The sequence below is a fragment of the Durio zibethinus genome, chromosome 11 (genome assembly GCF_047325235.1).
Source record: "Durio zibethinus cultivar Kanyao isolate XHJ-2024 chromosome 11, ASM4732523v1, whole genome shotgun sequence".
NCBI classification, from domain to species: domain Eukaryota; kingdom Viridiplantae; phylum Streptophyta; class Magnoliopsida; order Malvales; family Malvaceae; genus Durio; species Durio zibethinus.
Window position 1 is genome coordinate 20,423,415 of NC_143172.1, and position 69,952 is coordinate 20,493,366.

General features: G+C 31.3%; 8 protein-coding genes across 16 annotated transcripts; 3 read left to right on the forward strand and 5 right to left on the reverse strand.

Annotated features, from left to right (window-relative positions):
• Window positions 1-7,373: 7,373 nt before the first annotated feature.
• Window positions 7,374-12,942, reverse strand: LOC111289517 (subtilisin-like protease SBT3.3). The gene is made up of 10 exons (XM_022880630.2): window positions 12,585-12,942; window positions 12,371-12,462; window positions 12,161-12,258; window positions 10,244-10,399; window positions 9,493-10,166; window positions 9,324-9,403; window positions 8,869-9,114; window positions 8,635-8,749; window positions 8,355-8,547; window positions 7,374-8,260 (listed from the first exon to the last, which is right to left on the reverse strand). The coding sequence occupies exons 1-10, from the start codon at window positions 12,699-12,701 to the stop codon at window positions 7,698-7,700; spliced, it is 2,334 nt and encodes a 777-aa protein (XP_022736365.2). The 5' UTR covers window positions 12,702-12,942; the 3' UTR covers window positions 7,374-7,697.
• A 1,722-nt stretch (window positions 12,943-14,664) lies between these two features.
• Window positions 14,665-16,685, reverse strand: PTAC15 (plastid transcriptionally active 15). Its single transcript, XM_022880632.2, has 2 exons — window positions 16,406-16,685; window positions 14,665-16,293 (listed from the first exon to the last, which is right to left on the reverse strand). Exons 1-2 carry the CDS (start codon window positions 16,683-16,685, stop codon window positions 15,023-15,025), a joined length of 1,551 nt encoding a protein of 516 aa, XP_022736367.1. The 3' UTR covers window positions 14,665-15,022.
• A 418-nt stretch (window positions 16,686-17,103) lies between these two features.
• Window positions 17,104-20,571, reverse strand: LOC111289519 (uncharacterized). Of its 2 annotated transcripts, none has more exons than XM_022880633.2 (3): window positions 19,375-20,455; window positions 17,654-17,733; window positions 17,104-17,554 (listed from the first exon to the last, which is right to left on the reverse strand). In XM_022880633.2, the coding sequence occupies exons 1-3, from the start codon at window positions 20,215-20,217 to the stop codon at window positions 17,410-17,412; spliced, it is 1,068 nt and encodes a 355-aa protein (XP_022736368.1). In that variant the 5' UTR covers window positions 20,218-20,455; the 3' UTR covers window positions 17,104-17,409. The 2 variants fall into 2 exon arrangements, with proteins under 2 accessions (XP_022736368.1, XP_022736369.1); XM_022880634.2 differs by having other exon boundaries at window positions 17,401-17,539; window positions 19,375-20,571.
• A 580-nt stretch (window positions 20,572-21,151) lies between these two features.
• LOC111290801 (uncharacterized) lies at window positions 21,152-24,779 on the forward strand. The gene is made up of 8 exons (XM_022882281.2): window positions 21,152-21,157; window positions 21,705-21,876; window positions 22,114-22,375; window positions 22,582-22,753; window positions 22,895-23,071; window positions 23,160-23,243; window positions 23,732-23,813; window positions 24,015-24,779. Exons 1-8 carry the CDS (start codon window positions 21,152-21,154, stop codon window positions 24,455-24,457), a joined length of 1,398 nt encoding a protein of 465 aa, XP_022738016.2. The 3' UTR covers window positions 24,458-24,779.
• Window positions 24,780-25,419: 640 nt separating this feature from the next.
• Window positions 25,420-26,822, reverse strand: LOC149516182 (uncharacterized). Its single transcript, XM_089768254.1, has 4 exons — window positions 26,615-26,822; window positions 26,166-26,247; window positions 25,869-25,933; window positions 25,420-25,745 (listed from the first exon to the last, which is right to left on the reverse strand). The coding sequence occupies exons 1-4, from the start codon at window positions 26,681-26,683 to the stop codon at window positions 25,608-25,610; spliced, it is 354 nt and encodes a 117-aa protein (XP_089624380.1). The 5' UTR covers window positions 26,684-26,822; the 3' UTR covers window positions 25,420-25,607.
• Window positions 26,823-27,705: 883 nt separating this feature from the next.
• Window positions 27,706-30,510, reverse strand: LOC111289597 (large ribosomal subunit protein P1-like). The gene is made up of 3 exons (XM_022880761.2): window positions 30,466-30,510; window positions 30,272-30,367; window positions 27,706-30,175 (listed from the first exon to the last, which is right to left on the reverse strand). The coding sequence occupies exons 2-3, from the start codon at window positions 30,338-30,340 to the stop codon at window positions 29,906-29,908; spliced, it is 339 nt and encodes a 112-aa protein (XP_022736496.1). The 5' UTR covers window positions 30,341-30,367; window positions 30,466-30,510; the 3' UTR covers window positions 27,706-29,905.
• A 215-nt stretch (window positions 30,511-30,725) lies between these two features.
• Window positions 30,726-38,604, forward strand: LOC111289595 (Transducin/WD40 repeat-like superfamily protein). Of its 8 annotated transcripts, none has more exons than XM_022880757.2 (16): window positions 30,809-31,139; window positions 31,464-31,548; window positions 31,719-31,821; window positions 31,918-32,002; window positions 32,313-32,399; window positions 32,531-32,625; window positions 32,977-33,088; window positions 33,282-33,739; window positions 34,302-34,383; window positions 34,506-34,679; window positions 34,758-34,811; window positions 35,305-35,397; window positions 35,475-35,540; window positions 36,229-36,275; window positions 37,044-37,757; window positions 38,170-38,604. In XM_022880757.2, exons 1-16 carry the CDS (start codon window positions 31,023-31,025, stop codon window positions 38,546-38,548), a joined length of 2,751 nt encoding a protein of 916 aa, XP_022736492.1. In that variant the 5' UTR covers window positions 30,809-31,022; the 3' UTR covers window positions 38,549-38,604. The 8 variants fall into 8 exon arrangements, with proteins under 8 accessions (XP_089624375.1, XP_089624378.1, XP_089624379.1 ...); XM_089768251.1 differs by having other exon boundaries at window positions 37,044-37,864; window positions 38,170-38,309; XM_089768250.1 differs by having other exon boundaries at window positions 37,044-37,822; window positions 38,170-38,308.
• Window positions 38,605-53,703: 15,099 nt separating this feature from the next.
• On the forward strand, window positions 53,704-58,028 carry LOC111289945 (polyadenylate-binding protein-interacting protein 12-like). The gene is made up of 11 exons (XM_022881310.2): window positions 53,704-53,997; window positions 54,126-54,730; window positions 54,829-54,939; window positions 55,033-55,077; window positions 55,183-55,255; window positions 55,338-55,450; window positions 55,580-55,639; window positions 55,731-55,778; window positions 55,876-55,944; window positions 57,387-57,448; window positions 57,557-58,028. The coding sequence occupies exons 2-11, from the start codon at window positions 54,179-54,181 to the stop codon at window positions 57,612-57,614; spliced, it is 1,191 nt and encodes a 396-aa protein (XP_022737045.1). The 5' UTR covers window positions 53,704-53,997; window positions 54,126-54,178; the 3' UTR covers window positions 57,615-58,028.
• Window positions 58,029-69,952: the final 11,924 nt, after the last annotated feature.

A 69,952-nucleotide genomic window follows, 5' to 3' on the forward strand; every position in this document is an offset into this window, starting at 1 on the left:
TAGGTGCGATTGATCACCTAAGGAATCTATCCTTTCAGGGAACACCTAAGTTTAAGGATCCCTAAAAGAAATAGGTTTAGGTTTACTAACCAGAACAGGGTTCGAAAGTTCGATTACGTGTGAGGAATGTTATAGCACCCTCACAACGCTCATTAAAAGATAATACCAACATAATTTTGTGTTATCCAATAAGCCTTAAAAATTTACCCAGTAATTAATTATTGAAAATTATTTTCAATTGACTCTAATACTTTTAGCAAAAAATTGAAAAAATCCCCTCACCTCAAGAGTATGTAAGAAAACTACTGTTTTGCTTGCAGAGGCTCCATTGTCGGATTATTTAACATTAAAACAATAAAAAGGAAGAAAAAATCATTGTTTTTGTGCAAGAAAAATTGATACTTTCAATTTTTCCCCAAAAATATTCTTTTGAAACTTTAATTTCGAGGAAAATTGATACTTTCAACTTTTTCCCATTTTTATTTTTGGAAACTTTAATTTCAAGAAAAATTAATACTTTCAACTTTTCCTCAAAAATCCCTTTGAAAATTTATCTTTAAAAAAATTGATACTTTCAACTTTTTTCTAAAAATATTTTTTGAAAACTTTAATTTCGAGAAAATTGATACTTTCAACTTTTTCTCAAAATCTTTTTTTTTGAAAATTTATTTTTAAGAAAAATTGATACTTTCAACTTTTCCCCAAAAATATTTTTTGGAAACTTTTAATTTCGAGAAAAATTGATACTTTCAACTTTTCCTCAAAAAGAATTTTTTTTAATTTTATTTAAAGAAAATAAAATAATAAAATAAATAAAATAAAATAAAAATGAACATAAATAAAAAAATAAATAAAAATAAAAATATTAAACAATTTTGATATAATAATAATAATAATAAATAAATAAATAAATAAATGAAAAAAAAACCTGGAATGGCTCGGCTCTAAGAAGAAAAAATGGCTCGAAGACGCGGCTCAGGAGTGTCGGCTCGGCTCGGCTAACAGCTTGAAACGTGGGTCGCATGCGAGTCGAAAGAGGGTCGACGTTCGGGTCAGGTTGGATCTTGACAAAACGCGCGGATCCTCTAGGTTACTTAACACAGAAACGATGTCGTTTTGAGAGGGTATATAAGGCTGATTCCTTCGTTTCTTTAGCAGAACCCTTCTTTCCTCTCTCTTTCTTCCTTCATCTTCTCTACCTTCTCTCTAAAAATTCGAAGAACTCCAGTTGAATGTCCGTCAAATTTTGAAAATTTTCGTCGAAATTTAAGTTTTTAACCGAAAGTTCACCGAAAAACTGATCGATTTCTGATAAAAAATTACTGAAAACTGGGAAGTTGGTCGAAAACTTCAAACTTGGCCGAAATAGTCGCTGAAAAATTCAACCTTCACCAAAAAATTCAACTGGAAATTGAAAATTTTTCAAAAATTTTCAAAAAAAAAATTCACAAAAACTCTCCAAAAATTCCTACTGATTCTTAGAGCTGTTCTAAAAGCACCAAAACCTTTTTAGCCTTAAAATCTTCTCTGTGTCTGCCTTTTCTCTTAACCAGTAACTCTTTTTCTCTATGTTTTCTCTTTGATCCATGAGTCTATTTATAGGGATTAATCAGAAGAGTTTCTGATCAATCTCAACTCCTCTTTGGATTGAGATTCAATCATTGAATATAATATGAACTCTGATTGAATCCCCATTCACGGTAGGATTCTCCAAATTTCAGCCAAAAAAAGAAAAAAATGTTAATAGATAATTTAAAAAGAAAATAATCAGATAAATAATAATATTAACAGATAACTAAAAATAAATACTAGATAAATTATAATATATAATCAGATAAATATAAATATATATAAATATTAACAGAAAAGAAAGAAAGAAAAAAATAGTAATTATAATATAAGGATATATATATTAATAAATAGTAATAATAAATAAATAAATACATAAGATAAAAATAATAAAAAAATAATAACAATAATAAATAAAAATATAAAATACAAAAAAAAAAAATGGTTTTACCCATTTGGACCAGGCCCAATTGATTCAGGCCTAGACCAAATTGGGTGTCTACAATTATAACACATTTTTCATTTACTCATTTTTTTTTAGAAATTTGTTTATTACTTTATTTATTTTTTTTATTATTTTTTTATAAAGGAAAAGATAAAATTTTAATGTATTGAAAATTATTCATAAATATTTCAATACGTTGGTAGCATTTAAAAAAAATCTTATCACCTAAAGATTTCTTAAGTATCACTATACGGATTATCTTCAAATCTCATTATCAGAAGGTCATGTTTATATTTCAAAAATAAATTTATGCAAACAATATTCATACATTATTATAATTTTATTCTTTTTAGAAAAACTCATTTTTTTATTTTTTATTATTATTATTTTTTAATTTAAAAAAATAGGTAAATGAAAACCTTTTTTAATTGAATATATTTCTAAATACTTCAATACTTTGGTAATATTTTAAAAAATATTATCACATAGAAATTTCTCAAAACTCACTACTCATACATTTTAAAAATCTTATTCTTGGAGGTTCGTATTTATTTTTCATAAAAAACAAAGACATGCATGCAATGCGAATGATAAAATATTAATACACATATTTTATTTTTTCTTTAAAATTTTATTGGTTCTTTTATTTTACACATTTTTAGAAGTAAAGAGAGATTTTTATTATGTTTAAAACTTTTATAAATACTATAATATGTTAGTAGTATTTTAAAAAAATTTTATGTTCTAGAGATTTCTTAAGCTTCATTACTCGGACAAACTTAAAATCTCATCATTGGATAAAATTTTTTCTTCCTTTTTATGGAATCATTTGATTCTTTTTTTTTTTTTTTTAGGATTGAAATTTATTTATTCGTGAGAATAAAAATTACATTTTTCTAGTTGCTTTTTTTTTTTTTGTTTTTTCATAAATCAAGATTTAATATTTATTCTAAGGTCTAAACTTTTAAACGTGTATAAAAAAATGAAAACAAAATAAATAAAATAAAATAAATAAAGTAAAAATAAAAATCTTAAAATTTTACCCAAAATGGTCAGTCAAACCAGTCAATGATTTAGCAGGGCGATTCGATCAGTCTGAGATGGTCCAAGCTATTTTGGTTGATTTTTTGTTGATTTTCTATGGTTTAGAACAGTTTTGGCCAGTTTGAACTTGATTGGATTGGTTATTTGACTATTTAGATGGATTGATTGAAGGTTGATGAGAGAAACGGATCATTAGGTTGGATGTGCGAAACTTTTGGTGGTGAAACAACATCGTTTTAGCTCTTTTCTTTTTTTTTTTTTATTATAAAAACCTAGTTTTTTTTAACTCATTTTTTCTCTTTTGCAAAAAAACTTCCTAGAAACTCTTTTAACTTCTTTTTACATACGTAAAATCTAATCAATGGTTTGTTACACCAGTGGTCGTACTTCGTCACAAATTGTCAGCATCGGTTGATGCTAACCAAAAAGTTCCTCTTTCTTCCCTATTTTCTTCTACCAACTTAGTTTTGCCCAAAACTTATCGTAAGGGCCTAGATTTAGCTTTGAAGCCTTCAGTTTTGAAGTCAAAACCACCATTTGTCGTCATGCCCTCAAAGTCTTCTTCTTTCACTATATTCTTTCTTTGACAAATATATTTTTCCTTGCCAAAAATGGAGTCTTAAAACCTTTTTCAAACACCTCAAAATCATACCCATTTTTTTATTTTTTATTTGTTTTCTTTTTTTTTTTAGCATTAAGGCTTTCCACCAAGAAACTTGTAGTTTTTTTTTTTTTTGAATTTTTTAGTTTTCAACTATTAGGCAGAAAGGCCTTTTTTTTTTTTAATTTTTTGAACAGGTTTCAAAATAGGAAACTAAAGGGTTTTGTATAATTTTTTATTGTTTGGTCATGAGGAGGTCATAAGTTAAGGTAGTTTCATTAGGGCTATCATCATGGGGCTCCTTTTGGTAGAGGATGATGATGTTATGTTTTTTTGTGATGCTATGAGTTTGTAAATTGAAAAGTATGGTGGTTGTGGTGATGGACTAAAGAAAATGGCAGTAGGGTTTTAGGTTTGGTTTTGGCTATGACAAAATATAAGGGCTAGAGGTTTATAGTGTTTACTTGGTAGTTCTAATGAAAGGTAGCAAGGTAATAGTGGTTTTTGTTGGTGGACTAGTAGATTGTTGGCAATGAAATGATGGTGTTAGTGAAAATGGTACAAGAGGGCTGTCGATGGCAATGAAGGCAGTGAGGGTGGGAATCGTTTGGCTAAAATCGGCTAGGTTCGTCATGGTAGAAAAGATCGAATGAGGGTCATGGCTTTGGTGGTTTACATGAGGTTTTTTTTTTTTTTTTTCTCTTCATGGGATTTGGTCGTTTAGAATTTTTCTTGCTCTCCCTCTTATGTTGTGAATTTTGGGATTTTATTAAAAAAACCTAGGATCTTAGTCTACTTCATTCACTCTTTTGTTGAGAATTTAATTTTAGTCTAAAAAGATTGGATTTTTGGATTGGTATTGCAACAATGGTCACTGCAATTTTGATTCTTGGGTTTAGATGGATTTATGCTATAATGCTAGAGGTGAAATTGTTGAGTTGAAAATGAGGGTGGTAGATTGAAGGAAAATGTGACATTTTTTAGAAAAAGAAAATTAATGAGAGATTTAAAATTGGCAACTGACCTTTTGATTTTTTTTTATTTTTGAATTTTTTATTCATTTTTGAATTTTGAATTATTGTTTTTAGTATTATTTTAAATTGTTCAAAATTTTAATTGAATTGGGTTTTAAGATTGTAATTAGGCTTTTAATTGGACTTTGGGACCTAAACAATTACTTGAACTTATATATGGTCTTTAAGCTCAAATAACTCAAAAGTAAATCAAATCGGGTTTTAGTCCATGCGAAATTTTGAATTAGACTTTTAAATATTCAAATGCAATTATGGTTATTTTTTGACCCGACCTCATAAGGTCGATTTTTATTTTTTGAAAATCAAATTTTGAGTCGGGTCAGATGGATAATATTAGAAAAAAAATTTGGGTTGGGTCGGGTTTGTATTTTAGGCAAACTCGACTCAATCTGACCCAATATATATATATATAAATTTTTTTTATTGTTAATTTAATTATATAATTTTATATTTATATTTTAAAAATAATATTTTATTAATTTCAGGTTGAATCAGGTTGGATACGATTTATGTAGTATCAAATTGGGTCGGGTTTGGGTATGAAAAAAATAAAAAAATTTTGGGTCGGGTTAGGTTCGAGTTTTATAAATATAAATTTGGGTCAGGTTTGAGATGAGTAAAACCTGTTCCAACCTAACCCGTTACCATCCCTAAATGCAATCGACTTAAATTAAATTACATCAAATTTAATTTAAGCAATAGTGGACCATTTCAAATACCCAAACAAAATTAAGTGTCTACATTATATGCATGCTTAGTACTATTGTTTGACCTTATGATTTTGATTTTACAACCACTTTGATTTTCAATTCAAGTCTTGAACTTCCAAAACACAATTACAACTTTAGACTTTTGTTTCATGAAGTAAATCCAACACATTCAAGTAAGATCATCAATGGATACTATAAAGTATCTATTACCATTAAAAGATAAGTTCTCATACGACCAAAATGTGAACAAGTTAGAGTTTGTTTGTTGCTCTCCATGCTATGTTGACTAAGAATGGCAATTTGCTTAGTTTTTCTAATTGACAAATTTCACACATGCCACAACTTACTTCAACAATAGACATATTTAACACAATATCATTTTTATGCATGTAGTTTAATGTCTTCCAATTAAAATGCCCTATTATTTTATGTTATAGAACTGATTCATATTATGAACCCGAATATGCTAAAGAATTTTTGTCTTACCAATCTAAAGAAAAACATTTTCATTTCATGTTGACAATAAAAAGTTCATGGCTAGTGGGATCATGAGTTATGTATGCCTTGTCTTTGAAAAGAAAAGAGTAGTTCTTTTTTAGCAGTTGTCTTACACTTAACAAGTTTTAATTTATTTTAGGCACATATAACACATTTAAAAATAAGTTTGGTATTTGTTGGCATCTTGACAGCCACTACTCATTTTCCTTTGACTTTTATGAAGTCACCATTGTCTATTCGAACTTTAGAAGTATAGATCTTGTCCAACTCTTTGAACATGTTGATGTCAAATCCCATATGGTATGTGCATCCACTGTCAATAAGCCATGCACTTAAAGAAGTTTTAGTTGTATAGTGAGTTACAACAAAAACTTACTATTCTTGTTGTTGTTAACAACTCGTGCCTGCTGATCTTACTATTGGTTTTCGTTTTTATACACCTTTTTCATGTGACGAAGCTGCTTACAGGACCTATATTGTATATCAGGTCTGTACTAGTAATATTTTTTCAAGAAGGTCTTTTGACAATAAGAATGAGGTGGAAACTTGCCTTTTTTCCCACCATATCTAGAAATTTTATTTCTTCTGTGTCCATGCTTCTTGCCTTTGCCATCCACTTGTAATTTGCTTTTCTTCTTAGCTTTCAAATGCACCTTCAGTTGTGTTCTTTTGTCTGATAGCCCTTCGTTACTTTTACACTTGCAGGGCATTGAACAACTCAATTGGGGTGACCTTGATCATGTCTTTAGAGTCTTCAAAGCATGAGAGTTTTTATTCAAACCTCTTTGGTAAGCTAACAAGAACTTTTTCTATGATTTTATTGTCTGGCATTTCTTCCCTAAGTAATTTAATTTTGTTCACAATCTTCATGAGTCTATTATTGTACTCCTCTAAGTTTTATGAGTCATCCATATTTAAGACTTCAAACTCTTTTCTAAGATTCAACACTTGCATTTGTCTTATTTTGTCACTACCTTGGAATTCCTCCTTGAGCATATCCCATGCTTGTTTTGCAATATCACAAGTCATGATTTTAATGAATATATCATTAGAAATTGATGACTTAATATAGCTCTTAGCCTTGTACCTCTTTGTTATTTCTTCACTATAATTTTTTATTTAAGTTACTATTGGATTATTGGATTTGCAGGAAATTGTGGTTGTTCCCTTTTATTTTCCACCACTTCCCACAAATCAAAAGCACACAAATAGGACTTTATTTTGACAGCTCATATCTGATAGTTCTCATTAGAAAAATAAGAGATCAAGGTTAAAACCAACCGCTTGAGGCCATTTAAAGTTGACAAAAGCTAGTTGATAAGTGTTTGATGGCTTTTCACTCAATTTCAGTAACTTACAAACCTTCTAAGACCTTATATAAACTCTGATACCAATTGAAGGATACAGAGCAAAGGAAGAATAAAGAACAAAAATGAAGAAACCAATATGGTATTGCAGTAAATTGCCTCACACATAATATGAGCTTCATTTCATTTATTCATAAGCGTTAAAATACAAAAGCTTATTTAACTATTACACAAGTTGTCTACCTAACAATATGCATCACCACACATATATCCATCATACTACCTAAACTGATAAAATAGTTAATAAAAGGCAGAACTAAGTTACCTAAATTACACATGTTGCAGTAGAAACGCCATACTTAGTTGCTTCAACTGTTAACAAGATTCTTAGGAAATACTGCATACTATTTCTTTTATTTATGTTCATTTTTGTAATTTGCTGTAAACCTCTGGATAAGCTTCCTTGCTAGGTGTTTCAACTTTCTATCATCAGAAAGAACTGCTTCCAACCTCAGTTCTCACAGATATTGGACTTCTTACTACATACACCCCGTCTGTCCAAGTCAGGCTTCCGAAGTAGTATCCGGCATTTACGTTGAAGGCAGATGAAATCATCACAGAGAAGGAGATGGTCTTCGTCTTAGAGTTGAAGATCAATGTTTCGGGTCTCACTGTTATATTTATGCCAGATACGAACTCAACATTGGCCTTGTATTTGGAGTTAAGAGGTCCAACATTCGTGACTGTTCTGGTAAGAGTTGTTGTCTTTCTGAGGCTTGGGATAGTTATGGATGGGAGGTTTACGTCCAGAATAGAGGGCTGTTTAGCGGGGCAAGCTATTTCATGTTCCGTGAGCTGGAAGATAGCAGAGTCATTGTAGCCCATGGCGCAAAGATATTTAATATAATCCTCTGTATCCATGTCATAGACTAGGCCAGGATCTGCTGCACGGTTTGGGTTTACAATTCCACCTCCAAAATCAAAAGGATCAGCAAGCTTTGGTGGTTCTCCCTCAGCAAAAATTGGTCCTCCAGATTGATCGGCAGTCATTGCTGCAGTTAAGAGATCAAAACAGTTCAAGAAGGCAAACAGGTGAAAGTATTTTGCAAATATTGAGATTCTGGAAAAGTAATTTAATGGATGCACCAGTGGTGACAATTGCTGATTTAACAGCAGCAGGGGACCAATCCTGGTGCAATGATTTCAGCAGGGCAACAATTCCTGACACATGGGGAGTTGCCATGGATGTTCCTGAGAGAAAAGCGTATGCTTCATTTGTTGGTTGATCAAAGGGAGGGATTGCAGCTAATATTTTAACGCCTGGAGCCGCTATATCTGGCTGTGCCACACAGAGATCATAGCAAACTCTGATGAGTTTTTAGCAGATTGATATCGCAGAGAATCATTTGGATAGGAGGTGACTAACCTTAAGTATAGCAGGGGCGTTGGAACTGGGCCCTCGAGATGAGAAGTACGCCACATTGGTTGACACGGGCTTGCCAATATGGGTTCTTGACGGGCTCAGTCTTACTTGGGGATTGCTGCACAGTTTGACAGCAATGATCTTAATAGCTCGTAGCTCATAGCTATAAAGATATGACGATGAATAGAATGTATTAACTCTACTAGCAATGGCAATTGGCAAGGATGACGATTGTACCTTGTGGATCGGATGTAATAGAGTATCTGAGTTCCAGTTTCATAGGTTACTTGAACACATGGGAAGTCAGTAGCATATGAATAAAAGTAGTCACTTGAACTCCTAACGATAATCACTCCCAAACCACCAGCCTCTTTGACAGACCATATACCTTTATCTAACAAACTCTGATTGTAGTCTGAAGCAAAGCAAAGCACCACTTTTTCGGCCATCCAATCATCATTTGACGAGAGAGATTCACAATTACTGCATAACCACTAAGTTAGCTTTAGGTAACAGAAAATAGAGTTGTCTGAAGAACGAGGCTGAACAAGGTTTTGTTGAATGAATGAATCTATGTTACATAGAAACAATCTAATCCAAGGATTAAAAGAGTGTAATGAACTTTAAGTCGATATTAGAAACATAAAAAAAAAAAAGGAACTATGCTCATTGCAATTTGTAGCTATATGTACCGTGAAACCATGAGATCTGAGACTTCAGGATACACCAGTGTTGCAAACACTGTATCCTCTCCAGTGAACATGGCTTGACCCTGCAATTAATACTTAGCTGTTAGTTGAAATCCAATAAATTGATGTCCTCACCCTCTATTTCGTGTTCCTCATCTGTTTTGTTGCTTACCATTATGCTTTGGTTGTTCCCCAGCATAATTGGTGTGGGAAAAGACCGGTCTAAAGAGCTTGCTGCTACAGTCAAAATCCATGGTGATGTGTTCTGTACGGTTTGAGCTCTTGGACCTGCATTCCCTGCTGCACAAACAACAGTAATCCCTTTGGCCACAGCGTGAAATGATCCAATAGGAATGGAACCACGTTGGTCAACCTCAGAATACAAAGGAATATCAGCGACAAGAGACACTGATAACACATCCACACCATCATGTATTGCTTCATCAAAGGCTTTCAGCACATCAGCATCGGCACATACTCCTCCATCCAAACGCCAACACACTTTGTACATAGCTAGCCGAGCCCCCGGTGCACCACCTCTCACTGTCCCAGGACCTAGCCCATAATAGCTGACATTGTCCACAAAGGAGCCACCTGCAGTTGAAGATGTGTGTGTTCCATGTCCACCTGGATCTCTTGGGGACATGTAATCATCGTTTTCACTGGAGTTGTATGGCTGTCCATACTCAGCTTCAAGTCCACTGATAAAATAACGAGCTCCTATCAATTTTCTGTTGCAGGCTTTTGCACCATCGAAGTGCTCTCCTGATTCACAAACTCCCTTCCACCGAGATGGGATTGGTCCCAAACCTTCATCACTGAAAACTTCTGATTCTGGCCATATCCCTGCTCATTACTTACATGGAGGTTAATTGGTAACTATTTCAGAGGAAAACACAGAGTGATAGACATGAGAACCATACCTGTATCAAGTAGACCGATGATAACACCATTTCCCATTTTGCTTTTATTCAGAAGATTGGATGGAGAACTCGAAGAGAGTCCAAGGTAATCCCAGCTTCTGGTTGTTTGCGGCTTATAAAATCGATTGCGTGTGACATGAACCACGCCAGGTAATTCTACAACCAAAAGACAGATCTAGGAACAAAAGCTTCTAATTTATCAAGACTCAAAAGGAACGTGCTATCATTTATATATATATATATATATATATATATATATATATAAATCGGAATTTTGTGGAGGTATCCGCCTTTCAAGTCTAGTTTGCAGTTTAGGAGATCATTCTATTTTACTACAAATCTACTAGAAAAAGGTTGCATGCATGCATGCGCCGCCTTCTATTGTAAACTTCTAGAATAATTTATTTTGAACAATCTCGTTGTCATACAAATCTATTAGTAGGAGATTTTTTCCAAACACAAAGTGATAACGTTATTATATGAAATTTATAAATAATGGAATCGTTTATCAGATAAATAATAGTATTAGGATGGCATCTCATCTATAATATTTGAACCAATTCGATGGTAAGTCGTAAAACGAGGTGCTGGTAAAACGACTCAAGGATCCATTTGGATCTCATTTAGCCCGGTGACTTACGGTCTCACCGCAGTTATGGAGCCTTTACGTTACATGGAATCGACCCAACGGATCCATTTCCACCATGCCGCAGTTAAGGTTAATTAGTGCATCTTTTGATTTAATGGCACCCCTCAATTGTTATGGGAGATTCAGCTTAGCTGCCTTGCGCGGTAAAGATTATGCATTTGAATTTTATTGCGCAGCAAAAATAATCTCAATTGGTCACTAATCATTTTTCGTGCAGTGGCTACGGAGCAGTTCATTAATTTTTTTTTTTTTTATCCTTTAGCTTTTATTATAAATACAAACATATCCTTACACTTTATTTTTTTTTCTTTTGATTTCTTTATTTACAATTTTTTAAATAATTTTTTTATTTAATATAATAAAAGTATTATTATATATTTTATTATTAATTTTTATTATTTATTAACATAATTATTAATTACTATAAAATAATAAATTTTCAATTATTTATTAATTTTATAAATATTAATAATTTAAATTTATTATTATATACAAATTTTAATATAATGTTTTTAATAATTAGTTTTTTTCTCACTACAATTTAGCTCATCTCTATTACTATTTTTACATCAAAACATATATCTCACTATTAATTTTAATTTTATTATTACAATAATTAATTTTATTTTCACAATTATTTTAATTTTACGATAATTAATTTTACTGTCCATCCAAAAAAATCCTTTAGTCATTGGACTCTTACGGATCTAGTTGAAAAAGTTCACTCTTCATGGTAGCTCTATTTTTATTTTACCCCTATTTTTATTTCTTTTTTTATTTTTTAAATTTTAATTAATTAATTATTTAAAATGATAAATAACTTAATATGATTACATAATAAACAAATAAATAAGTAAATAACAAAAAATTTACATAAATAAATAAATATTTATATATAATTAATTACATAAACTAATTTTATATATTATTAATTACATATACAAATAAATAGTTACAACATTATAAATACATAAATACATAAATAAGTCAATAAATAATTTAGTAATTATCATTAAATATATTTATTTTTTTAATATAAAAAATATATAAATTTTAATTTAATATCTTCAATTATATATATTTTGTCATAACATTATTTTTTTTATCTAAACACATATCATATGAATAATATTAATTTTATTGTTATAATATTTAATTTCACTACGAAAGTAATTAACATCATTATTATCATTACTTGAATTTCATCGAAAAATTTTATGTCGAGATCTTAAATTGAGAAAAGCAAGAAAAGGTTGCAGTGCACGTACTTGAGAGTTTTTGTGCTTGAGCCTCTGTCATCTTCGCCGCAAATCCAGAGAACCCATGTTTGTAACTGTATACCATGGAATCTTTGGATGTTTCTTCGCTGATATAACGAAATTAAGGTGGTGGTGAGACAAAAAGATGACTGTACTTTCCAGAAAGAGAATAAGAGTATTAATTGTAATAGACTACGTATTTGTTTTCATGTGTCGCACCTCCCAAGAACTGTTGCAAGCATTTCGTGATGAGTTCTTGTAAGAAGCGCTACATCAGGATGCTGCCTTTTCCCCATGTAGACAATGTAAACCTGTCCAGTTTTATATGAATTATACTACTTTCTTTGGATATTATAAGCATATGGAAAGAAGAATAAAAGATGCAAAAACTGAATCAGAGAGGGATGGTATTCTCATGCCAGGATTCACTAACATTACTATTAGTATGTGCAAGAGCTGGCAACATATAATGCACGTTTAGAATCAGCACTAGGGGAACTAAAACAAACGACATAATTATCGTGCTCTTCTCATGCAGAAGCAAGCTCATTTTTTTTTAGGGTGATTTACACTTGCACAGTGAGAGAGAAATTAAGAATTAAGAAGTAGAAGAGGAGGGAAGAGATGGGTTCTCGTCCTCGGAACCAAGGCTGCTTAAATAGAGAAAAAAAAAAGACTATTCCTTGTCAGACATTGCTTTTAGAAAAGCTACTTTCTTAGAAAAAAACAAAAGTGGAAAGAATTTAAAAACAATATGCAATCGATCCGTAATTTGTTTATTTGGTGTGGTTGAGCAGTTTAGTGGTAGGGAAATAATTAATTGCATTAGCCCCCGAGTTGTTAGGCGAAAAGTTTCATTTCAATTAAACATTCCCGTCAACAAAAATAAAATTAAATGATCTATTAATTACACAAAAAATAATAATTTAATATGATTTCATTCAATCGATTTTTGTTTATAAATAAAAAAAAATTTATTAATTGTAAAAAATTATAAACATATAATAAAATTCACCACTCACAATCTTATAGAATAATCTTAATCCAAATAAATAAATACCAATATATACCAATGTATTATATTTACGTAAACTGTCTTAATTTCTTCTAATTCATTCATAAATATTAAAATCTTTACAGTCTCCTCTAATTCATATTCAAACTTTCTCAACTTCTTTTAATTCACTTATAAATATTTAAACATACATATTCACGTCAATTTTCAGTAGTCTTATATGATATCTATTCTATAAAAATTTATAATTCTCTTACATATTTTTCTTATTCATAATCTTATAGAAACTCCACCATTTATAAACATACAATTTTTTTTATTAAAATTTTTTACTACAAATTTTTTTATCTATCAAATAATATCTAATTAATTTCAAATAAATTTATTATGAGATTTAAATCACTGTACCAATGCAAGTAATGGAAAGGGTTATGAATATTAAACAACAATTTCTTTGGTAGAAGATTAGAATTAACTATGGACTTGATGCAGGTATGACTGTATAAGTGAATGCTACCACTATTGGAAGCAAATGACTGTCTTGTTTTATTTTGACAGAGAGTACTCAGTGCACCATATATTCTGTTATTTTCAGCTAGGAACAAGTCCCTATTGAAGATAAAAGTATCCACTTTCGACCCCATCCTCTGTTCTTAGTCATTACTCATTCCATAAATTATAAATGAGTTGGTCGTCTTCAATTTGTCTCTGCTGCCATCATTGGCTTCTGCAATTATTTATACTCTTTAGAGTGTTCGATCCCCCACCCCTCTTCCTTTCAAAGCTGAATCGATTATTATTCCAAATTGAGCGGCGATGATCTTTTCCAAGAACCATTACACTGGAAAATTTATTTTAGTGCAGGCACGATAGGAAGTAGCCCCGACAAAAGGAACCTTCCTTCAGGCCTGAAACACATCTGTGTCGTATATTTTGTTTCTAGTGATCATTTGCAGAAAACCAGTAACACTTCTTTTCCATTTTTCAGATGCCACTTCCATCATGCAACTTCATATAATTAAGATCACTCAGTTCTCTGCTTTTGATTGGCAAGATATAACTTGAGAAACTAAACATTACACAGGTCAGAATTCATAAAAATAGGTCTTTATTTATTAGTAAGCACCGTATGTCGTTTCTTCAAGTGACATATAGGATAGAAATTGGAGGTAATATACAAGATTTTAGTTTCCCTTGATCATCTTGGACCAGAAGTTGATCCAAGGCTGCTGTTTTTTACCTTCCAATTCTATACCTCATTACTCTTTCTGGATTCCAATGTCGGGAAAAAGGACGGGGATGGATTACTTGTGTGAGTATGTGGGGTCGCCAGAATCAAAGGTCCTATCTCCATTTTCAACCACAGGAAATGTGCAAAAAGCACATGTCTATAAAGATTCAGAAACACATGGCTCCCACCAATATCTTGTGTTAGGCAGAGATGCAGAAAACGAAAACATGATATCAGTCAATGTGTTAGTATTATACCAGGAATATTCATAATAGGCAACCTTGTAAAAGCACTTAAAAAAAAGAAATATTTCTTTGCCACTATAATGTGATTGTGAAAGGACGAATTAAATCAGTTCAATAGGTTCATCCCTTTAAGAAAATCTATAGTACAAGCTTCCAACTTTCCTGAAATCAGCTGTGATTGACCTGGTTGGTGTGAGATCACTTAGTTTCCTCTAGTTGCCATATTGCAGTTCTCATCATCAGGGTGCGATCACACTGGCTCATTAAGGTTAACAATAACTAATATTCCAGAGAAGCAAGAAAGCTTGGTGCTAGTTTCTGATTGGCTACGGTGAACAACTACAGAAATCACCATTAAGGTTTCAGTTTTTGTCCGGATGTCAATCATTAACAAGACTTTTTGCTTTCTTTTTGGTTGAGAACCTGTTAGCTGACACTGATAAGAGCTTGTTAAGGGACATTCCTGTCCCTATTGTTTTCCTTTTTACTTCATACCTGTGCTTAATCCTGTCATCTAGCTTGTAAGCAAGAAATGCAGGAAAAGCCAATAACTCACTAACTTCTCGGCCCATTTCCCCTATTAAGTACTCCATCTTCTCCTCTAATGAACTAGGATTGTACTGCAGTATCTGAGGGTGCTTCTTGCTCATGGAAAAAATATCTTTACAAGAAAGTCTGTAACTCAAGAAGAGCCCAATTACCTTTTGCATATTTGCGCAACTTGTTCTGGTGACAGCCCCCAATGCCAATGCCAACTCTTTTGTTCTATATTCATACCCAATCTTCACCAAAAACCCAAGTTTATGCGCGAGGTTATCTTCAAAGGAAAGGGCCAGAATCAAGGGGGCTCTTTTCAAGAACTTGAAAATATCATTAGAATTAAGCCCACATTGCTTCAGAAACTCTATTCTAGGACGCAACTTCCTCTCTTTGCTGATACTCATCACATTTGGAAAGACGAGAATAATCTTGAATATTTCCGGGTCACTGAGACCAACATATGATCTCATGAACTCCACGTGACCCTCCATATGCTGCAAACTATAACTCAAAATGGCAGGCTGTTTCCGCAACACAGTCCCCGTGGCATTCGCATCACCTCCACTAAGCTCTTCAAGAAACTGAATTTTCGGAATCAACTGAGAATCCAAATCATAGTTGAGAATTGCTGGACGCCTAACTATTATTTCAATGCCATGATAAGGTTTCAAGAAAGTTATGGCTCTTTCAATTTCTTCAATTGATTTGCAACAAATGGCTTTGTTCAAGTTGACATTGTTGAGAACATGAGCCATCTTCTCTTGGGGAATTTCATGATGAAGAAGCAATTTAACCTTTTGATCAAAACCAAGTAAGAATCTCACTTCTGTTGTAATAAAAAGGCGTTCCAGTTGTGCTGGCTGAACCTTTCCTTCCAAATCATCACGCACAAAACTAATCACTGAATCAATTTCCTCAGCTATTAGTACCCTTGGACATTTAATAACCAACCGATAAAGAGGAAAGTCATTGATTCCAACGGACTGTAAAGCAAGAATCCGAGCATGTATTCTGTCCAAAGACGTAGATCTTAAAGTTGGGTTCTTGTCCAAAAGCAAATTGGTTTCCTTTTCATTGAGTCCAGTTTCTCTAAAAACCGAAAAGAGCATACCTGAAACAAGAATAACAAAAAGAGAAGTTTTTGCATCTATTAAAAATACTTAGAAGAGTTGCAAGTATGAGAAATGTTTGAGAAATTGCCTCAAAGAGCGAGAATTACAAACCCGTTTCACCATGAAGAAAGATAGGCGTGTCGACGCAGTTACATTGGATAGAAAAACGATTAGCCGGTTGGGTACACGTTAATGGCCTGCGTTCAGTTCCTGATGTCGAATTAACGTTTATTAGAGAGAAGCATTGGCGTGGACGGGCAGTTGGATTTGCGTACAAGGAAACTGGGGATTGTAACTTTGGTGGACTAGTTAACGCATTTGAGTTTACGAAAGCGGAAAACGAGGAGGAAAGACAAAAGGAATCTGTTAACATGGTAATCGCAGAAACCATGTTTGGATGAGCTCAATCTCACCAATCGTTAGCGCTTCGATTCTTGTCAGCTTTGCGAGTGCTTGAAATAGATTTCGGGCCTTGGTCCCTAAAAGGAAGGGAAAACGGTCCTGTTCCCTGATGGTGAGTGACGTCATTAAAACCCGTGTAAGCTGACTTTATTTTCTTCTCCCATCACAGTTCACACAATGAATCGGCAGCTTCGGCTTCCTCTAAATAATATGCAAACGATCTGAGAGTGACACGCTTTTGGGTCATGGCAATGGCCCATCGGGCCCAAATGTTTGTTCAGAATATAAGCTAACGGTAGAATACAGAGTGCTCTTTTTCAATTTATGGAAACGGTTCTAAGCATTAGGCATCATCTCACATCCCCACATCCCCACATCCAGGACTTTGCATGATTGTAGTTCCCTGGTAAAATTTAAATTTAAATTTTCATATTACTTCTCAAATAAAAAAAAAATAAATGTTATCATAGGTGGAAGAAATTGTACAAAGGTTAATAAACATATTCACACCTTCTGTTGGCAACAAGAAATCAGGGCTACACCCACAGGCTTGAAGCTTGGTGCAACTTTACCCACAGCCATAGCCCTTCGAATTCCACCTATCTATGGGGCAGGTGTAGTCAAAATTGAACCAATTGCTGGTTCAAAATGCAGAACTGACATGCAAATTGGCTATTTTGCCAGCCCACTTGATGGTTTTGTTGATGGATTTATCACGTCTTGTATTGCCTCTGAGTCTCCTTCAGGCGATTCTTTGAAAGCTTTGCTCCATTTTTCTTCCCTGTTGGGATGGCTTTTATAAGGATAACAGATTCGCTTCCCTTTCCTGATTTCCGAGGTAATCTGGAGGAAGGAAACCTGGATGATATCAAATTTAAGCACAAAGTACATCTAATAAATCAAAATGATTAAAAAAAAAAAAAGGAAGAAACTGCAATAATTTGCTAGTCTGCTTACCTCTTTCTAAGAACTTGGGTAAGATCATCAGGTATCTCATTGCAAACTTCTTCCGCTTTGTCACCTAGAGCATCCTCCCCCTTACGTAAGCAGATGAATATGTAATCAAGTTAGAATCACTTGTGTCAATAACCCGTTAATGGTAACACAATACTGAAAATAGGGGCATTTACTCCACACCATGAATGAGATCACATAGAATGTCAACACGCAATCAGGTATTGCCAATTTCACATAAACGTTTTACCTGCTATAGCTTGACCCAGATCAACATCAATAATGCAGAAAATATTGTTAACGTAAGTCCACATTTGAAAGCAAAAAAATGTTTATCAGAAGGGAACAGCACATAACAGACAACAAGAACCATATCCCAGGGATGATTCAACAGAAGAAGAATAAACTAATAAAGAGTCTCTTGCCAAAATAGAAAGCCAACAAAAAAAAAAAAAAGGAAAAAGAACCAACAGTTCAAGTGAGCAACTTAAAAGAAGGATTTAAAGAAAAAAAAGCTACTTTGACCAAGGGAGAAACTGAAGATCAAACAAAATGTTTCAAGGGAATGGGCAATAGAACTCAAAATATAACTGAAATTCAGGAAAACTGAATTCATACAATACAACATCCAAGCAAAATATGATTTTTAAAGTTGAGTGAAAAAACCAATAATTTTTAGCCTCTAGATCTCTAGAAGCGAAATTCCTAACTAGATTTGCATGTCAAAACCACGCATGTAGAGCAACAGGCATAACTAGCTCATATTTTATTCGAAAGCATATTCGAAATTTGAAGGAAGAGTGATCCCAAATCACAGAAGCTTTATAACATGTAGCTAAGTAACCATGCTGCTATTGGTGACTTTCAGTGTACAGAAAACAAAAAATGCATGTTTTATCTCTGTTGTCATTTCACAAAACCAAAATTAAATCATTTGCACCTTAGAAAATCTAAATCTTCCAGTCACTTTGTGCACCATAAGTTTTATTAATATCCTGTATAGGCAGCTATGTTCCGATCATAGTCATCGAACATTGAACTGTACAATACCGCCATAAAATCTTAAAAAATAATGCTTGAAGAGCATTAAACAAATAAATTTATCAGATTAAAGGTCAGTTGCTGAAACATAAAACCTGAATCTCATTCTCTTAAGCAGAAAAAATTGCATCAAGAACAGCTAAAAGGCAACAGTATTATGATAGCCTATCACTCTGGACAGAATTACAAAAGGAGTATATCATATCAAGCCCAAGGTTCTCAATTTAAAAAGGTTACATGTTAACATAAAAGAAGCTAAAAGTAATATATTCAATGTTTTGAACAGCTTAAAACAACATTTACACAGACATAACTGAAATCAAACCCAGAAAGGTACACCAGAATTGAATTCAATAGTGTGCAATCATATCATCATTACCATCTAAGTAAAAGTATATCATGACTTTGTCAGTCATTAATTTACATAAACAATTCCATTTCACATATCCAAAGCCAACAAAAAGTAGAAAAAACAACAAAGAACATCTAGTTATACATGCAATACGGAAGCCTTAAATCAAAAACTAAAAACAGAATCTTACTACTAGACTCTTGAAAGGCTTAATGTATACAAATCAAGTATTCAAATCTGAATGCCAAGTTAAGAGGTACATAAAAAACAGTCATTAATTTGAAAAGAATTATTATAAAGGATATTTAGGACATGTAACCTTAAATCTTACATGATTTTTAGCCGACCCACATTCTTTTCCACTCGTTGCCTTCAATGACAGGAGCTCCGAACTCGAAATCTTTCGTTTCTTATTACAAAAACCAACATTATTGTCGTCGGATAGAGGAGGAGGTGGTTTACTCTTCTTTCTACCAACGGTGCATGACTTTCCTTTCTTGTCCTTAACTTTCCAGATTTTTTGCCTCCTAAAGATAAGCTTGTCGACTTTCCACACCTCGCAGCTCGTGTCTATTACCGTCACTTCACTTCTCGAGTACCCTACCAGTTCCCTCTCTCCTTTCACTTTCTCTTCTTCTTCCACGTTATTATTTTCGTCCTCGTCTTTCGATTCTCTCTTCTCTTCTTCGCTTGATTTCAACGACGTCGTTAAAGAGGGGATATTATCTTCTTTTCTCACGTTGTCCGAACGGCTTTTCTGCTTGTCGGTAGAATTAACTTTGGGAGTCTTGATAATACAAATTCTAGGGTTTGTTTGTTTCCTGGAAGCTTTTTTCCTGGAAAATCTGGAGGTTTGGGCTTGTTCGCCCATGTTGAAGAGCTCCGAAAGGACATTGCTCATTATACCCAACCATTCTTTGTCTTCGGCGGGCTCGCTGGAGATCACCTGCGGAGGTGGTGGCTTCCGATTCTGGACTAGTTTATCATTGGAGTGAGTTGACTCGGAGTTGGAGTTTAGAGAATTGGAAGCACTGGTGATTGGAGAATCGGAAGGGATAGGGTTAGTGAGGAAATGGTCGAGGTCAAGGTTTTCGACGGTCGGGAAGCCCTTACTGGAACGAAGCCGGTCCAGCCAGTTCGAACCGGACTTGCCGGTCGAGATTGAGCAGAGCATTTGGGGACCTCAGGCTGAGCTGATTTGAAAAAACTGCTGGGAAAGCGACAAGAGGGAAAACAAAATGGAACACAAAAAAAAAAAAAGGCTCTTCGATTAACTCATACAGAAACGGAGCGGCCATCGTACCGTAGTTGAAGAAGGAGGAAGTTCTAGATTACACGAAGGTGCGGTGCGCGCACAGTACGCTCGTCGCCACGTGTCGCTTCATGAACCCACCTTTATGAAAAAAAAGGTCGAATTAACCTTCGACCCGTGATTCACGTTTACGATAAACAAAGGCCTGGGCTTGTTTACTAGATTATTGGGTCCTTGTCATAGCCCAATTTGTAAGCGACCTCACTTTGGAGCCGAAGCCCGACGATGATGAAACTTTCTAAAAGTCAAAACCCGTGGAACGTATCGGAAAAAGTGTTGATGGATTGAGTCAGACTAGACTAATATTTTGCCATATATTATTCACCTGCTCATTTAAGCATGATATATTAAAATATTAAAAAAATATTTTAAAATATATTCTTAAATTAAAATTAAATAAAAAATTTTATGTAATAAAATAATATTTCAAATTGGACTGGATTTGAGCTTGAAAATTACATTTTATGGTCGACACTAGTTAGGCCAGGCACATGAACAAGTTTACAAGAAAGTCAGATTATTTATCCTCTTTATAAATAAGAAGAGAGGAACAATCAAAAGATTAAATATAAAGTACAAAGTGTAGGATTCCAAGGTCTAAAGAAAATTTGTACTTTTTTTTTTTTTATCTTGATCTTCCTATTTCTCCTTTAGTTTAGTTATAGTAATGTATTTGAAAGTCCACAAGAACATTTTTATGCTTTCATTTTGGTCCATCAATAATTACTACTTTTTACATGATATATTCCATAAGGAAAACTAGTGATATTGAACATTGGTAACAAAATTATAAAAAATGCAAGTAAAACAAATTTCCTGTCTTCACTAACTTCCAAAGCATCAGTAGAAATTTTATTACAAATAAATACTTTGTGTATTGAAAAAAAATAATTATTGTATAAATCAAACTTTTATATGCTATAATATGTAACATTAACTTGTAAAAAAAAATACTTGACATTAACATAATACTAAAATCTATAAATATTAAATTTAAAATTCAATTTAATTAATGATTTAAATATAATACTATGTACAAATAATTAATATCCGCATCATCGAACATATCACACGATGAAAACCAGCTAAAAACCAAGTCCAACGTTAGGCAACGTGAAAAGCAAGACACACTCCTGCCAATAAAAATTGCAAAGGAAGTACAAAAACAATAGAAATTAATTAATTAATTAAAGAGAAACGGAATTTCATTATTTGATAGTCTGTTCCATCCCCACCATTAAAATTCTCTTTTTCTTAAACATAAAGAGAAGGGAGGAGGCAATCTACGTTCATTCTCCACCAATCTCATTTACGGCCAATACTTTCTATCCCCCTATCACATGTTTTAGCCCTTTAATTTCGTCTCGAGACAAAGCGAAGGGCAAAGTCATCTCTGTCTTCTCTCCTCCATCAAAAACCCAAGCTCTCCTTTAAAAACGACATCGTCCACACTCTCTCACGTCAATATCGTAAACTGCTTCTTTCAAGTTCAATCGCTCATCTTCTTAACAAACTCAAACCGTAAAATCTCTGTCTTCTTCCTCCCTTTGCCGCCATATCTATACTTGTGATTATTCTTCTTTCTATCCCTTATTACCCCATACTTTCTTCTCCTTTGATTGTGGTTGTAATTTGTTTGACTACGGATTGATCCTTCAATCTTTATACTAATCTTTAACCGGGCTATTAATATTGTTGGAGGAATGTTTACAGAGATGATTTTATACTTGGGTCCTTTATGGATAGCGTTTTTTGTAGGAATAATACTTGGTTGGGCTTGGAAGCCGAAATGGGCGAGCCAGGGAACTCCGAAATTGAGTTGTGCTTTATCGAAATCATTGGAATTATCGTTGCCATCATCGCCTTCTAAGTCGCCTATTTCCCCTTTGAAAAGTTTTGGTTCGGCTCCATGTTTGAGCTCCTTGAAAATGCAGTCACAAACTTCTGAATCTTGGGTCATTAATGATGGAGCCCATCGGAAGCAGCCCTCTGTTTCTCTTTCTGAATATGACAATTGCAGGTACTTGCAATTGTTTTTTTTTTTTTTTTTTTGGTTCATACTCACAATCCGGCAAGAATTTAGTTGTTTATTCTTCAAAGTTTTCAATTTTATGCTGGAACTTGATGTTTCTTTGATTAGGCAAAGTCAATTGGAGATATTTAATGAAAAAGTATGGATTGGAGGAGCAAGTTTCTATTTTGTTGATTATACTATTTTTTTTCTAGCTCATGCTGCACATCACAGCTTAATGAAGGACGTTCAAGTGTTGTAACAGAAGAGGATTTAAAGCATTTATGGCAACTTGTTGAAATGAGGGACGGAGGTCCTACCTGGATACATATGATGGATCGTTATGCTCCCAATATGAGCTACCAAGCATGGCGGAGAGATCCAAAGGCAAGATTTGTCACCTCCATTTCTCTGATAAGTGAAGGCAACTTTTTCGTCTTTTTTTTTCAGTGTGTCTGTGACAATATTTTGGTGGAAATTTTTTCTAACTAATCTTTTTTTTTTGTCCTATTTGCATGGGTTTATTAGACTGGTCCTCCTCAGTATCGTAGCAAAACTGTCTTTGAGGATGCAACTACAAAGATGGTGAGGGACTTTTTCTGGGATGATGAGTTCCGACCAAAGTGGGATGACATGCTTGCATATTCTGCAACCATAGAAGAGTGTCCTACTACAGGGACCATGGTTGTTCATTGGATAAGAAAGGTAGACTTCCCTTTATTTCCCTAATCTGATGGTGAATAGATTGCCTTGCAATGCTTATACTAACTTTTTCTAAGTCTTTGTGGCTCAGTTTCCATTCTTTTGCAGTGACAGAGAATACATAATAGGTCGACGGATATGGGAATTGGATGGGTCTTACTACTGTGTGACAAAGGTATGAAATAGGTTTAACGTGTTTGACTTATGTGAAATGTTAAAACTAGCACCAAAACTATTTACTGGTTAGAACTCGGGCAGCAAATACTGACACGATTTTTAAGGAGGCATTTGTGGTCTGAAAGGACATAAACATCGATAACAACGAAGACTGTGAATTGTTGATAAAAATGAGCTCTTCTGAGTAGTGTAGTAGAAGATCTGTCCAGCCGCCTTTGTATGATATGACCAATGGTTTGGACAGGCATAAAATTAGGTCAAAAATCTAACAGAAATAATGCTAAAGCACTAGAAATGAAACTTGAAGGGTTGTTGATGGAAGTTATCCTTTTCTTTCTTGGCTCTATTTTTCCCCTCAAGTTGGAGCAGGTGGTTTTCTGCTAGCAAACTTTACATGTGGATCTTATTTTGGTTTTCTTTTAAATTGGCCATATTCATTTTTATGGTTTCTCATGTGATTTTCCAACTCTAATGACTTTGTTTCAGGGAGTTTCCTGTCCTTCCATCCCCCGGCGTAACAAACCTAGACGTGTGGACCTGTACTATTCAAGTTGGTACATTCAAGCGGGTACATGTTGCCTTGCTTTCAGTCGAGCTTTTATTTTGAACTTGAAATTGCACCTGAGGCTTTTGCAATCAAATTACAATGGATTATGAAATTGTGATTCGCATAATCTTTGGGGGCAAACAACTGCATAAAGTTCCTAGTATTAGTATTGAAGTCCTGGATTTGAATGACTAAAACTAAATTTTCTCATCATACATCCAGTGGAATCAAGAAGAGGTAATGGCCAACTGACTGCATGTAAGGTGCTACTCTTCCATCATGAAGATATGGGCATCCCATGGGAAATTGCGAAGCTCGGAGTACGTCAGGGAATGTGGGGAATGGTGAAGAAAATCGAGCCTTGGTTGTGTGCTTACCAAAAAGAAAGAGCATCCCTAGCTCCACTATCTGGACCTGCATCTATGGCTCAAATTAACACCAAAACAAGTACCGAGTACCTGAGATCTATGGAAAGCAATGAAGATTTGTTGAAGTCTGATGTAGCAGCTACTTCTGAAAAACCACTGGCTAAGAACATTTCAATGGTCCTAATTCTTGGTGGGATAATTATTCTTGCTTGTAGCCTCGATCATGGACTGTTGAGTAAGGCATTTATCTTTGGTATGGGTAGAAGGCTTGCAAACAGAGGAAAGAGAATACGTTAGGGTTCTGCAAGACAAAGGCTCATCTTTTTGCATGAGAGATAAGTTTCTTGATTTGGTAGAGGGTAGAAATATAATTATTTCCAATAACGGGAGAGGTTGTATATTTATGTTTACTGATATGTATAATTTGAACTTCAGATTACTAAGGTCGGAACTGGATGGCTTTACATACTCGCACCAGGAATTTTCACATGAAACCTGCTGAACCACTGGCACCTTACTTTTTATCTGTTATGCTCATCCAGTTTATTTAGGAGCAGATTATAGTCTTGTAATCTAATAGCATGGATTGATCAGCCAATATAAGATTAATTTGGATTCACAGGGATTTTTTGAAAATGCTGAAGTTGATGCTGTCTGTCATGATAATTGACCTATTCTGAAGGTTTTGCCTATATGCTCTGTGCTGTTTTATTCTGCTTGTATATTTTTTTGGTAATGACACATCTCTATTCTACCAATTCGGTCTCATTGGCAATCGCTATTTGCATTTACTTATGTCCTCCCTCTCCAATGAATTTCGTAAACCATCATGATGGGCTTGATTAGGCATTACACCATGCTTGTGTATTGAGTCTTTTTTATTTTATGTAAAATATAAAAATTATTATGTTATAATTCATGTCAATATGTTCAAAATTATTAAATCTATATAGTGTTTTTTACTAAAATTTTAAATTGTATTACTTTTATAATTTTTTATATGAAATATATATGGTTTTCGTGTGACAAATACTTAAAACAAAATTTTTCTCAGAATTGTGTGCGTCGTCCATTTTACAAGTAAAATTCCTTCCATATTTCCATGTTTCCTTTGGAGGCTAGTTTGCTTCTGTGTATTACTTGTATCTTATCTGGAAAGATAGATACAAATATCTATGAAACTAAACTGCGAAAGCTTCCAATCTGGTGCTATTTAATGCAACATGTTTTTGCTTTGCTTGGTAAATTTAGGCAAGTAATGGCTGAATGAACCAATATAAACGTTGCAATCTTTGTGGGAAATATTATCTCTAATCTGTATCCAGAAAGATGCTAAAAAAGTAAACATGAAAAGGAGCAAATATCTTGACAACAGCCATCAATCTCCTTTGTCCTCGCCACGAACCTCCAGCAGCGGGATGCAGCTAACTAAGCAGATTAGCTAACGTTAACAACCCACCAAGGTTTCGAAACAGTGCAACCCATCAAACTGTGGTGCCAACTTCGGTAGTGGTGTGGACTTCACCTTTTGATTTGGTTTTGCCAGCAAACCTCCGATGGATGACCGAATCTCACCACCAAATTCCTGAACAAGTAAATCCAATGTTGAAGCAGAAGTGAACCAAAAATTAAGAAAGAAATTAACGTTACAATCTTTACTGTGTTGGAAAAGGCAAAGGGGTGATATATTATAAGAAGGGATGATTACCTTGGCTCCTGAACGACGATCAAAAGAATAAATCCCGACCGCAGCAGCAACTACAGCTGGGATTGCTGCATAGATTGTACCCAAAGCCATTAGCGTTTTGAGAAGCAACTTAAGTTTTTAGATGATGCAGAGAAAAGATTTGGGTTTGTGATTATGATAAATAAGCTTCTTTGGAGAAAGATAAAAGCAAAGGCAAAAGGAATGTCGGTGCCTTGGTGAGGAAGAGAAGTAAAGAATGAGAGAATTGGGAATGAAAAGAAGGACGAAGGCAAAAAATAGAAAGGGTTAGAATATTACCGTTGGGCGCCAGCTTTAGTGTATTTATATAGGATTGTTGGCATCGATCCAACCAGTGCTTTTTTCTCTTATCCAAGTAGGACTGTAGGAGAAAAGGCTGATTTTCAGTTGGATATCAAATTGTAGCTAAGATAAACAAACTTTTTTTAGTAAAAAAAAATTAAGTTGAGAATATAAAAAAGAATTTTAAATATTGAAATTTAAATTTTAAATTATATAAATTTTTTAAAAGTAATTATAAAAATTAACTGAATTAATTTTTGGTTCAATAAATAACTTCCTTAATTTATAGAAGCTAATGGCTTAATCAGATTGAGGAATTAGTAGTGTGAAGAAAGGGAAGAAAAATGTTTGGGGCACTTTGAAGGAGGTGAGGAGGATAATCCTATCAAGGGTAGAGTTGAGCTTAGTGGAATGAAAGTAAGGCACGTTAGGTGCAGCGTGCCAACCACGTATGCCTTTCGCTTCATCATCTCCTTATCCCTCTCGCACGATGCGTTGGAAGCAACTCGCGTCATAATTATGCTCGTAAGAAATCTATAAGAAAAAAAACCTCGTAATGATTGTATTCGTTTCTAAATCTCTCTTGATTTCGCACAAATGCCAAGCATGCTTTGGTGAAAATCCATTATTGTTGTAGTAATATACTAAATACAAAGTTATCCCTACTCCATTTATATAAAAGCAAATTGTATACTAAAAATATTCATGAAATATGATGAAATTCGATAATTTTTTAAAAAATTTTATTCAATCAACTCATTTTGTCAGATTTAAGAGATCCAATTTTTAAAAAAATTGAAACATTAATATTTTAACATTTTAAAATAAAAATTTGTTAATAATTTTAATATATCAAGTTAGACCATAGACAAATCAATTAGTAAGGTCATAAGTGTTCACCATTAATGAAAATGCCAGGAGTTGAGTAGTCATTAGTAACATTCAATTCCTTTCAAAAGCGAAATAGAGCAATGAAAAACGTGATACAATAAGAATGTAGTGAGTGAAAGATATAGTCATTTTCAGTTTGAACATTACTCAATGGACCTTTCAAGGTACCTTACTAGAGAAGAAAAAAAAAATCCAATTCTAAAAAAAAAAAACGTGAAAATTGTGTATGATTAATTTTGACGGTCGGCAATTCTAAACAAAATTTCCATTCGATTCTTAACCAAATCTAAACTTAAGTAATGTTAAAAATTAAATATTTCAAATTCAAATTTCATTGTCTCTTGATTTATTTTAATTCATTTCTATTTGATTTATTTATTTTTGATATAATTTTTTGATTTATTATATACACTAATTGAATGTGATTGCAATTTTTTTTACTAATAATTTCATTAAAAACTAATTGGATCATCGGGAACTCAATTAGGTAATTAATCCAAATTACAGCATGTGGAGAAAGCTGGATTACTTTGAAATTCGAATGAAACCTCAAAATTTTTTTAACATAATGAATAAAGATTAGTTTGTTTCTAACCATGAATATGATATTTTCGCTGAAAATTCAAGAATCATGGCGTAAAAAGAATTTATCATAACGTATTTAGTTTAGTACTCCAACTCGTAAGAAATATACAAATTAAGAAGAAAATTTACTGCCAAAAGAATTCTTATTAAAAGAAAATCGGGTGATCATATTGTAAAATGTAATGTAATTGTCTTAGTAAGGGATAATTGTCTCGAAACAGTGGACTCCGTCGAGCTCCGGCGCAAGCCTGGGCCTTAAACATTGCTGTTGTGGTTTCTTGGCCGCGGACGGCGGCGATGAATTCTTATTTGTCTCTATCTTGTTCCCATCTTCACAAGAAACTTTCTTTGGGTTTGATTCTTCAGAGGAAGTGGGAGATGCGGCAAGCTTCAGCTTCTGGGCGTGAGAATCAGCCCAAATGGCTTCGAACGAACTGAACATAGACATCATCATAGTAACCAACGGAACTAGTATATATGGAAAAATTCCCAGGTAGCTGTTTGGACTTAATTTGCAAGCTTTGAAGGATTCTAAATTTTGATGTGGAGGACTTCACGAATTACGATGCTAGAAGAGGAAGAACTAAGATGGGTATTTAAATGGAATAAAGGAAGGAGCAGAACCAGCAGCAAGATTGGATAAAGAAAACCGAGTACCAGAATGATCTGGAAGGGACGGTGAGCAGGTAATGCCTTCCAAGTTATCTGGGCGGTGGATGTTGTAGTCCGCGTTGCGACGTGGACGCCTAGGATTAAATTTGGGAGGTTTTGCGGATTAGGAGAGGAAGCGTATTAAGATTCTCTTATATGACGCGTAAGCCCAACAAAGGGTGAGTTGGAAGATGGCGTGATCGTAGTGAAGGTGACCTTCTGGAATGAGTTGGAAGTGACCCGCACCATTCAGAACTAGAACATGCGGTTACGCGTCCCTTCATTATTGTGGACTTGTGCTGATTTGCCAGTATTTCTCCAATTTATGTAAAAAAAAAATCTAATCGTACTTTACCAGAAAAAGGAAAATACAATGGAATCGTCCAACTTCTAGCTTACTGTTAATGTAGTTGACAAAGCCCAAAAATTGAAAATTAAGAAAGCATCATGATAAAAATCCAACTACAATGTCCTCAACTCCGTCGTCCGACAGTTAAAAGAGCTCTTAGCATACATAAAAATGTTGATTTCGAGCTAACAAAACTTCTTCCTCTTTTTCATGGACTCTGCCCATCTTATGTACCCAAAAAAATTCCTACTATCCTAGCAATAAACAACAAAAATCAACCCACATTTACGGAAATCAGAGGAACACGCTATGAATTGCTCTATAATACAAAGCCACAACGACACAAATAAATGACCCAAGCTGGAACAGAGTTCACCACTATCTTCCTATCTTCCCCATCTCTGATGGTGGTGTTGCCATCAAGTATTTCTAAACAAGGAATCAATCCCACTAGATACACTCCTCTATTTACACCCTCCCTGATGCCCTCTCATCATCCAACTCCATTCCATACTCAAACAACAATGCAGACAATCAGGTAAAACAAACTTTGTCCTCGGGATGAAGAAAAAGCCAGCACATAACAATTGGGATAAAATAAAGGATGACAAATATAAATAGGAAGAGAAAAACCCAACATGAAAGTGTATAGAATTATCAAGACATGCACAAGAATGGAAACTATAAGAGCCCAAATGCCAGAGAAAGTATCAACATTAAGCTACTATAACATTAGCATTGTCCATTGGCTTTGGTAAACTGGACTACAACAGTTTACCACAAGCCTGAGTTTTGCAATTCAGTCATCATATCACCATCAAATGCAGTTGCAAATCTGATAGGGGTTCTATGAGATCTTCTTATGTTTAGATTTTCTACTATATATTTCACCATCCATTCACCACCAATCATATCTGTTCTTGCAACATTCTAATATAAAAGGTTTTCCTTAACCACTTTCACAAAGAACCTAATGACTTCAGAATTACAAACAAAGTTGGAAATTCACATAATCAACAAGGTTAGTGAAAATTCTTTAAAACATACAAAGATTTCTAAACCTAAGAAAATCACAAAAACAAACAACAAAATTGAGAGAACTAACAATTAAACCAAGCAAAATCCACCGTGTAACTTCTCCAATTTCTGAAAAGGTCAGGTCAATTAGTAAACACAATTCAACTACCGTTTCAGATAGGTCCTGGTTTTACCGCAAAAGAAAAGTAAACAAGAAGAGAAAATCCAAACAGGAAGATTGTGCCTAATCAAACAAGCTGAATCCCATGTCATCATCACTCTCTTCCCTTTCTTCTACCTTTTTCTCCTCAACAGCGGGGGCAGCAGCGGCAGCACCTCCAGCAGCTGCACCAGCGGAAGCAGCAACGGCAACAGGAGCAGCGCCACCACCGGAACCAACGTTAGTGATGAGATCATCGATGTTCTTCTTCTCAAGGAGCTTAGCGAAAAGGCTAGGCCAGTAAGATTCAACGCCCACGTTCGCTGCCTTGACTAGTGTGGCTATCTTCTCGGCCTACATAATATTTTCAAATATAAATACAAAAGGAGCGGCTAATAAGAAGGATTTAGAATAGATAGGAACAGATTGCCAAGAAGAGTGTTAACATACGGTGATTGAGATTCCATCGTCGTAGAGGATCAATGAGGCGTAAGTGCAGGCGAGTTCACTGGCGGCCATTGTACCCAAGATATTTCAAAAGTAAATCTGCAAGATCAATGTCTATATCTTAAGCAATCGATTTAACGAAATAGAAACTGAACAATGAGAGCGGATACATGGAGATGGGATAAGAGGGAAAGTACCTTGGCTCTACGGTTTGCTTTCCGTTGCTTCGTAGCAGGCGTTGAGACTTGGGAGTTTGGTGGATTCAGAAAAACTGAAAAGCTTCATATATAGGGTGAATAATCCTAATCCCAAGAGGTCTAGGGTTTTGGTTGAGAAAGTCGGCCAATGGCCATTGCTGGGCTTTTATTACGTTTCGGGCCAGCTTTTCTCTAGCCTTAAAATTTTGATGTAAGATAAAATTAAAAATAATTTATTTTTACATTAAAACAGTTGATTATCATAAGATACAACATCGAGAGGACTCGAACTAGGGTTTTCAATTTTCACTTACGGTCTGCAACTCTCTCTAAAAAGAGCAAAAAAAAAAAAAAAGTACAAAAATTAGCCATCCGGCAGATTTGATCCCGGGATCTCTATCTCCTCTCATCCACAACAGTAATTTCAAGGTCACATCTAATTTCCCTCCAAATCTGCAATCTCCGTTTTCCACAGCCTATCAAACAACTTCCCTTCCTTTCCTTGTGTCAAGTGTTCAACTTTTTTTTTCTTCTCTTTTCCTTCAAAGAGTGCGACAATGGTTTCCCGTTTCCAGGCGGCAACGCTGGTTGCTTCACCTTCGTTCCCGAACTCCATCGCATGGTCCGACGAGAACCTAATTGCCGTTGCATCCGGTCACCTTGTCACCATTCTGGTAAAAAAAATTTTATTTGTTTTTCTATATTTGCTCGATATATGAGTTTTTACGTCGATTTTTATTCCAAAACCTAACGTTTTCAAGAGTTTTTAGTGGATATCTTTTGTCCTTTAGAAAGTTGGAATTTTAACCTGTGAATTGCCATCCTTTTTTATTTGTTTGGTTGACAAGAAATTCTAACCAAAGAAGGAAAAAGAACAAAAAAAAAACTTCATTGTATCTTTGATGTTTGCTGCAGAAACACTGCTTTTTTTTGCTAAGAATTAAGACTGACTGTAGACATTTTTTTTTCCTTTTCGAAAACTTTTCTTCCTTTATCAGAATCCTGTATTGCCCTTTGGACCTAGAGGCCTGATCACTGTTCCCAAGAGTGAACCTTACCCCATTGGGGTGGTAAAAAGAGAAGGTACGTTCCTAGTTGCAAGTTTCTAGAATTCTGACCACAGTGTGGTTCAATTTCTCCTCTGTTTTATTAGTTTTATATATCTCAAAAGTTGAGGTATTTAAATCATTGGTTTCTACAAATTTGGGTTGGATTTGACCCTTTACCTATAATTTAACTCGGTGTCTTTTCAGATCTAGCATCTGGTTGTTTGTTGCCCATTACATTAAGTCGGGATCCTCGTCCCTATGTTCGTTCAATTTCGTGGTCTAATCTTGGAATGGCTCCTAACTCTGGGTAAGTACTTGAAAGATATCATTAAATTATTCCCTTGTTTTCTGCACTGCATATCTGTATTTTGTTAATTTTTCCAATATATATAACTGTATGTAGGTGCTTGCTGGCTGTGTGCACCACAGAAGGACGTGTAAAGGTTTATCGCCCTCCCTTTTGTGATTTCTGTGCTGAGTGGATAGAGGTATGTATTCAGGGGTCAGGATAAAATTTTTTGGTCTGGGTGTAGCAAGTTGTAGATGTTGTTGTTACCCAAGAAATTTTTGAAGCCACTGAAGTGAAATAGATCCTTAAATGCTTGAGTAGTTTGTTTGAAATATAGTGATCATCAAAACAAAATCAGAAAGGATGATAAAATGTAGTTTTGTGCCAACCAGATTCTATATAAGTTGATAATGATATAAAGATGAACATGTTAAACCATAATTTGTATTTTTCTTGTTGCTTATATGCAATTATTGTTAATGACTTGCTGTTCTTCAAATTTTCTATAGGTTTTGGATATAACAGATAGGCTTTATAATTATCTTTCAAGTATTAGTTTTGAGGAAGCAGACATTCCTCCGTCAGAAATTTCTAATGTAAGTCCTTTCCTGTATTACCGAACCAAACTTGCATTAGCTTGCTACCTCTTTCCATTTACTCATACAAATCCTCTTTAGTATGTTTGTTGTTTAGTCAATCTTGACATGCTTTTGGTGTCTTCTACTAGGAGCCAGTGCCAACCCATGGTTGTGTTGATAATCCACCAGACTCTGTTTCAGGAAAGGAGCACAAGCGAAGAAGGGTGAACACGTCTGGCGTTAGGTAAGCATTTATTCCTCTTGCATATAAGCCTACAAATGAAGAAAAAATGATCCCCTGAGGCCCAAGTATGCTAGAAAAACTAAAGCAATTGCATTAATAGCACACTTTAGCTAAAAGGTTTTTACCAAAAAGAAGAAAAGGATCAAAAGGAGAAGAAGACTTGCTTGTTTGTGCTCAGACTGCAAAGAATATCAAGTAAAACCCTGAAACTGAATTTATTTCATATTCATGAGTTTTTGTGGTCATCCTAAGCTTAGCCTTTCCCAGTCTCTTGTTATTAAGGCATCTTTGTATTAATTATTAAAAAATTTAAAATGCTTAGAGTTGTTCTTTTTAATGATTGCGGTGCAGCAACTTTGACTCAGAACCTTCTAGTGACCAAATATCATGTTTTAAAAATGGCAAGGCTGTCAATGCTGGCCCCAGCCCTTCCACCGAAGTGGAGGGACAGGATCTTCACAAGGTCTGGTTTTTGTGCAAAAAAGCTTTCTTCTGCTCTCTATCTCTCTGTTTTCCAATTAGCATTCGTTTTAGTAAGTTAATCCCAATAGAGTGCTAGTAAGTTGCTCACTTTGAATTTGAAAACTAGTGTGCTTTTGGTTTAGTTTCAAATGCTTGTGAGGCCTTATCTATGCACTTTGTAAGTTAATTTTCAGGTGCTGAATACTAAATCTGGCAGGGGAAAAAGTTCACATCAGACAGTTCCCGCTATCAAATCTAAAGGAAAATCTGCCAAGAAAATACCTGAAGTTTGTAACTTACCTTTGATAACTGCAGATCAATATGCTTCACGTAATGCGATGCTATCATCACTTGTTCTTGCCTGGTCTCCACTGCTCAAGTTGTCACCTGAAATATGTCTGGCTCCTGAAAATAATTCCTCCAACTGCTTCTCTCTGCTAGCTGTTGGTGCAAAGTCTGGTAAAATTTCATTCTGGAGAATTCATGCACCGCAATACTACTCTATTGAGCAGATTAGGGCTCCTACTGCTGTGGAACTCACTGGGATCCTTCAGGCACACAATTCCTGGGTCACCACTATAAGTTGGGCCCTGCTTGGTTCTGATTCTTCAAATCCTCAAGTTTTATTAGCTACTGGGAGTACTGACGGGAGGTGAGTTATGTATGCTGTTACATTGTTTCAGCTTTTGAATAAATTAAAACTTCTACATTAATAGGTATCAGGGATGTTCATGGGTCTACATCTTTTCTACCATGCAAGTCAAATGCTACTCATGGTGTTAGGCAAATTTTTTCCACTTTTATGTGATCTTTTGTCTTATGAGTTACACAATACTTTCAATGAAGAAATGAATCAGATTTACAGAAGGTCTTTTCTTATGAACAAAAGTTGAAATTATATATAGTTAATCAATCAAGTTATCTTATCCTGCTGAAAATTCAACTCTCCTAGAGCATGCTCTTTAGAGATGAGATACAAATAGAATTATTGAATTTTTGACGTGATGCTTTCCAACTTTTAAGTAAGATAAAGTTGTTCTTATAATACCAATTGTAACCCATAAATCTGGTATGAAAAAGTAGCTACTGACAATAAAAGTTTCTGACTTCTCTTATGGATTGAACTTTGTAAATCTTATCCATTTTATCTTAAAAAGAGTCTAAAAGGTTGTTTTTTCTACTCTTATGCACTTCCTTTTTCTTCTTTTCTACAGTGTGAGGATCTGGATAGGGCATGGGGAGGAATTGTTAAAGTCATCAGAAGTTAATAATGCTCCATTTTATCTATTGAAAGAGGTAATAATGCTCCTCTTTTTCCTCTGTTGAAGGTGGTAGCCCTTACTGCTTTATTTGTTGTATCATCTTATATGTTTATCTTAGTTGGTAAAATCTATTCTGACTTGTAAATTTCTTAATAGATTATAAATATTTATGCTGTCCCAGTCTCGATGCTTTCACTTATGCCCTCTCTGTCACTTCATCAAATACTCTTGGCGGTTGGCAAAGGATCTGGAGCTTTTGAAGTGTGGATTGGAGACAAATCTGCAAAAAAATTTCATAGAGCTGGCTCATATGGTGCCCATGACCAAGTTGTAAGTTTCTGCCTTTTTGTTCATTCTATTTTTTTGCTGCATCTGACCATTGATTTATCTGTGACAAAATGTCTTCAGGTGACTGGTTTAGCCTGGGCTTTTGATGGATGTTTTTTGTACAGCTGCAGCCAGGTATAAACTTTTTCAAAGTTCTGCTGCTTCATGTTTACTATTATTCAGTTAATATCTTGTAATTTTTTTACAAAGTTCTGCTGCAACAAGGAGGTTTTGTAAGCCAAGAATGTGTTCATGTCTTGCCAGTATCTCTGTTGCCTTTTTTTATGGCAGTACATAACACACTTTTCTTGTATTCAAGTTTCACTGCCATGGAAAGTTATGCATGTTTCATTAATTATTTAATTAATTTCTTTAGGCATTTTACCAAATACTAGTCCTTAGTCATTAGATCCAAGTCTTTAGCTGGAAAAAGGTGGAAATTGCAGGTTGAAATTTTGGTACTGTAAGTTATAATTTGTCATATGCACAAATGTTATACTCTTGAGTTGCATGTTTCTTAAGTATATAAGATAAAATCTAATGCCATAAGTTGCTTTGAACTGGACAAGTTAATTACACATTTGTCTTGTTTCATTTACTTATTTATGTACTTTATGAATGATGTTAGGATAATTTTGTTCGTAGCTGGAGTTTAATTGGGAGTTCCCTTACTGAAGTGCCCATTCCCTCAAGTTTTCCTGGGCTAAGGAGCTTCAGTGATGTATGATGTCACCCTCTCTGGTCTCCCTTACATTTTTTTTCTTTTCATTTAATGAAATGTGGTGAAAATCTTTGCAGCTCCCAGATGTGTTTATCTCATGCCTTGGTCTGGTGGTATCACCTAGTAATCTTGCAGTTGCAATGGTATGATGTCATTCCTAAATCTCTCTCATTCTTGTTGCTATTCTACTTCTTTCAAATTTGTTCATGTTCATGTCCGGAAATTATTTTGGTGAAACATATGCATGTCTTCTTAAATTAAAGGTTTATAACATTCTTTATCTGTGGCATTCTTCTTATTATATTATATATCCTTTTTCTTATTTGGCTTTCTGTTGAAGAACATTGTGTAACTCGTGTGTTACCCCTAATAAGAAGGATGCTTTTGTACCACTTGTTATGACCTTCATGTATTATATGAGTATACTCTCTTCTGGTATGAACCATCACCATTATCATTATTACTTGCTTATAACTACGATGAAAGGGAAATAAGAATAATTCTCCAATCCTGCCTTTCTTACATGCCAGTAACTGAATCATTTATTTATACTGAACAAAGTATTAAAAGGAAACATCCCATGCTGACTTTACTGAGTGTCATGGTGGTTAATCATGCTGCAGATGTTTGAGGGGTTAAATCAATGTCAGATATGAACTTTATATTTTCTATTAATGTCTTTTTGTGAGAATGTTATGATGTAACTTCTTTTTTTACATAACGTGTCTTTAAGTAATTGATCATATACAACGATGATGCTGTTTAAGTTTTCATTTATAAAATGTGTACATCTTATAGATCAAAAGACTTGTTTCTGTTTGATTTTTGTAGGTTCGATGTTTTGATGTTAATCAGTTGGACCACATGTATGAAGCAAGGTATGAAACCATTTCTCAAATCTTTTATTTAAGTTAATGTCAAATATTGTTGTTGTGAGAATTAGGGAATAGTTAAATATTAATACCACACAGGCTAGTGAGAGATTTGACTCTTAAGGAGCAAATATAATACTCAGGTTAAGAATCAAGTTCATCATTACATAAACAACTTCGAAGAGTGAAGACCGAAGAATTTGCCATTGCTTAACAAAATTGACTGCTTAACCTAAATCATTGTCCTGGCTAAGATGTTCCTGGTTGTGTCTCTCCTGGACATAGATTCTGTGGCAGTTTGGAAATTTGTCATCTTACTATCTTATTGATCTTTCATGTTGTTTGTTGATCCTTGATAATTTGTAGGTCATTGATTCTCCCAGTGTTTTAAACAAATAATTCAAATTCAAGTTTTACTAAATTTAGGCCTTCTCACTGCAGAGAGAGTATAACTAAATTTGCATGACAAAACATCATTTCAAGGGTCTAAGAGGGAAAAAGGGAAACTTTCACGAATTATGTGAAAAAGAATATGAGAACACCATATTGGTTATGTAAGGCATGCGCATTGAGAGTAAGAAAGAACAAATCTGTTTCAGCAGTCTTGTAACTAATGTATTAAGTAAATAGTGATGAAGCACAAAGGGCACCTCATATTAAAAAGAAATATAGACCGATAAGAATGGGACAAATAAGGAAAATGACTACTTATTTTTGTTTCATTTACCTTACATTTCTATCTTCTATAAGTTGATTTTCTTTTCATTTGTCAAGGCTTCAGAAGGCTGCTGTTGAATTTTTCTGGATTGGAGGGCAACAAAAGGACATTTTGTCAAATACTTCCCTCGGGTTTGATATTGAAGCCTTTCCTGGTTTTTCAGAGAAAGAACTTGTTTATTGGAATTCCAATATTATCTGCTCTCTAAAGCAATATGAACAGTGGGATAAGGCACTGGTTGTTTGGGATATTATAGCTGCATTATTGGCCTTCAAGGGGTCAGCACCCCATTATGTTGAACATGTCCTGGTTAAGTGGCTGTCAATGTCATTTTTGGATTTGCATATGGAACATTCTATGGAAAAGGTTCTGCTACATGTCTGTAAAAGTTTTTCTAAAGCTGCTTCTCGCCAGTTGCACCTCCTTAATATCATTGGCAGACGGGTAATACTGTCAGAGCTGAAGGCAGATGAAATAAACAGCAACTTGCTGAACTTAGGAGTAGATGAGGCCAGTTTTGCTCAAGATAGGCAATTTAATTTATGGATGGAGTTACTTTCAAGCAGTGAAAGAGAACTTCGTGAAAGGCTTGTGGGTTTTAGTTTTTCTGCTTACAGAAGTCTTACATCCAATTCAACCTCCTGTTCTTCCAAGCCTGGACATTGGTATCCTCTTGGTATAGCACAAATGGAGCAGTGGATTGCACATAATAATTGTCATGTAAGCAAGCAACTAAAAGTCATGGCAGCAGAGATTAAAACCTGCAAGAGGTGCTACTCGTCTACTTTGTCCTATGTGAAAGCAGATAATCACATCTTACTTTCATAATTGATATGTAAGTAATTTTAATAGTTCTGTCTTGATAGGGAACATCTTGGTAAGGAGAATTTCTTGATTGTGTATAGGGATGCATAAGATACTCTTTCCTAAAATATTCAAAAAGAAGAATGCAATTTTGTTCTATTGCATTAATGCCATCATTTTTGTTTTACATAGCATTTGAGGGCTCTGGTCTTTCCATTCAAACTAATCAATGTTCTGTTAATTGATTAAAATTTTATGCCTGGTGCTGATGGATTTCTTGAGAGGTTAGGCTTGTCATGAATTATCAGCACGGCTGCAAAAGTTAAATGCTATTTTCTGTTATGCCTAATTCTTATTCTTTTTCTTCTCAAACAACAGGAACTACTGCATTGAACTGGAAGCAGAAGAGCAATGTAGCTATTGTTCAGCACCGGTTCCTTTTGATTCCCCAGAATTTGCCGTTTGCAAGGGTTTGAAGAGCAATGGTGGATTTGAGCAGAAGCATAAATTAGCAAGGTGTGCTGTTTCTATGCAGGTTTGCCCTACAACTCCCTTATGGCTTTGCAAGTGTTGTCAAAGATGGACTGCCAACCTTGCACCGGAGACTCTTTTTATGATGCCTAAATATTCTCTAGATTTTAGTTTGTCACCCGAGTCTTCTCTTGTAAAAGTAGCCTCCAAACCACTATGTCCCTTTTGCGGGATATTGCTACAGAGATTCCAACCAGAATTTCTTCTCTCTGCACTGCCAGTGTAATCTTCACCCCTAACACTATGTATATTGTTTGTTAAAAAAGTTTTTAATTATTACTAGTATTGACTTTCATTTATTTTTCTTAAATAGATGAAAGGAAGGATGTCATAAGTGATAGAAAATAATGAGTTTTTGCTTGGGACTTCTCTAACTTATAATTAAGCGAAGGCTATTAAATTTTTATCAGCATCTAATCATTTGTGTAGTTATGTCGTATTTGTTTTATATGAAACATGAATAAAATATAAAAATTATCATATTATAATTATTGTTAATAAGTTAAATATAAAATGTGTTTTTTTATTTTGTTAAACTAATGCATGATAATTTTTTTTGTTGTATTATTATGCCGTATTTAAAATTATTAGACAAAAAAATTTATCAGAAATCGAAGATCAAGTTTGCTTGTCACCAGTTTAGCCTGGATTGATTAATACCAGATACAAAACAGAAACAATCCCCTCTGAGCGAAGCTTTTGCGTTGGAATCATTAATCAACTACCCACCATAATTTATGTCTATGGAATGTAGTGTGGACCCAATTTAAAAAACGAAAACATAATATATCAAACTCACCATCGTGAAGTTTGTCTAAAACATAGCTTTTAACTCCCCACCTTGAACAATTTTTTATTCGTCTTCGCTTTAACCCAAAAGAAACTGTTTTTCTATAAGGAAAATTTTGGGTTTTTTGTTTTGAGACTCAAAAATCGTGAGGAAAATAAGAAATGATTGGGTTTGGAGGAAGGTGGACATTTATCGAGTATCTTGAAAGTTGAAGCCTCTTCAAAAGATTCTGGGTGCCATGCAAGACGGGTCAGTTGAATTTCGTTCAACAGTTATCAATAATCCATGTTCAATTTCAACATTCAAACAGAAAAGTTTATTGTGGCTTTTGAATGGAAACGATTGTGCATTGACTTCTAATATATTTTGCAGAATTTGCCCTGAGAAAGAAAATTTTCAGAATTTTGTAAACGCTTTTTCACGTTTTAATTAACGCTCAACCACTGGAAGATGAGTGTACCCCATTGTGAATTTGTTTATTGCAGAACATGCTTCTTTCATACTGTTTTTGTTTGGACAATAAAACGATTATGACATTTAGAAACCATGGTCCACGCAAAGCCTAAATAAGCACGTTTTTCTTGAGAGTTGAAACCTCTGAAAAGTTTGCTGAGATGCTGATTTTTCACTAAAAACAGCCACAAAATCCAAAATGGAGGCTAAATTTTGTCCCAGTGCTAGGGAGTCATAATAAGTACATCCATGAAATATGTGGAAATTGTGCTATGGACCGAGCAAAAGGTCATGTTTGGTTGGATGGCATTGAGATTTCATTCCAACTATTTTTCTTATATATATATATATATATATTGTTTGGTTTATCTTTTAGCAAAAAATAGCATTCAAGAAATGTCAATTTCTTAAAAATAAGGAATAGCAATTCTTTATTTTTTTTTTAAGAATTGTAACTCTTATCCCATCAAGAGTTGAGAATATTAATTTTTGGATAATTTTATTCTTATATATTTAATTAATTCTAATTTTATCCTTATATATTTAATTGATTCTAATTATTATGATTAATTAATATTTTTTTATTTTACTTAATAAAAGAATATTAATTATAACATTTAATTTAAACAATTAATTACTATTACTTCAATATAATTAAATAATAGTAAATACTAAAATATTGTTAAATTAATATTTCATATTATTAATATTAAAATATTATTAAATTAAAACTTATTATTAAAATAATATACTATATTAAAATCTTATTAAATTACATATTTAATATTAAAAATAATATTTTAATATTTCATATATTATATTATTTTCGTGATATTTCAATATTTAATAATTAATTTTATAAAATATATTAAATGGAAATAATATTTAATAATATTTTCTAATTTTATAATATTATTTTTAATATTAAATATATTAAATGAAAACTAATATTTTTTAAATATTATTCAATACTAATATACTATTAAATTAATATTTAATATTCAAATATTATTAAAATATTAGCTAAAATATTATATATTAAAATATTCTGAATTTAATATTTAATAAGAAAATAATATTTAGTATATTAATATTTAATCTTATTACAAAAAGCATGAATTTAATATATAATATTAAATTATTATTAAAAAAATTATATAAAATTATTATTAAATTTATATTTCAAATAAAAAATTATTAAAATAACATACTATATTAGAATATTATTAAATTAAATATTTAAGTTGAAAATTAATATAATATTTTAAATTAATATTAAATTAAATTTGAATATTAACAAAATATTAAAATAATATTAAGTATTTAAATATTATTAAATAAAATTTTATATTATTAAATATTCAAATATTATTAAATTAATATTGAATGTTAACATATTTTAAAGATAATATTAAATATTCAAATATTATTAAATAAAATTTTAAAATATTAAATATTTAAATATTGTTAAATTAATATTGAATATTGCACAAAATTAAAATAATATTAAATATGGAAAATATTATTAAATTAAAATTTTTTATTATTAAATATTTAAATATTATTAAATTAATAATTATATAATATAATATATGAAAATATTTTTAATTAAGATAAAATTTAAAATATTTATAAAATGATATTAATACTAAAATATTATTTAATTAATGGTTAATATTAAAATAATATGAAAATAGTATTCAAATTATATTAAAATAATAATAAATACTATTAAACTAATATTTAATATTATTAGTTTAATATAAAATATTATTAAATAATGTTAAAAATTATTGCAAATTTTTTTAATATTTTAAAAAAATATTTAATAATATTAAATTAATATTGAATGTTATTAACTTAACATATAATATTATAGAATTAATATTATTTAAATTTTAATATTTAATATTATAATTTAATATTAATATTTAATTTTTAAATTAAATCATTATGAATTTTTATTCATTTTTATTAATTTATAATTTTATAATAAATTATAAGGGTAAAATGTTTTTTGAACTTATTCCTTTCATATTATTTGAACTAACCAAACATATTAATACTAATTTTTTCTCTATTCAATTTGAGTGAACCAAACTTAATAATATATATTTTATTTAATTCCACTTATTTTTTATTCTAATAGAATATCAATTTCAATCCTCTTTTCTTTCATTCCATGAATCAAACGAGCCATAAAGGTAGAAAAAGCTTCTGAATTATAATTAAAAAATTAGTTAAATTTTAATTTTTTATTACAATCAATCAATCTCTTCAACGTTTATTTATATCTAATTAAATTCTTATTTTAATGAAAAAATTAACACCATTAATTTTTTTTACCAATTAAAATATAATTTTATGTAATATTAAAATATAATTTTATGCAATATTAATAAAATAAATAAAAATTTGCCATATAATGTAATGAATACATGTAAAAATTAAATAAAATAATTTCTTTTTTTTTCTCTATTTTTTTGTTCATTTCTTTTTAAATTTCCTATAAAGATTTAATTGACTGTATTTTGAGGATTAATTTATTAAATTTTATGATGTGACTAGATTTCATTCATTTAAAATTTATTTGAATCAAAATAAAAATAAAAAATTTAATTAATTGTAATAAAATATTAAAAATTTAAATAATTATCAAATTATAGTTTAAAGACAATTTTATCTTTAACCTTTATAAGACTAAATGATGATTGTTGAGATCTTATCTCGAGACTCAATGGTAGGTGTGTCTCTTTATTTTAAAAAGGATATACTATCTCACCACTTCAAAACTGAGTCAAGGCTCGAGTTAATTTGTATTGACATGCTGCTTCATTGCTGATGCTTCTTTCTTCTTCTTCATTTATTTGAGCTGATCAGGCCGGCCTGTCTGATAATGTTTTCCATCGCAGAGTTAGGAACCAAGCCAGGGACCAGGGTTTCAGTGCCACAACCAGGGACCGGGGTTTCAGTGCCACAGTTGGACTTTAAGACAAGATAGTTCTGACAACTATGAAAAAGCTTGACGTTACATTTTTGTGGCTGACATATCACTGTATTTTAATATTTTTGTTCTTTTCCATATAAATTCCAAAAAAAAAAAGAGAAAAGGAAAAAAAACTGTGCCTCTTCTGTGTCTTTTGTTCATTCTAGGCAAAATGTAGGAAGTAGGAACTATTAACCTTGTTTGATTCTAATTCATTTCCTACTTTGATATAAGCGTGGGTTTTCTTAGAAACAACTGTGTATTAAAATGAGAAAAATTAGCAAATTTTGTGACATGAAAAATTGAAAAACCAAATCAAAGGATCAGGAGTTGGGATAAAGTCATAAAAAATAAACACTGTACACTTATTGACGCACTGTATCTCGACGAGAAAACAGGCAATCAAAGTCGTTTTCATGTTTCCTGACTCCCGTCGAAGTATTGGGTTGTTATTTGAGTGGCAACGGCAGACCATTTCCCTGAGTTTAGGGTACTTAAGCCCTACGGTGGTCGTACTCAATATCAATGACTGAAACACAGTTTCCATTGATCTGTGTGCCATTTCCCCACATCCTGTTTCCATTGCCAATTTACAGTTTTATAAAGTGGTCCAAAGTATTTACTAATTAAATCACAAAATCTTTGTTTTAAACCGCCAATAATGTTAGAAAATGAGTATTCTTAATGCAGTGAATAACACTATTGATACAAAAATTATTAGACTATGCCTGTTATAAAATGAAAGATCAAAGATATGCTGCCTTTACTGTTTTGTCTTTTGAAAAAAGACAAAAAAAGATGTTTTGATAAAGTAAGAGTGGTTCCAGAGTTCAATAATTCTTGCTTTAACATTATTAATATGCGGTATCAACAAAAATTATTCCTATTAATATTTTATCATTACGTATTTGTCTCGCAATTCAAGATAATAATGTATTGATTTTATTTTATTACTTCATTCATGAATGAACTAATTTACTCGTAAAACTATCTTATCAACATATCATATCATAAAGTACAAAAATGTTTGTGACAAAATGATAAGACAAGTAACATGGCTCATACAAAATTTACATAAAAATTTGTAAGATACGATGTAGTTCATAAAATTTATTATTAAAAATGAAGAAATAAAAATTTTAAATTAATAAATTAATAAAATTTAATATGAAAATTAATATTATGTAAAAACTTATTAAAAATATTATTTATAATTTAAATTTTGTTAATATTTTTATTAAAAATATTTATTTAACAAATATATCAAAATTTATATGTTTAATCTATGTAATGAAATTTTTTAATTTATTGATTTTAATTTTTAATTTTATTTACTTATTTATAATAAAAGCATTGACCAGATTGGCCTAATTAAAATGGGAAAAAAAAATTTTAAAAAGGCCAATAATTTTGGTATGAATCATGCTAGCCTAAAAATGTTGCTCGTAGACCCACCTTTCATTTTCTAATCCTAAAATTTAGTTATAATACAACACTAGATAAAGGCTCATGTTACGTTCCAGGAAGTTAATTTAAATGTATGAGCATGATAAAAATATATATTTTTTTAGGTTTCTATGAGTTATCTAATGAAGATATCATGTAGACATGGCTATCGTTGAAAAATAAAATTGTATTTATGTAGTACCTTAAAATTCAACATGAAATGCATAATTAAAAAGTATAGATCCGTAAGGTAATAGAAAACATAATTTATATAAAATCTATATGTTCAAAGGTCAATATAAAGGATAAGTTATATAAAACAAATCTATACCAAGCAAATTTCGTTAGCATGAAATCTATGATTAAGGAAAAGTCAACATTAAACATAGAGTTCAAAAACTAATAAAAAGCATAAGTTATACAAAATAAAATTATATTTGTTGAAACATAAATTATAAAAAATATATTTGTTCAAACATTGATAATAGATTTGGAATATCAATAAACCAATAACTCTGGTTATCCATGCTAGAATCTTCTTGGACAACTTAAACATCCTATTCCATTCCCAATTCTATCTCTTTCCGCAAAAACAAATTTATGAATAGAAATATCACATACAAAATTGTTTTCATAGCCTTTCTCACGATGCTTTGCATTAAAAAGTTAATGTTTATGATTTTTTATGATTTTTTTTTCCTTTTACACAAAAACATGCAAATATAAAAAAAGTATAAAAACGAGGTTCAATATTGGGTTACTTTTAAATAAAAAAAATTAGACGCAAGATTATTAAAAATTAAGGCTGCATACAGGTCATTAATCCTCAAATGTAGCAACTAATAGCCATATGGAAACCTTTATGAAGCATTAGTAAGGTATTTTCTGTTAACATTAAATGAACAAATTTATGTGTTAGTTCGTAGTTGAGGAAACCGCTCCTCATTGTAATTAACCATCACAATATCAATTCTTAAAAAATAAAAATTTAAGAATTAAAATAAATTAGGAGCATATATAGTTTAAAAGATCAATAGGACAATATTACATTTAACACAGTGAAGTCAACATCGAACAAAGAGAGGAAATGCAAGAATTTGATTATATATAGTATCAAACAAAAAGTAAGTTAAATTTTTTGAAGGTCATGAGCTAGAACATTGCATCAGTTTGAAATACCAATTCTTATCAATGAACAAAATAAAAAATTCCTTATAATTTGATTTACATCACAATTTCAATTTAAATATAATAAAAATATAAAATCTTATAAACATGAATAAATCAATTACATTCAAACTTGAAAAAAATAAAAATACAACCCAAAATATTAAAGAAACCTAATTTAAAGGCTGCAATTATGAAGGCAAATAGAATCTCCTATATATCTAGCAACATGGTGTAGTGTATAAATAGAAACAAATAAAATATACATCATTTAATGTTATATGTGCTACCAAGTGGAAATATATTATTATAAATATTATATAAATCTTAAAACTGTAATGCATTATGTATGCCTATCACATGCTATATGTTTTGCTAAATGAAAATATATTATTATACATATAAAGACATTCTTGTGCTTCATGGTAGACTTATTATTTGAATACAATGATTAAAAATTAAAATGCATAACTAATTTACTTGTATTTGTCGTGCTATTTAAAAGCTATTCTTTCTTGATATATTAAATTGCCATTCCATCTCACATTATAACTTTGAGAATGTGACTATTGATGCAACAGAATGAAATCTGAGTTGTGATAAATAAAAGTAATATGAATATTTCTTACACTTTTTTTTACTTAACCTAAGTTTTTAAATGTACACATCATATTTAGAGGCAGTCAGCTCAGTGCAATTGATTGGACTTATTAATTTTACTGCTCTAATGACATTTTGAAAGTAATACTGAAACATATTAGTAAGGAAACACATATGTGTTGGATTTTTTGTATTAGCTTAGGTCAAACATAATTATGTTCATGTGTGCAATTGAAAAAGAATACAAACACAATTATGTTCACGTGTGCAATTGAAGATAAATACAAATACAATTCTCTTCATGGAATGCAACATTATTAAAGTAAATGAATGTAATGAAAAAAATATATATAATGGTTCATTATGCAACCAAAAAATCTATTATGAGTTAAAAATAATATAATGATTAGTTGGGAGGATGGAGAAACACAATGTTTAAATGACAAAACAATTATCTACATAAAGTAAAAGAAAATTTAACTTAAGCATAGAAAAATGTATGTTATATTAAATAAGTCATGCAAAATAACCTAATAATATTTCAAAACTTCACACTTTTGATTATTTGACATACCTATCCTTTTTGAATTGTAGCCAAAAATTATATAGTTGATAATACAATTTTTTAGTCTAATTGCATAGCAGAATCTTGATTTCTCATTTTATCTAGAGCTAAATATGAGTTGTAAAAAATAAAAAGCTTGTTAATATTTATAATAATCACAAAACAATTTATTAGTGTATTAAAGATAACTTTTAACTATAACATATAAATATGACGATTGGAAATAGTCTTGCAAAATTAGTAATTAGTCCCACTACCTTAAGTGCAGCAAAAATGCTTTAAAACAACTTTTTTTTAAATAAGATATAGGAATAGTTTACATTTTTTTGTCAAAAAAAGGTAATTAAGTGCATTTCTTCTTGTTTTAGTTACCAAATATGAATGAAAATAATGATGTTTAGCCAACAATTCTAATAAGGTTTCTGCAATGCCATAGTCAAATTTAGATTATACTAATTACAAGATCGACATCACAAGCACCCCAAAAACTCATACCATTATAAATATAGATGTAACAAAACTAATCCAAGAACAAAATCCAAAACATATAGTAATATAAATAGTTTTTCCCAAGGAAAAGAACCAACCTAATGGTCTAGATTTTGGAATACATAACTTTTTGGACTTCAAACAAATAAAGTTCTATTTGTTGGGGACAAAAGACTAGCCAAGATCTGTATGATTCACAATATAAGCAGCTCATAATAATTCAAGCTATATTTTCTAAACAAAAAGAAAACCAATAGTTTATCAAACACATAATGGTAGCATACTTTTTCTTAATAAGCAATACTACTTGCTAACCACAAAAGTTGTTATTTTCTTAGTTATTTGCACTCTTTTAAAGGCTTATATGGTTATCTAAAAATTTCAATGGTAAAGTCTACAAATTTTTAGGAAAATTGAAGTTGATCCATTATCGCGCTAGGTGAAGCAAGTGGCATTTTTTGTTTTAGATTATCAATACCTATATTGATTTTCTAATAGGAAAAAAGAAATTTTAAGACTAAATATACCTTTAAAAGGGTAGATTTACCATAACCATTATGACCAAAAAGCATCCATAACTATCTCAAAGGAATCTAAATTAAACAATCCTTGAGAATTGGCACAATTTTGCCTTGCCTTGTATTAACCAAAAAGTTAATATTACAACCCTCAATAACAACATTTTTAGTTGCATTGTCCCTGCAACCAAACAACAAAAATTGAAACATCCACAAGAAACAAAACATAAACTATTTGAGAAAATGCGTACCTAAAAAAACTTTATCATAATGAAAGCTAGGGGAGGTGATGTAAAACTTGGTAGAGAAAGTTGAGTGAAGAGGGGATAGATTAGGCATATAGGTACAGATTGTGCAACTCATATAGCATAATCCACCTAAGATACTTCACAATGTTAGAAAAATATAAAATACAACAGATGCAAGAAAGCAAAACAACTAAAATAAGAGATAAAACTTGCAAAACTTGCATATCAAATTCACTAAACCTGCTAAAGCCAAATCGGCAAGTCTTATAGTGTTCTTCATCATCATCGTTTGTTTCTAATATAACAGCGATGAAAACTTGAACTTCTTTTTAGCTAAAAAGAAAAAAAAATAGAAATCAAAATAGATCAAAACAATTAATGAATAAGTTGAGACAAAAATAAAATCAAGGTTTAAATGAATTTCCAAGTAAAATTAGGATTAGAACATTTGATTTTATATCTCTTTTTCTCTTTCTAATGATCAATGGAGTTTTACATATCACAAATACTAAAAATTAGAGCACAGAAAAAATATTGGAAATTAGAGCAAAGAAAAAGAGAAAAAGAGAAAGAAAATTTCTTAATTTTATTATTATTTTTTTCTTAGATTGAGAGAAAATATAGGTGACAATATAAATCACATTTGAACAAATGACACATGACAAAAAGAGTAAAAAATCAAACATGTAAAATTTTATTAACACTGAAAATACAAAAACTGAAAAACATAGATTACTTATCAATTTTATAGATTTTGTCCAATGGCTTAGTGATTAACTCTGATTCTTTCATAAGATTTCTTTCATCTTTGAAGCCTAATTACAAAAACTAATAAGATCTCATGATAAACCAAATTAAACACCAAGTTTAATAGTAAAGAATGAAAAACTAATCTGATTCCTTTATGGGTTTTGTTTATTTTTGAAAACCAAATAACAATAACTAATAAAATCTTGATGACAATAGTAAAAAATAAAAGAAAAAAATAGGACAAAGCTAAAGACTTAGATATCACCTACATGAAAATGTTAAGTTGCCCTAGTTTTCCTGAAAACCTAAGTTATAGATGCAATCGGAGCTAGTATTTGAAAAAGAAAAGAAAACGCGCAATGAAAAAATATAAATAGAAAAAGAAAGAGAGAGAGGATGGCTGGAGATATTACGATACAGAAAAAAAAACACCTATAAGCAATTTTTTATGACTCAAATTAACTTTAAATTTTTTTAAGACTTTAAAAATGTGGATAGTAAAATTGAAATAGGGGACTACTTTTAATATATGTATAGATTGTTGTTAAAAGTAATTTTTACATTCAAAAATTATTTTTACTCAATTTTAATATTAAAAAATAAAGTTAAATATAAAAATAATTTTTGGATTATATAATTTCTGTTGGTTTGATAGCTAAAAAAAATAAAATTGCCAATTTGATACTCGAACCTTCATTTTGTCATTTACTTTGGTACTTCGGGCAACGTCATTAGTCAATTTGCTGATGTAGTATAAACAATCAATAAAATATTGATACATGTCAAAAAGTCTAATTAGCATCATGTTATCAATTGTCATATCAGCATTAATAGAAAAAATTTTTAAAATTAAAAAAATCTAAAAAAATTAAAAAAAACTTGAGATGTTTTAGAAAATTATAAAAATGATGAAATGAAATATTTTTAGAAATTATAAAAATTAAAAATTTATTAAAACTTAAAAATTCAAAAAATCTCCAAATTTTAATAAAAATCTTAAAAAATTCAAAAAATGTAAATTTTAATAAAAATAATTTTTTTACAATTAAAAAAATTCAAAAAAATTCAAAAAAATTTAAAAATAAAAAATCTAAAATCTAAAATTTATTTAAAAAATGAAAATAAAAATGAAAATTTTTAAAAAAATTCTAAAAATTTATAAAAAAATCTTTAAAATTTTGAAAAATAAAAAACAATAAAACTTAAAAATTTAATAAAAAATTTAAAAATATCTTAAAAAATCATAAACTATATAAAAAAATTAAAAATTGCAACATTGAAAAAATGAAAATTTTCATAATTAAAAAAATTTTACAATTTTTAAAAAATTTAAAATTTTTTAGAAAAAAATTTAGATTTTTATTATTTTTAATTTTTTAAGTTTTTGTGATTTTTTTGAAGTTGAAGAAAATTTCATTGTTAATTAAAATTTGAGATTTTTTTCAGTTTTAAATTTTTTATAATTTTTAAAAATACTTCAATTTTTTAAAAAATTTACAATTTTTTTTAGTTTTTACAAAATTTTAAAAATTTTCTTTTAATGTTAACGTTATAATTGATGATGTGACGCTGATAGAAGTTTTTGGCAAGTATCAAAATCTTATTGAATGTTCATGTTACGTTAGTAAGTTAATTAACGACGTTAGTCTCAGATACCAAAATAATTGATGAAATAAAAGTTGAAATACTAAACTAAAAGTTTTATTTTTTCATGTATCAAACCAATAAAAAGTATATAATACATGAATTATTTTTATATTTAACCTAAAAAAATAAAAAATATGACAATTCAGTCTAAAAGTTTAAAATTTTAAAACTAAAAAAAAAAGTGTTTTTGCAATAAAAAAATGTTTTAAATAGAAAATAATTATATTATCACTTTATTTCTACTATATTATTTTATGCATATTTTATAGGTATTTAATTACTCATAACACCTTTTTATAATAATATTAAACACTTAAAAATTTTAACCATATTTTTCTCATCATATTTTTTAAATATGTTTTTTAATTTAAATTTTTTTCAAGCACAACAATAATATTAAATTAACCTATAATTGAAAATTCTCAAATCATTTTGGTTATTATCTGTTTTATTTTTCGTGTATCATAATTCTATATCCATTTTCTTTATTTGACAAATGTATGTATTGAAAGGTTGTCAAAAAGAGTTTCTTTCTTTTTTACGTACAATAGTTTTTTTTTTTTTTTTTAATATAAGTTTTAGAACATGATAAAATTTTGACTTTTGTTGTTGTAAAAACCAAATTGAACATGTGATTCAACTCTCTTCACTATTTCAATTTCTTCTCTGCAACCAAGTTTGAACTGGCAAGAAAGGCGGTTATCTAGAATTTCAATACGGTGTCGTTTCTTATTTATTCAACAACCAACCAAAACCTTACCAAACCAGAGCGACACGTTTCTAATCGGATTTAATAGAGTTTTCGTCATGTTTCGAACATCAGTACGAGTGGGCCCCAAAGGTGTGATTGGTTATAACAAATGGTGATGATACCAAAATTGACGTCCGTTACCTTGGTTGATAGTGACAGCTATCGTAACAAGATGCCCTTGCGCACGTGTCACGATCAAAGTGATATCTACCAGACTGCGAAGAATAAATGCGTCCGCATGTTAACATTTCGCCGTCATCATCATCGTTCATCTCTTTTTCTTTCCTTATTTTGCTTGTTTGCGATGATTTTGAAAATGCTTTTGCTTTATTTTAAGTTTTAGAGCATTTCTCGTCAAACTATCTTATCCTAGTTCCTTAAATCTCATACTCCCTCAGTCTTTTTTTTTTTTTAATGTTTCAAAATTATTTTTTTAACATTTAAAATTTTTATTTAAAAATTTTAAAATTAGTTTTTATGAATTTTTTAGTTTTTGACATTAAAAATTATAAAACTTTAATTTTATAAAAAAATTTAAAATTTAATATTAAATATACTAAAATTAAAGTTTTTTTTAAATTACATAAAAATCAATAAAACCAAAACAATTTGAGAGGAAAATAATAATTCAAATCAACTTTTCAAAATTTTTAATAAATTTGGTGATATGGAAAATATATTTTCTTTTCAATGTTCATGTTTAAAAATTATTTATCAATAAAAAAGTGAACAATTTAAAATATGAGACAGTAATATAACATAAAAATAACATACATAAAAAATATAAAAATATAATACATTTTAAAATTTTAACAAAAAATATATAAATTTAATAAAATAAAAAATTATATTTAATATTTTTATATCGATACGAATTATAATACATAATTTTAATATAAAATATAATATAAATATATAAATTATTAATATTTTATATGATATAAATATATATTTAAATCAAATTATATGTCATTTGATTTTTAGTAGTTTTGAATACGGGTTTTCAAATTTCAATATTCATCGCCATGTTTGACGTGATTCATAATGGTCATGAATACTATTTTAAGTGCTAAGCTATCCATGCTTTTTATTTTATTAATAAATATTATTTTATTTTATTTAAAAATATTTTTTTAATATTTTTATAATATTTATAAATTAATTAGACAAAATTCGAGGGAGTTAAACACGAATTTAGGATTTTGAGTTGTCAATCTGATCAGGTACCTCTAATCATAATCTAAAATGCTTTAGTTTTATTTTAATTTTTACATGTTCTATAATTTAATATCCTTTTTAATTGTACCAAAGTTTATAGCAACTAACTAGTACATCTTTCTTCTATAAATTCTTGAATTTATTTTTTTACTTAATTATTTAAATAAATCTTTATCTATTATGCCTAACATGGGCAGTAGACCAAATAAGAAATGGATATTAATATGGATTTAAAATAATTCTCCTTCTTATACTCCAAACAAGTTTAGCATTAGATTAGATTTCGCATCAAATTTGAATCAAATTTGAATAATTTAAATAAGGTAAACATATATATATATATATATAAAATAAAAAAAATTAATGTTCGGAGATGATAATAGTTCTGTTCAAATCGAGTTTGATTAAAAGTTTTTGATATTATATAATATTATAAAAATCTAAAAATTTGATCTGAATTCAAATCAAATTGAATCAAATTTTATCAGTTTGGTTTAATTTTATTTATAGATTTTTAATTTTTATATATTATTTTAATATAAATTTTAATATATTTAAATAAATGTTAATATAAAATTATTATTTTTATTTTATAAAAATTTAAAATATATATAAAAACTAAAAAAATATATAATTCAATTCAATTTTATTTTTTTAATTTTTTATCTTTCGATCTGAAATCTAATTTAAACATAATATATATATTTAATATCTGAACTTGATTTGAATTAACTAAAAAAAAAATTGATCTGAAACAAACCAAACATTATAATTTTAAATCGATTTTGAAATTTCTTAATTTTTTTTCCCACCCCTACTAGACTTTGATAACATTGTAATAACACATATTTTTTTTTTTTGTGACAAATGCATGAATATAACGAAATATTACTGCAGAACTTTCATCTTATTTTTCTTTAAGATTTCTTAATTTTAGATAATACAAAAGTAAATCAATATAAATGTTAAATTATAGAATAAACAAGATAATAGGATAATTTTCAATTTTCAATTTGTTTTTGAAATAAACATAATAGATTAATAGTAATACAAAATGGTTTTTATTTTTTAAGGCAAGAATATAAAATAGCATGTGATATATAATCAAAATATTGGTCACTCACCAAAAAAAAACAAAAAAAATGAAGATATCGCCAATGATATGGAAGGAGTGAGATTGACACATGACACATGCATGAATAAACATACATACATGGGTATTTATGGAAGTACATAAAAAAGAGAAGAAGGAGATTTTAGAATTTGAGAGCTTTAAATACACTATTTTTTTTTCGACATTTACCTTTTGTTTTTAAATTTTAAGTAAAATTATTTAATTTTTTTTTTCGTATAAATTTTAAGGCTTACATATATGCATGTTTGGTAAATTTTATAACTTATATAAAATATAAACATTTGATAAATTAAAAAAAATAAATTAAAAAAATCTTATAAAATTTTTTAAGTTTTCAATCATATAAATTCGAAAATTTTTAAAAATTTTTGTATATGCAAATTTAGAAGTTTAAAAAGTGATAAATATAAAAAAAAAATTATAATTAAATAATTTGATTTAAAAATAATTAAGAAAAATGTGAAGAGTAAAACAAGGTCAGAATAGAAACTCCCAGTTTTAAACGATAAGTAAATACTAATACTGGTAAATGGGCCTGTAAAATTGACAATGTAAAAAAAAAAAAAAATTGAGACGTTGTGAAGAGGTCCAAAAAGGCAGTGAACAGGACAAACGGACATTCAAAGAACGCATCAACCAAACCATTTTCCTCTTTTTCTCTCTCTCATTACCTTTTTCTCTCCAACCCTCTTTTTATCCATCTGCAGGATCATCACTGTAACCAATAGATAATAATATTATTAAAATATATAAAGAGAAGCCAAAGAAAAAGGGGTTGTCCTCTGTTTTACCTGTTACCTCTATCGATTTGCAGAGTGTTTTTTTTTTTTTTTTTAAATCTTAGTATATAAAGTGACGATCTTTGAGGTGGGTTTGGCTTTAACCTAGATTGAAACCATTTAGAAAAGGCAGGTATGCTACTCTTCTAACAACTACAACAACAATTATAGCTATTTTTCTTTTCTTTTTTTGGGTATTTGTTTCTCGGATCATCAAATATGGCAGAACAGTAAAGATGGATTTTTTTTTTTGGTTTACAGAGAATCAGAAAAAGACCATCTTTTTTTTGGGTAGAGGGAGTTTCTATTTGATCATGGCGGTTGCTGAGAATGCTGGGGCGAAAATCGGGTCATCCGGTCAAAATTTGGAAAACACTGTAGTATCGTCTGACTCCAATGCGGTAAATGATCCAGATAAATCAAAAACTAGGACTGCTTCCGTGACTGATGCTAAGACTACTAAAGAAGCCAACTTTGAACAAGAAAAACCAGCAGCAGCCACCGACAGCAATGGCAATAGCAATACTCAGATGCAAAATGGGTTTAATGAAAAGAATCAGCAGCAGATGGTGACAAAGACTGCTGGGCTTAATGGGTTTAGCAATGTGGAAAAAGGGAGTAATGGTGAAGTTTTCAAGAATGAAATGAGAGATTTGGTTGAGATTTTGTCGAAGCTTAATCCTATGGCTGAGGAATTTGTACCTCCTTCCCTTGCCAATCATCATCATCATCATAATCTTAATGATAACCACGATCAAAACAAAAATCAAGATAATCGCTTTTTGGGAAATGGGTTTGGATATAGTACTGACAATTTTGTAGTGCACGCTAATTCTGGCAACGCCAATGGAAATGCTAATAGAAGGGTATGCTACTTTCTTTTTACTTTGGCTTTTTTTTGTTTAAAATTATTTTATAACAATTTTATTGTTTTTGTTGATTTTCTGTTTTCCTTTTTACTCAGAAGAGGAATAACTCTAGCCAAGGGAAGAGAAGGTTGAATAATAGAACGAGCAGTGCACAGTGGGAGGATGCAATTAGGAAGACCGTTTATGTATCTGATATTGATTTACAGGTGACATACTTTCACACTTACGGTTTTTGCCTCGGTTTTACTTTGTGCACTGATATAGTGATATATTACTGATTGATTATGTTTATCCTATAGGTTACTGAGGAGCTTCTTGCGGGTCTCTTTCTAAGTTGCGGACCGGTACTTCTTGTTTCTTCTACTATTTAATACAGAATTTTCAGTTTATCCAACTTAGCAGTGGTGGATTATTACCCTAAAATAACTCCCTGTTATTTTGGTCAAAAGGTTGTTGATTGTCGTATATGCGGTGATCCTAATTCTGTTCTCCGCTTTGCTTTTGTCGAGTTTTATAGAGAAGGTATTATGAAAGTCTTATGCAATTTGGTAAGCATTGATATCTTCCCTCATTTTATAGAATTGATGATTCAATGTTTTCGTAGAGGATGCGAGGGCTGCTTTGAATTTGTCTGGAACCATGCTCGGTTATTACCCTGTAAGAGTGCTGCCTTCCAAGACTGCAATTGCACCTGTTAACCCAACTTTTTTACCCAGGGTAAAGCATCTATATGATGAATGAACTTTATTCACAGTTGTGTATAAGATATAGAAACAGAATCAGAGTCATGTTGATATCTGTTTTCCTCTTTAATTACTTGGCTTTGTTTGTTTTATGCTCTTACAGTCTGAGGATGAGCGGGAGATGTGCTCAAGGACCATTTACTGTACAAACATAGACAAGAAGGTCGTTTTTTCATGTCCATTATTTCTCTTTAATGCTATTGTGGTTAACAACCCGATCAATAATTCCAGGCTTCTTTGTTCAATTGATACAGGTTACTCAAGCAGATATCAAGCTCTTCTTTGAATCAGTTTGTGGGGAGGTCTGTAGTTTCTCATGTGACCTGCCTTATAAATACTGCTTGTCTTATATTTGTCACATTTGATGATTTATTATTGAACATGTTTGCTTTATGGTAGGTTCAACGCTTGAGGCTATTGGGAGACTATCATCATTCAACTCGTATTGCTTTTGTTGAGTTCACAATGGTAGTCGCACTCTTGCTATCTTTATTTACTGAAACTGTTGCGACATCCATTTTTATGGTGTCAGGTTAAATTATCTGTAATGTTCTTTCTCAAGTTGAGAACATTCTGTTCTATGTTGTGGCCTATACCTTAAAATCTTACTTATTCTAAGATGAACAATTAGATGGCCTATTCCCTTGCAGCATTATCTAGCCACTTCTTTGCATGAATAATTTACTTATAAGATGAACAATTAGACGGTCTATTCCCTTGCAACATTATCTAGCCACTTCTTTGCATGAATAATTTACTATCATGCTTTCTCTGGTATTCCAAGCCTTAACTATCTTTTTTATCTTAAAATTCATGGGATTTTTTTATCTGAGGCATTCATTGGATTAAGTGAAGTGATATTGGTCAACTTCTTTAGGGAATATCTCCCTTGTTTTCTCCTGTTTTGGTTTTGGCATCATGCCTCCTTTTTGATTGCTGCTTGATTGTGTTGCTTGAAGTGGTTTTTGAGATGTGAACTATATAGGAAATACATTGTCAAATGGGACTGTGCATGTTGATTTAGGAGAATTAAATTGTGGAAAACTAACGCTGCTGCAAGAGTAGTCCAGATCTTCCCATTGGTCCCTTCTCTCACTACAGTCACTAAGACTAATGGATTGGGAAGATACTGAAATGTCTTTTTTTAAGGTTATGGTCATTTATAGGGCCTTTACAGCTGTTGGTGCAAGACTGTTAAGACCAGTTATGATCGAGCCTGCTGGTCCATGAATTGTTGATTGTAGGAGTGTGAAATGAGGAGCTGTGCTCGCAAGTTTTGTGGAAGTGTGTTGATTGACAGTGAACCAATTCAATGAAACCTTCCTTTACCAGCAGTTGACTTAGGGAAATGAGGGTTTCACATGCTGCAGAATAAATGTTTACTGAGATTAGCAGTTTTAGAAATGCGCAGCTTTCTTCGAGTATCCTGAGTTCTACCTAGGACCAGAGGAGAGTCATGTGTGCCTGGTCACTTAAATCTCAATGACTATTTGCCGTGTTGTTGGAATTTGATTTGTGATGACTAACCTAGTCAGAGGATGCAATCAGGACGTTGTGATATAGAGCATCACTCCATACAACCTTTTGTATTTTATGTTGGCGGCCAGACTGACTGATTGTCCATTCGCTTGAAAGCAGTGTCAGCTTTAAACTTGTCAGTTTATCATCCAGCAACAAAGCCATTTATTGCACCATACTCATGTTGTTGGTGTGCTTTTTCTTTACCTGAGGAACTGCATTATACTTGCACAAGATGCTTGTTAATTTTCCATGTGATTGCCATTGAATGACTGTGCTGCAATTTGTCTGCTGGAGTGTTTCATAATGTTGGCTTTATTTGTAAACTAGTAAATTTGCATGGATGCTGTGTGCAAGGATGATCTTTATGTTTTATTTTTCCACTCTTGCAGGCTGAAAGTGCAATTGCAGCCCTCAACTGCAGTGGTGCAGTTTTGGGATCACTGCCCATCAGGTTGGTTTGTGAGACTTCTCTGTTTGAGTTGATGTCTAGCATTTTAATGATTTGTAAATTCAAATTCTTCCCTAATTTTATGGGATTATTTGCATGTTGCATATGCAGGATAAGCCCATCAAAGACTCCTGTTCGGTCCCGTGCTCTTCGCCCTGCAATGCACTGAATCATTCTTGCTTGTTTCTTTCTCCTGGACTAATCAACTGCCAATATATATATATATATATATATATATATATATATTTACCCATATATGCATAGATACAGCAGTATATTCGAGGTACTTTCGGCATTAATGTTATCATCTTGTCCCTGCATCATAGTCAGTATCTTTGTTACTTAAGAGGAAGTTAATCGCCGGTGGTTTCTTTAGCTTGTAGAGTTGGACAGGATTTTGAGGACAGGAATGTTAAATTATGTTGCATATTGCAATGCACTCTCTAGGGGTGATCCCTGAAGACAGATTGTTGAGGCATATCTAACAACTGATGGTTTTAAACAGACTACTTCTACTGCTCTTTATGATTTGTTTGTCGAGTTGGCTTCCTATTGAAATAAGTAAATACATTTTTCTTTCATAGATTTTCTGATTCCATGTCAAATATGATATACTAGAAAGTAGTAACATCTGAAAAGTGGTCAGTACTCTATAGTTAATTATTTAAATGGTTGGTCACTTTGGCAATTTGAGGATGAATTTATTGTATTTCAACTCTGCTTTGACTCGTTAGGATTAAAAAAAAAAATTTATAGGTGTTAAGATTTTTAATCTCAAATTTGTTGCATGTATCTCTTGCTATGAATTAATTAAATTAAAATTTGGATCCTAAAACATTAAAAAAATTTTTGGTGCAACTAAACATTAAAATTTAATAATAATGGAATAAGCATTTCCAGTCCTCCAATGGCACTCGGCCCCCTTTTTTTTTTTTTTTGATAATTTTTAATTTTATTACCCGGTAATTCATTGCTTTCAATTTACAACTCAAATAATTTCATTAGTCACTCTTGCTTCTATACAAATTAGTATTTAGCACTTGTCTAACATACGTGTAATTTTATCTTTAAAAATTTAATTCAGTAAATTTTTTTAGATAATATGATAATAGTGATAAATATTAATAATTTAATTTTGATTTTGATATAAGTAAAATTTGATAACTTTTGATATGATTTTGATTTTGATAATATTTGATATGTTATAGCAATTATTATTAAAAGTTTAATAATTTTTTATAAAATTTTAATAACTTTAATACAATTTTAGTAATTTTTAATATTAGTTTAATAATTTATAATATAATTTTTTTAACCATTAATATAATTTTGGATAATTTTTAAAAAACTTTTGATAATTGCTTGATGAAAATTTGGTAACATTTCATATAATTTTGTTTATTTATGATATATTTTTAGTAATTATTGATAAAAGTTGTGCAATTATATATCTAACAATAGATTTCTACAACAAAACGTGAGTTTTATTTTAGTACAAGAATTTTTTTAATATAATAACATTATTATTTCATTTAAATTTAGAATTTTTTTACTAATTTTTTTATTGAATATGTCCATGGTAAGTTTATGTGAACCTTCCAAAATGAAAGTTTTAATTTTGTTTCTGTTAGTAATCAAGATTCAATCTTTGACAATTTTAAATATAAAAAAATTATCAATGATTGATAATTAAGTTAATAATTATCAATGATTTATTATTAAGTTATTAATGATTTACTATTAAATTATCATTAATTTACTACTAATTTATGAATGATTTACTATTAAACTTTTAATGATTTATCATTAAATTACTAATAATTTATTATAAAGTTATAATTAATTTACTATTAATTTATCGATAATTTACTACAAATGTATCAATGATTAATTAATTTACTATTAAATTATCACTAATTTATAACTAAGTTATTAATGATTTACTACTATGTTATAATTTATTACTAAATTATCAATAATTTATTATTATATTATTATGTATTTACTATTCTATTATCATTGATTTATTACCTAGTTTTCAATTATTTACTATAAAATTATCATAGATTTATTACTAAATTATCAATGATTCACTACCAAAATATTATTGATTTATATTAAATTATCCATAATTTACTATTAAGTTATCACTGATTAACCATTAAGTTATTAATGTTTTACTATTGAGTTATATTGATTTATTTTTAAATTTTCAATGATTAACTATTAAATTATCATTGATTTATTACTAAATTATATATGATAAGCTACTAAATTTATTAATTAATTACTATTAAATTGAAATTAATTTACTATTAAATTATCACTAATTTACTATTAAGTTATCATTGATATATTAATAAGTTATCAATGATTAACTACTAAGTTTTCAATTATTTTTATTAAGTGATATTGATTTATTAATATGGTTTTATGCATTTATAACTATGAAATATGAAATTTAAAAAGTTCACTAATGTCATAACATCTAGATCCGGGGATCTATCGCTAGACATTGACTTTTAGGGAGTCGCCACCAATTTTTTTTATCTAGGTGCGATTGGCTACCTAAGGAATCTGTCATTTCAGAGAACACCTAAGTTTAAGGGTCCTTAAAAGAATAGGTTCAGGTCTACTAACCAGAACAGGGTTCGGGAGTTTGGTTACGTGTGAGGAAGGTTATAGCACCCTCACAATGCCCATCAAAAGATGGTACCAGCTTAAATTTGTGTTATCCAATGAGTTTTAAAATTTTACCAAGTAATTAACTATTGAAAATTATTCTCAATTAACTAATACTTTTAGCAAAAAATTGAGAAAATTCCCTCACCTCAAGAGTATGCAAGAAAAATTACTGTTTCACTTGCAGAGGCTCCATCGTCGGATTATTTAAAGAAAAAAAATAAAAATAAGAATAAAAAGGAAGAAAAGAATGATTGTTCTTGTGCAGGGAAAATTGATACTTTTAACTTTTTCCTAAAAATATTCTTTTGAAATTTTAATTTCGAAGAAAATTGATACTTTCAACTTTTCCTCAAAAACCTTTTTTTTTGAAATTTTATTTTTAAGAAAAATTGATACTTTCAACTTTTTCCCAAAAATATTTTTTGGAAACTTTGATTTTCAAGAAAAATTGATACTTTCAACTTTTCCTCAAAAATTGATTTTTTTGAAAATTGATTTTTTTTTTGGATTTTATTTAAAAAAAATAAAATAATAAAATAAAAGGGAGAAAAAAATAAAATAAAAGTAAAATAAAGATAAAAGAACATTAAATAATCCTAATTTAATAAAATAAATAAATAAATAAATATAAAAAAAACCAGGAGCGCCTCGGAGTGCGGCTCGGCTCAAGGAAGAGAAACAACTCGGAGGGGCGGCTCAGGACGTCGGCTTGACTCGACTATTGGCTCGGAGGGGGCGAGACATGCGCCGGTCGACGCTCTGGTCGGGTCGAATTTCGACAAAACGCGCGGATCTACTAGGTCACTTAAGGCAAAAACAACGTCGTTTTGGGAGGGTATATAAGGCTATTTCCTTCGTTTTTCGACAGAAACCTTTTCCCCCCTCTCTCTTCCTTTCTTTTTCTCTCGCTTCTCACTAAAACGATTGAAAAACTCCGAATGAATTTCTACTGGATTATGGAATTTTTCGTCGGACTCTGAGTTTTTCACCGGAAGTTCATCGAAAAGTTGATCGATTTCTGGGATCCTTCATCGAAAACTGGGCAGCTCGTCGAAAACTTCAAAGTTGGCCAGAATCGTCGTCGAAAAATGTAACTTTCACCTAAAAATTCAACCGAAATCTGGAATTTTTCAGAAATTCTCAGAAAAAAATTTTTGTCAAAAATCTCCAAAAATTTTTTTCGATTCCCTCAGTTATTCTAACACTTCTTAACCTTCTTTTAGCCTTCAAAAATCTTCTATACGCCCTTTTCTCTCAATTAGTAGCTTTTTGCTCACTGTTTTTCTCTGTGTTCTTCCTTCTGTTCCAGTACCTATTTATAGGGATTGATTAGAAAAGTTTCTGATCAATCCCTATTCCTTTTTGGATGGAGATTAAATCTTTGAATCCAATCTGGATTCTAATTGAATCTCCATTCACAGTAGGATTCTTCAAAGATCAATCTCAACCCAAAAAAAAAAAAAAAAAGAAAGAAATCTGATAAATAAAAAAAATCAGATAAACGAAAAAAAAAAAGAAAAAAATAACAGATAATTAAAAATAATAATAAGATAAATAAAAAATATTACAAGATAAATAAAAAAATAATAAATAAGTTATAATATAATAATAAATATATAACTAGATAAATAAAATACATATAAATATTAACAGAAAAAAAATAAAGATATACATATATTAATACATAGTAATAATAAATAAATAAATAATAAATCATAAGATACAAAGGAAGAAAAAAATATTAAATAAAAATAAAAATAATATAAAATACAAAATAAAAGCTAAATTGGGCTTACCCATTTGGACCAGACCCAATTGATCCAAGCCTGGACCAAATTGGGTGTCTACAGCTGCCACTCTTTACACATTTTTTGTGAAACAGAAATTGTGCAAAGACGTAGACACCTAATCAAGACTCAACTCGACATTTTTATTTTTTGTTTTTTTTTTTGTTTTACCAAAGCTCCTCTAAGCAGAGGCTCAACGACTTTGAGAAACATAAATAGCTCCTCTAATCAGAGGTTCAACGACTTTGGAAAAATAAATTGCTCCTCTAAGCAGAGGCACCACGACTTTGAAAAGTAAATTGCTCCTCTAAACAGAGGCACCACGACTTTGGAAAGTAAATTGCTCCTCTGTTTGGAAAGTAAATTGCTCCTCTAAACAGAGGCACCACGACTTTGAAAAGTAAATTGCTCCTCTAAACAGAGGCACCATGACTTTAAAAAGTAAATTGCTCCTTTAAACAGAGGCACCACAACTTTGAAAAGTAAATTGCTCCTCTAAACAGAGGCACCACGACTTTGAAAAAGTAAATTGCTCCTCTAAACAGAGGTAACGAAACTTTGAAAAGTAAATTGCTCCTTGACAATAATGTCCAAATGAGTTATAAATCGTGATTGAAGACATTTTGTAATGGGAACTCAAAGATTCACAATTTGAGTTCAACATTCATAGTTCAGATTCACAATAACCTTCCAATTTTGTAAGAATTTACTGAAATTTGATTCTCAAGATTTTAGTTTCATTCAAATTTGCAAGATCTCAAGATTTGCATTTGTAACTTGCAAGACTCACATCAAAGATCCTCATTTGAATTTTGGAGGCTCACATCTAAAAGTTCAAGGCTTTTCAAAGGTTCTCATTTGGTAAACTTGGAATTCATATCCAAAAATCTAAAGCTTTTCGTTTGAATTTTGGAGATTCACATCCAAAAATTCAAAGCTTTTCATTTGAGTTCAAAGGCTCACATGCAATAAACTTAGAGTTTCACATCTAAGTTCAAAGGTTCTCATTTAAAACATTAGAAATTCATATCCAAAAGGTTGAAGCTTTGTATTTTAGAGATTCACATCCAAAAGTTCAAAACTTTTCATTTGTTCGAAGATTCACATTCGACGAACTTTACGGTTTCACTCCTCAAAGACTCTCATTTGAGTTTTCAAAAATTCTTATCAAAATATTCACAATTTGTTTTTCAAGTGACTCAAAAATTTGCATGAATGAATGTTATGACCAAATATGCACATGCCTTCTTAATGATGCAAATGCGGTAACCTATATTCTTATAGTGCCATGCATGTTTAAACAAAGTTTAATTCATCAAATTATGTGTATGTACTATTCAAGCAACGATGTCACCATGATGCATGTAATGTAGATGTCTATGTAACAAAATTCTAAATAATTGTGGAATATGGTCCTCAAGATCCTACCATCTCACATTCTCCCTTGTTCAGTTTCTCAATACTTTGGAATAAGCTTCATCAATCGATCATCACTTGACCATCATTCAATGAACTTTTCAGTACTAAAAAATTTCAAAACAAGTTTCATCTACTATCAGTGGGTCATTACTCATAGGTGTCTCAGCATTAACCATTCCAAAACAAACTTTGTCCACTGATTGTTCTCATCATTCAATCATAACTTACAAGTCATATCGACCAATTCATCATTGTACTCATCACTTGGTTATACCACTTTTCAAGATTTGTTCCATCACATCATATATCTTTTCAAATCATCTCTTTTAGGTTTTTACCATTTTTTCATTTTGTTACCACCATCATCTTAGATTTCTTTTCAAATGAATGCAAGATTTTTTTAAACACATATTCATTCATTCATTATCATTTCAAATCTTGACAAATACAATGCAATCAAGCATTTTCTCAATTCATTCTAGGGGTGTAACAATAAGAGAACACAAAGTGAATTTTGGTAAAGATAATCAATGAAGAACTATTTTAGTATAAAACAAATGGGAAATGAAATAAATTGGATACATGTCATAGGGATGACTGGTATGTCCAAATGATGAATATTCAGATAATTTTCAACATTAATCTAGGATTTTTTTTTTAAAAAAACTCATTCCATTTACTGTTGAAGTTATCTTGAGCTTGGCAAACTTTACCTCAGTCTTTGAGGGATCTTCAAATGTCTTTGATCTTCCATTCATGTGAGCCATTTGACCTGGATCTTTCTTTACCAAAATCACCCTTTCAGGTTTTCTTTTTTTTTCATTTTTTCATTTTCTCATTTTTTTCATTCATTCATTCTTTTTTTTTCTTTTTTTTTCATCATCTTTTTTTTTCTCATTTTTCATCCATTGTTGATATCTTTCATACATCAAACTTTAGAGCAATATAGCGTGATTCCATTGCTTCATCATGAGTATACCTTCGCTCAACATATGATCCTTCAAGTTAAGTATTCACACTTGATCCAAATAGACTTTTCAAGGTTGTAATGTAGGCCAAGGTGAAGAGTCATTAAAAAAATGGATATAATAGGCTCAAAACATGTATTAAAAAGGTTCAAAACCAAAGGATCATTTGATACAACTTGGCATTTTGCCCCATATCATTTCACTACTTTTTCTTTCCTCACACAAAAGATTCTCATTACTTTGCCCCAAGTCATGTGTGGCATTTTTTTTCTTTTGCTTTTTTTTTTTCATTTTTGAAACCTTTTGTGATTTTTTCAAAAATTGCCCCTCAGTGTAGAGGGTGATCCTTGGTTGGAGTTCCTCCGAAAAAAAAATCATAATAGGCTCAAAGGGGTAGCAATAAATGATTTTTCGAATGGTAAAAGAAAGATGGCCATTTTTCATCTCAATTGTGAATACTTTTCTTGAATATCATCTATTGAACAAAGCTCATGATCCTGTATAAAAGATTACATATCTTCAAGACATATCTCTTTCACCTCTAGTAATGGCTTACCTTTTTTTTTTTTACTCAAATCATCTCCTCATATTAATGTGGATGAGTTTTCAAAATTAAATCTCAGAATTATTGTTATCATTATCTAAGTATTCATCATCTGAAATTTAAGAATGGGAGTATAAAGTTATGAAAGGTAACAGAGCATGGAGTAATGGTCAAGTGAAAGAGAAAAATGTAATGAAATGCATTAACTTGCCTTTATTAAGATGATAACAAGTGAAATCATATTGCAGAAAAGAAATCCTAACATTACTTTAAAAGAACTCATAGAATGACAAGTAGCATTCAACCAGTTTTAACATCCTCTTTAAAATCATGCCCCTGAGCAACCAGGTGAAGGATTTTTATCTCGCCCCATTGATTCATTGCGACTCTTCATATTCTTGATCCTCAAACAAAATGATTGGGCTTTTTCTGTCGAGTTTTAAAGATACAAGCTTGACCATTTGAGCGGCTGCTTCTATTATCATGCTCCCTGTTGTAGTGCTTCTGGTAAAGACAATCTTGTTAACATTGAGATGAGATGCCAAAGAAATAATAACTTTCGAGCCTGATCAGTCAGAATGTTCTTGAAAGAAAATGAACCTTCCTACACATGTCAGCTAGTACCAAACAGGTGATAGATACCAACTTGAAAGGTTTTAGTATTACAGCACAATCTTTTACTTCGCATCTAAACCTTCAGCAAGGTACGTATAGTACTCAAAATATCCAGCAACATCATTGATGTCCCAAGTTACTTCATCAAGTGGTTTTTCGTAATCAATTGCTCAAGCTTTGTTAATTCAGATTTTCTCTCTATTATTTTAGAAATGATGGCCTGTAAATACTTGGCATGAACAGTGCCAAAGGTTAAAGCCCAATCTTTGCCTTTGTTTCTAGAAAGAGCTCTCTAAGCAACAACCATCGTAAACTTCACATCTTCAGCTGTAGCTGCTGGAATATGATCGATGTTTTGTTCAATTGTAGGATAGATGATTGAAATTCACTTCTTGAGAATAGGCTCTCTCCACTCACTATCGATGAGTAATATTCGACTCAAAATTTGGACTACCATATTAAATCGGTTTGCCTCTTTACTCTCATCCTCAAACCAGTGTCTAAAAAGTTTTTTTTTCTATGATCCTTCCCTAATCTCCGTACTCGTGTTCCCCTATTGCTCTTTCTTGATCAAAATTTACTATTCCATCATTGATTAACCGTTGCACCTCATGCTTTAAAGTAGTGTAATTTTCAGTGCAATAGTCAGTAATTCTATAGTGGTATTCACTGTGAACCGTAAGATCATACCACTTAAGATAAGGTGATTTGAGCAGGTCCACACGGCTTGAAGGTAATCAAGTGGCTATGATAAAACTCTCAGTATAACTTCGTATAAGTCATGAGGATTGGATCAGATACAATTTTTTTTCGAATAGTCTATTGCTCTCATGAACCACTTTTCAGGCTAATAGGATGAATTTAGGGTCTTGCAGGAGTTTGACTGTTAAGGCTGTATATAGGAGCTTGAGGGATAAAAATGGGATGGTATATGGATGAATTAGGTGGTTGTAGGGCTGGTTGGTATGGATAAGATGAAGTATTATTCACAGTAAGATAGTATGGAGAGTAATCTGAGGGTGAATAGGGTTGATATCCCCTGAACTATCCGTCAAAGCCTACAGCTTGAGCTTCAGTCTTTTTCTTCTTAGGTGTCTTCTTGATTTTTTCTCCTTTCAGCTTGTCATTCTGAATAATTTCATTTGAAATCACTATGTCAATGAAATTCTTTGTGACATTCCCTATCATCTCTTCATAATAAAAGGATTTCAAAGTACTGACAAACAATACGGTGGTTTTTTTTTCAATCAAAGAAGGTTGCACTTGAGAAGCAATATCCTTCCATCATTGGGCATATTCTTGCATATTTTTTGAATGATTTAGTTACTTTCTTATTCATATCCATCTAGCAACAAAGCCAGTGAGACTGTCTTAAATGCATGCATCAAAAAGCTTTTCATTATTGGCATGGGCAGCTATTTTTTGACAGTACATAATAATGTGAATTTTCATACACTTTGTATCATCGTATTTCTCAAACTTCAACACCTTGAATTTTGGAAGAATAACCACATCAGAAACTAAACACGGCCTAGCAGTATCAACTGAGCTATAAAAATTAACTCCCTTCACTGCTCGCAGCGTTTTCTCTAACATGTTCATCTTCTGTTCAGTTTTTGAGGCTTCTAAAGCCTGCTTCTCCTTAGGCCTTAACTTTTCTTTTAAATCATCCAAATTAGAGATTGATATTGGTTCTACTGCCTTTTCAGTAAAGATAAGAATTGTCTTTGACTTGAAGCTGATGGCATTCTGGGATATGTGTACCCTACAAGATAGGTGAACCGCTGTGATGGTAGATCTTATACAGATTAGGCTTGATGTGGCTTGAAACTAAGAGGGCACAATGGGTCATTTTCTTCTTATTGGCTAGCATTCTCCTCTATTACCTTCCCTTTGGTTAACTTGTTCAAAACCTCTAATATTTTATTCAACTCTTCTTCTAACTTCTCTTGAGCTTTCTCTAATCTTTCGAAATGATTAGAATTTTCTTGTTCCATTTACCTGGCTCAAGCTCTTGTATTGTATTGGTGAGTGAAGTTGCTTGGTGGAGCTATCCTTGAACCTCTAGCACCACAATTATGATTAAAAATGCTATGCTATGCTTTTATGTATGATGCTTTGATGCACGAATGAAATGTACATTTTTCTAAATGAAATCTAATATGAAATGGATGCAAATGATTGTGTTAAAACATGATCATGAAAATAATGCAGATGCATACAATCAGACAAACAACATAGTTAGTTCCATGGATGAAATGAAAGTGATGCTGATGCATAATGTTACATATGATAATGAAAATGATGCACAAAGTTAAACAATCAAAATGATTATATAAACACCCTTTTTGTGTCTTAATTTCAAGGTATATCTATCATTGGATAGAAATGGCTCTATCCTAGGTTTAGGCACTCTTAAGGTTCACTATATGTGGTTTAAGGTCAAAATCTAAAGGTTCCCAAATTGCTCATTACATCTTTGTCCATCACAGACTAGTAAGGCACCCTAATCCTCACCCATTATAGGTTATAAGCAGAAAAGGTTCAATTTGAGTTGGAGTATTTTGCTAGCCACTGCGAAGGCATTAGACCTCATGAAAGCAATAGGTACTTTACTCCCTCCTAGAGGGACGGAGCTCGGGTGTAGAGCTCATGTTATGCACATGCATATGAATGACATAATTAACAAGGTAAATAAACATGAATGAATAATAACACATATATACAAAAAGGTTCAATTTTATTAGGCTTCTGGATAACACAAATTATTTGCTGGCCTGACTCTCAAAGTCCCCAGTGGAGTCGCCAAGCTGTCATAACGTCTAGATCCGGGGATCTATCACTAGACATTGACTTTTAGAGAGTTACCACCAATCTTTTTTATCTAGGTGCAATTGACTATCTAAAGAATCTGTCCTTTCAGAGAACACCTAAGTTTAAGGGTCCCTAAAAGAATAGGTTCAGGTCTACTAACCAGAACAGAGTTCGAGAGTTCGGTTACGTGTGAGGAAAGTTATAGCACCTTCACAATGCCCATCAAAAGATGGTACCAGCTTAAATTTGTGTTATCCAATGAGCCTTAAAATTTTACCAAGTAATTAACTATTGGAAATTATTCTCAATTGACTAATACTTCTAGCAGAAAATTAAAAAAATTTTCTCACCTCAAGAGTATGCAAGAAAAACTACTGTTTCACTTGTAGAGGCTCCATCGTCGGATTATTTAAAGAAAAAAAATAAAAATAAGAATAAAAAGAAAGAAAAGAATAATTGTTCTTGTGCAGAAAAAATTGATACTTTCAACTTTTCCCTAAAAATATTCTTTTGAAATTTTAATTTTGAGGAAAATTGATACTTTCAACTTTTCCTCAAAAATTGATTTTTTTGAAAATTGATTTTTTTTTGGATTTTTATAAAAAAAAATAAAATAATAAAATAAAAGTGAGAAAAAAAAGTAAAATAAAAGTAAAATAAAGATAAACGAACATTAAATAATCCTAATTTAATAAATAAAATAAAAAAAATAAACAAATAAATAAATATATAAAAAAAAACCTGAAGCGGCTCGAAGTACGGTTCGGCTCGGCTCAAGGAAGAGAAACAGCTCGGAGGGGCAGCTTGGGATGTCAGCTCGGCTCAGCTATCTGCTCGGAGGGGGCGAGACACACGCGGGTCAAAAGCGGGTCGATGCTCGGGTCGGGTCGAATTTCGATAAAACGCGCGGATCCTCTGGGTCACTTAAGGCAAAAACGGTGTCGTTTTGGGAGGGTATATAAGACTATTTCTTTTATTTTTTGGCAGAAACCTTCTCCCTCCTCTCTCTCTTTCTTCCTTTTTCTCTCGCTTCTCTCTAAAACGGTCGAAAAAGTCCGGTTGAATTTCCACCGGATTTTGAAATTTTTCGTCAAAATTTGAGTTTTTCGTCGGAAGTTCACCGAAAAGTTGGTCGGTTTCTGGGATCCTTCGTCGAAAACTGGGCAGCTCGTTGAAAACTTCAAAGTTGGTCGGAATCGTCGCCAGAAAATGCAACTTGCGTCGAAAAATTCAATCGGAATCTGAAATTTTCCAGAAATTCTCAGAAAAAAATTTTCGCCAAAAATCTCCAAAAATTTTTTTCGATTCCCTCAACTATTCTAACACTTTTCAACCTTCTTTTAGCCTTAAAAAATCTTCTATATGCCCTTTTTCTCTCAATCAGTAGCTTTTTGCTCACTGTTTTTCTCTGTGTTCTTCCTTCTGTTCCAGTACCTATTTATAGGGATTGATCAGAAGAGTTTCTGATCAATCCCTATTCCTTTTTGGATGGGGATTCAGTCTTTGAATCCAATCTGGATTCTAATTGAATCTCCATTCACGGTAGGATTCTTCAAAGATCAATCTCAACCCAAAAAAAAAAAGAAAAAAAAGAAATCTGATAAACAAAAAAAAATCAGATAAACAAAAAAAAGAAGAAAAAAATAACAGATAATTAAAAAAAAATAAGATAAAT

What these genes read in the sequence shown, in the direction of transcription:
- LOC111289517 (XM_022880630.2), bottom strand. Translation starts at nt 12,701, where the DNA reads ATGAGCTTGCTTCTGCATGAGAAGAGCACGATAATTATGTCGTTTGTT. An exon ending in ACGCCCCTGCTATACTTAAG is followed by an intron (nt 8,548 to 8,634) that starts GTTAGTCACCTC and finishes TGTGTGGCACAG; the next exon opens with CCAGATATAGCGGCTCCAGG. An exon ending in ATCAGCAATTGTCACCACTG is followed by an intron (nt 8,261 to 8,354) that starts GTGCATCCATTA and finishes TCTTAACTGCAG; the next exon opens with CAATGACTGCCGATCAATCT.
- PTAC15 (XM_022880632.2), bottom strand. Translation starts at nt 16,685, where the DNA reads ATGGTTTCTGCGATTACCATGTTAACAGATTCCTTTTGTCTTTCCTCC. An exon ending in CTTTCTTCATGGTGAAACGG is followed by an intron (nt 16,294 to 16,405) that starts GTTTGTAATTCT and finishes TTCTTGTTTCAG; the next exon opens with GTATGCTCTTTTCGGTTTTT.
- LOC111289519 (XM_022880633.2), bottom strand. Translation starts at nt 20,217, where the DNA reads ATGCTCTGCTCAATCTCGACCGGCAAGTCCGGTTCGAACTGGCTGGAC. An exon ending in GTGGGTCGGCTAAAAATCAT is followed by an intron (nt 17,734 to 19,374) that starts GTAAGATTTAAG and finishes TGCTTACGTAAG; the next exon opens with GGGGAGGATGCTCTAGGTGA. An exon ending in ACCCAAGTTCTTAGAAAGAG is followed by an intron (nt 17,555 to 17,653) that starts GTAAGCAGACTA and finishes GATATCATCCAG; the next exon opens with GTTTCCTTCCTCCAGATTAC.
- LOC111290801 (XM_022882281.2), top strand. An exon ending in CTTCTTAACAAACTCAAACC is followed by an intron (nt 21,877 to 22,113) that starts GTAAAATCTCTG and finishes CGTTTTTTGTAG; the next exon opens with GAATAATACTTGGTTGGGCT. An exon ending in AAGTTGGTACATTCAAGCGG is followed by an intron (nt 23,814 to 24,014) that starts GTACATGTTGCC and finishes TCATACATCCAG; the next exon opens with TGGAATCAAGAAGAGGTAAT.
- LOC149516182 (XM_089768254.1), bottom strand. Translation starts at nt 26,683, where the DNA reads ATGACGCGAGTTGCTTCCAACGCATCGTGCGAGAGGGATAAGGAGATG. An exon ending in TGAAGCGAAAGGCATACGTG is followed by an intron (nt 26,248 to 26,614) that starts GTTGGCACGCTG and finishes TTTCTCCTACAG; the next exon opens with TCCTACTTGGATAAGAGAAA. An exon ending in ACTAAAGCTGGCGCCCAACG is followed by an intron (nt 25,934 to 26,165) that starts GTAATATTCTAA and finishes CAATCTATGCAG; the next exon opens with CAATCCCAGCTGTAGTTGCT.
- LOC111289597 (XM_022880761.2), bottom strand. Translation starts at nt 30,340, where the DNA reads ATGGCCGCCAGTGAACTCGCCTGCACTTACGCCTCATTGATCCTCTAC. An exon ending in ACGATGGAATCTCAATCACC is followed by an intron (nt 30,176 to 30,271) that starts GTATGTTAACAC and finishes AATATTATGTAG; the next exon opens with GCCGAGAAGATAGCCACACT.
- LOC111289595 (XM_022880757.2), top strand. Translation starts at nt 31,023, where the DNA reads ATGGTTTCCCGTTTCCAGGCGGCAACGCTGGTTGCTTCACCTTCGTTC. An exon ending in ATGGTGCCCATGACCAAGTT is followed by an intron (nt 34,680 to 34,757) that starts GTAAGTTTCTGC and finishes AAATGTCTTCAG; the next exon opens with GTGACTGGTTTAGCCTGGGC. An exon ending in TTTTGTACAGCTGCAGCCAG is followed by an intron (nt 34,812 to 35,304) that starts GTATAAACTTTT and finishes GAATGATGTTAG; the next exon opens with GATAATTTTGTTCGTAGCTG.
- LOC111289945 (XM_022881310.2), top strand. Translation starts at nt 54,179, where the DNA reads ATGGCGGTTGCTGAGAATGCTGGGGCGAAAATCGGGTCATCCGGTCAA. An exon ending in ATGGAAATGCTAATAGAAGG is followed by an intron (nt 54,731 to 54,828) that starts GTATGCTACTTT and finishes CTTTTTACTCAG; the next exon opens with AAGAGGAATAACTCTAGCCA. An exon ending in TCTTTCTAAGTTGCGGACCG is followed by an intron (nt 55,078 to 55,182) that starts GTACTTCTTGTT and finishes TTTGGTCAAAAG; the next exon opens with GTTGTTGATTGTCGTATATG.